Source organism: Triticum urartu, chromosome 6 (genome assembly GCF_003073215.2).
Source record: "Triticum urartu cultivar G1812 chromosome 6, Tu2.1, whole genome shotgun sequence".
In the NCBI taxonomy this organism is placed as follows: Eukaryota; Viridiplantae; Streptophyta; class Magnoliopsida; order Poales; family Poaceae; genus Triticum; species Triticum urartu.
The window spans coordinates 34,729,328-34,801,416 of record NC_053027.1 but is presented as its reverse complement, the minus strand read 5'-3'; the positions used below and the strand labels follow the sequence as shown (position 1 = coordinate 34,801,416).

Sequence of the window (72,089 nt, the reverse complement as noted above, 5' to 3'; positions counted from 1 at the left end):
GCCGTCGTGCTACCGGAGTTCTCCCTCAACTTCTCGTCTCCCCTTGCTGGATCAAGAAGGAGGAGACGTCCCCGGGCCGTACGTGTGTTGAACGCAGAGGCGCCATTGTTTGGCGCTTAGATCGGAATCGACCGCGTTCTGAATCGCTACGTGTACGACTCCACCAACCGCGTTCTTGTAACGCTTCCACTTAGCGATCTTCAAGGGTATGAAGATGCACTCCCTCTCTCTCGTTGCTAGTATCTCCTAGATTGATCTTGGTGACACGTAGGAAATTTTTGAATTATTGCTACGTTCCCCAACACTTGCCTCGAGTGGCAACACACCGGGAAACCATGTGACCATTCCATTATTTTCTTGGCCTCCCAACCCAAGATAAACATTCACCCATATTTGCATGAATATTACTCAGTGGAAAGATTCAAGGCTGCATATGCAACTCCAATTCCAGCACTTACAGATCAGTCTCAGTGGTCTGAAGTGGAAATTGAATTTTCCATGTGTCCTCCCCTCACAAAAAGGAAGGCTGGCAGACCTAAAGAGAGTAGATTCAAGGCATCATTTGAGAAAGGTGGGAGTAGTAAAAAGGGGAAGGGGAAGAAGGATGCAAAGCCAAAAAGGTCCCAAAAAGGTAACAAAAATAAATGCAAGTTGTGCCAGGAACTTGGGCACCAAAAAGGATCTCCAAAATGTCGTTACACTCGTGAAAGGCCAAAGTATGTTTACGTTTGTGTTTTTTATTTGGATGTTGTTTTTAATTACTAGCAAAATTACAAGCTTTGTTTTCCAGGAGGAAGCGTGGAGGTCAACCCCTTGTTGTTGAAGATTGCTAGGCAATCAAAAAGGCAAGAATCAATGGCTGTAGAAAAAAGAGAAATTTTGGTGATGAAACAGAGTTGGATGATGCTGCGGTGCAAAATGAGCAAGAGTTTAATGAAGTTGTGATGCAAAATGATCAAGATTTGGATGATGTTGTGCAAAATGAGGTAGTCTTTGATCTTGTGATGCATCATGAGCAACATTTGGATGATGATGTGCTGCACAATGTGGTGCAAACTGAAGCTGTTGCGGCAGATGTTCTGCAAACTGAAGATGTTGCGGCAGATGTTCCGCAAACTAAGCCTATATTGCAAGTTGTATTACCAATTGAAGCTACTAGAGTTGATGTTGTGCAAACTGAGCCTCATGTAGATGTTGTGGTGCCAACTGAAGCTGTCCCAGCTAGTCCAGTTAAGAAAACCAAGACTTTGAGTGAACTAGGTATGGTAGGATCAAAAGGTGGTAAGAAGAAGAAATCGAGTGGTAAGATGAAGAAGTGAAAACTTCTTTTGTCAAACTTGTTTAATGGTGATGTGTGTTGTAGAATAACAAACTTGCCTCAATTTGTGTACAATGATATTTGTGTAATGCTATTCAAATTCTGGTCGAATTTCAAATTTGACCCAAAATTCAAATTTGAAATTGTTTAGTATGTGGTATTGATGTTAAAATGCTTTCTCAAATATTAGTCATATATAAGCATGTTAAGCGATCAATCTGAGCACTTATTGTTGATGTGAAACACTAGTCATGAAAAATGGGCTCCAATTGAGCTCCGAAGCTAGGCTAAACACCCCATTTGTAAGTAAGCAATTTTTTGACCTTTTCTAAATGGGCCAAAAATCAAAACTTGACATATAGTGTGCAAATATAGGGTCCATGCCCAATATGAGATCGTTTGGATAAATTATGACATGCTTAGCCCTAAACCCTAGCTTGAATTCCATGCAACCTCGTTCATGATAGCTATGTTTTGTGAAGGGTTTTTCATGAAAATACCCATAAACCAAGTTTCTTATTTTCCCAGCAACTCACTCACATAAAACGATGATGGGTGCAAGTTTCATATTTTTTGATTTTTTTGAATTAGTTATGTTCAACCCTAGCCCTCAAAACCCCATCTGAAACCCCACACCATTCCGCGCCGCTTGATCTCTGTTAGTGGACAGCCTGGATCAGGCGCTAGGGCTACGTCACCGATCCGCGTGAGGCTCTGTGATTGGCTGCAGTCGACAACGCTGAATCACTGGATAACCCCCCGCCTCAACTCTGGATCGCTGGATCACTGCGTGTTCTATGGTGTGGATTAGCATGCAGTGCTACATATCAGCGATCCGCGCGCTACGCTCTGATTTGTTGGATTAATAAACACATTTTTTTGTGCTGCAGCGAGTGGGCTTGCCGTTGGGCTCTGGTGAATGAAGCCCACCCTTTGGACCTTTGGATCGAACCACGCCTCCTCTAGCCAGGCCCTAGCCAACAGGCTACGTTGCCATGCTCGGAGCCTATGATGCATGCATGCACATGCGGCACATGCACAGAAAATGGGTCAGCGTGACCCCCGACCGATGGCACAGACGCGTGCACCTGTGTGAAACGTCGCAGCGGGGCTATTGATGCAGGGGCACCCCCCATTGATGCATGGAGCCTTTGGTTTCCCTTTCCCATGCGTGTGTACACACTCCCGATGCCACCAAGCGCCATTCGGTCATTATTTCCACCCGGTGAAACCATTAAAAAAATCAAAAAACACATCGCACTAGGGCTATTTAAGCCATACCTATCATCTTCCTCTCCCTCCTCATCCATACCCCAACCCCATCCTCTCACATCTGGCCCCATCCGCCCTCCTTCTTCCTTCTTCTCCACAAAGTAGAGGGTCCTAAAGCCACCATGCAGTACAAAGGCCTGACCTATCGGTACCCCCACCGTGCCGGAGAGGCTCTATCCCGCCGATGTCTATGTAGAGAACAGCCTGTGGGCGATCTCAAGGTGGAGGGGCGCAAGGGAGTTCACGCAGTTCTTCCTTTCGGCCGGCTACCACCACCTCCCCCAGGCTCTCCAACCATGTTCCATGTTGAGGAGGTCAATCACAATGGCGTTGTGGTTGGGCTCCTTGCTACATTCACCAACCACTTCGACGCCTTCCACCTCCTCGGCCGAGTGTTTTGGTGTGGGTGTGAGTTTATTGCTTTCACCACCCACAACATTTTCACCGACTTCAACAACATCTTCCCCACCCACAACGGCATGCACACCCTCCCGTACCCCGTCGACAACCAGCAGTGAAGGACGCCCGAAGGAGCGAGGTGGTGTTCGCCAAGAGGAGGAGAAGGAGAAGAACCCTGTTTGGTGCCCCCGATCTATCTAGCTAGCTATCTAGCATTTTAGTATTTTAAGTTGTAATAGTTTATGTATGTGTGCTACTATTATTAAGTTGTAAGGCTGTGCTATCTATGTCGTGGAACTATCGGTTGTGCTACTATTTATATTGTTGTTGGTTTTCTTATTATTATATTTTTGTTTCATGCTATTATTTGTGGGTTGCTATGGGTTGTACTCGTTTCGTGCTATTATTTGTGTGTTGCCTTGTATTGCTACACCCCATTCACCACGCCACACAAACCGTCTTCACAATGTTGGCCAAATCATGAGTCGTGACCCACATACTCACAAAGTGTTGTATCTAGTTTTTGTTTTTTTCCAAATCATGAGTTGTGACCCACATACCCAAAAAATCATATATTGGTGTGCTGCATGTGGGCATGCATGTATCTAGGCTCTGGCTATTTAGGGCCACCCTAGCTAGCCAATATTGGTTTGAATTTTACCTCTGGCCAATATTTTCAGAGCAAAATAAGAAGATTTTGTTGGACCTATTTCAATCAAATTTTAACATGATCATTTCCAAAAATGATTTCTAAGGCTTTCACATATCCCCATTTAATTTGGGTTTCATGGAACCATAGACATGCATAAAAAGAATCACAAAAAAATGTACAGAAAAACAAAAAGTACAATACATACAGCCCAACATTTATTCGACAGAAAAATTTGGCTAAAGAAAAAAACAAGTAAAGAAGTACTCCCTCCGTCCCGTAATATAAGAGCATTTTTTTACACTAGTGTAGTGTCAAAAACGCTCTTATATTATGGGACGGAGGGAGTACATTTTTGTTAAAGGTTTATTTGCCGAAGCAACATTTTATTTTGATTTAGTCTAAGCATTTTTTTTAACATGGGTGCCTCTATGCTATAAAACTGGGCTGGTGCCCCTACGCGGGTGGGCTTTTCTCAATTTGGGCCTGGTTATTTTCTCACGACCCAACATCTATTCGGCAGCAAGATTTGTTGTTTCTGAATTTGGGGGGGGGGGTGTGCACTCTGTTAACTGAAGAATAAGAACAGATCATGAACACTGAATATTTATGCTTCAATTCAGTTATAAGAACTTGGCATGGGGTACATATCGCATCCTATGCCCTGACAGACCTAAATGCCCCCTCTAATGACGGATGAATAGCAAATAAAACATAAACAAAGCAATGACACAACAATAAAACCCCCTGCCAAGCTATTTGCTTGTTTCTGCAAATTGATCATCTTCATTTGATTTTTCTTGATCTTCTTCAGTTCCTCGGTCAGTTGAGACTCCAAGTGCGGTTCAGCATGGGTAGCATTGCGTGCATAGCCCGCCATCAACACGACTCTGCCCGCCCCTCGGTCCGAGTGATACGTCTCCGTCGTATCTACTTTTCCAAACACTTCTGCCCTTGTTTTGGACTCTAACTTGCATGATTTGAATGGAACTAACCCGGACTGACGCTGTTTTCAGCAAAATTGCCATGGTGTTATTTTTATGCAGAAATAAAAGTTCTCGGAATGACCTGAAAATCAACGGAGAATTATTTTGGAATATATAAAAAATACTGGAAGGAAGATCCACGTCAGGGGGCCTCCACCTGTCCACGAGGGTGGGGGGCGCGCCCCTGCCTCGTGGGCCCCCTGACGCTCCACCGACCTCAACCCTGACTCCATATATTCACTTTCGGGGAGAAAAAAACTAGAGAGAAGGATTCATCGCATTTTACGATACGGAGCCGCCGCCAAGCCCTAAACTCTCTCGGGAGGGTTGATCTGGAGTCCGTTTCGGGGCTCCGGAGAGGGGAATCCATCGCCATCGTCATCATCAACCTTCCTCCATCACCAATTTCATGATGCTCACCGTCGTGCCTGATTAATTCCATCATAGGCTTGCTGGACGGTGATGGGTTGGATGAGATTTATCATGTAATCGAGTTAGTTTTGTTAGGGTTTGATCCCTAGTATCCACTATGTTCTGAGATTGATGTTTCTATGACTTTGCTATGCTTAATGCTTGTCACTAGGGCCTGAGTGCCATGATTTCAGATCTGAACCTATTATGTTTTCATCAATATATGAGAGTTTTTGATCCTATCTTGCAAGTCTATAGTCACCTACTATGTGTTATGATCCGGCAACCCCGAAGTGACAATAGTCGGGACCACTCCCGACAATGACTGTAGTTTGAGGAGTTCATGTATTCACTATGTGTTAATGCTTTGGTCCGATGCTCTATTAAAAGGAGGCCTTAATATCCCTTAGTTTCCAATAGGACCCGCTGCCACGGGAGGGTAGGACAAAAGATGTCATGCAAGTTCTTTTCCATAAGCACGTATGACTATATTCGGAATACATGCCAACATTACATTGATGAACTGGAGCTAGTTCTGTGTCACTCTATGTTATGACTGTTACATGATCGATCACATCCGGCATAATTCTCTATCATCGATCCATTGCCTACGAGCTTTCCATATATTGTTCTTCGCTTATTTACTTTTCCGCTGCTACTGTTACAATCACTATAAAACCCCAAAATATTACTTTTGCTACCGTTACCTTTTACCACCGTTACCACTACTATCATATTACTTTGCTACTAAATACCTTGCTGCAGATATTAAGTTTCCAGGTGTGGTTGAATTGACAACTCAGCTGCTAATACTTGAGAATATTGTTTGGCATCCCTTGTGTCGAATCAATAAATTTGGGTTGAATACTCTACCCTCGAAAGCTATTGCGACCCCCTATACTTGTGGGTTATCAAGACTATTTTCTGGCGCCGTTGCCGGGGAGCATAGCTCTATTCTTTGAGTCACTTGGGATTTAAATCTGCTTATCATTATGAAGATTTTGAAAGATCCAAGAACCAAGATTTATCCCTCAACTACAAGGGGGGGGGGGTAAAGAACTGCCATCTAGCTCTACACTTGATTCACCTTCTGTTTTGAGTAAACTTGCGACACCTAGACCTGCTTCTGCTATTAATTCTGATATGTCACATGTTATTGATGTTGCCACTTCTGCTATGCATGATACCTATGATGAAACTACTTCTATGCATGATACTACTGTGCCACTTGGTGAATTTCTTGATGAATAACTTGCTAGGGCTAGAGAGAATAAAATTATTGAAACTGATAATATTGATGAAAGTGATGATGAAGATTTTCCCCCTAGATATGAATTGCCTGTTGTTCCTGAGGGTTATGTTATGGATGAAGAAACAGCTAGAGACTTTCTTGCTTGCAATGATAGAGGTGATCTTAAGAAATTATTAGTTAAGCTTAAAGAAAAGTCTTTGAAAGCTAGAATGAAATATGACCCTGCTTATGTTACTTCACCTATATTTGTTACTGATAAGGATTATGATTTCTCTGTTGATCCTGAGATAATTACTTTAGTTGAATCTGATCTTTCTATGGTTATGAATCTGAAACTGTTGTGGCACATCTTACTAAATTAAATGATATAGCCACCCTGTTCACTAATGATGAGAAAACTCGCTATTATTATATCCTTAAATTATTTCCATTCTCATTAAAGGGTGATGCTAAGATATGGTTTAATTCTCTTGATCCTGGTTGTGTGTGTAGTCCCCAGGATATGATTTATTACTTCTCTGCTAAATATTTCCCCGCTCATAAGAAACAAGCTGCTTTAAGGGAAATATATAATTTTGTGCAAATTGAAGAAGAGAGTCTCCCACAAGCTTGGGGGAGGCTTCTCCAATTACTTAATGCTTTGCCTGATCATCCTCTCAAGAAAAATGAGATACTTGATATCTTTTATAATGGACTAACCGATGCTTCCAGAGACCACCTGGATAGTTGTGCTGGTTGTGTTTTCAGGGAAAGAACTGTTGATGAAGTTGAAATTCTATTGAATAATATGTTGACTAATGAAAATAATTGGACACTTCCTGATCCAATTCCTGAACCAACTCCTGAGCCAACTCCGAAGAAAGGGGTATTCTATTTCTCAGTCCTGAAGATATGCAAGAGGCAAAGAAATCCATGAAAGAAAAAGGTATTAAAGCTGAAGATGTTAAGAATTTACCTCCTATTGAAGAAATACATGGTCTTAATTTACCGCCTGTTGAAGAAATACATGGTCTTGATAACCCGACACAGGTAGTAAAGGTAAATTCTCTCTATAGATATGATAAAGCTGAAATCCCTCCTGCTAAGCTTGCTAGCCAATGTTTAGATGAGTTTGATAACTTTATGGTTAAGCAAGAAGATTTTAATGCTTATGTTGGTAGACAATTGAAACATAATTCTTATATGATTGAACACTTGAGTGATTATATAGCTAATGTTAAAGGTGAACTAAAACTTATTAGTAAACATGCTTCTATCGTTACCACTCAAGTAGAACAAATACTTAAAGCTCAGAATGATTTGCTCAATGAATTAAATAGTAAGAAAAATGATAATGCTGTTAGAGTTATGACTAGAGGTGGTAAAATGACTCAGGAACCTATGTATCCTGAGGGCCATCCTAAGAGGACTGAGCAAGATTCTCAGAGAAATAATATTGATGCACCTAGTCCTTCTAAGAGGAAGAAAAAGAAACATGATAGGACTTTGCATGCTTCTAGTGAACCTGTTATTGACACACCTGAGAATTCCAATGATATTTCTATTTCTGATGCCAAAACACAATCTGGTAATGAACATGAACCTAATAATGTTAATGATGATGTTCATGTTGATGCCCAACCTAGTAATGACAATGAAGTAGAGATTGAACCTGCTGTTGATCTTGATAACCCACTGTTGGTGTCAAAACCGGCGGATCTCGGGTAGGGGGTCCCGAACTATGCGTCTAGGATCGATGGTAACAGGAGGCAGGGGACACGATGTTTTACCCAGGTTCGGGCCCTCTTGATGGAGGTAAAACCCTACGTCCTGCTTGATTAATATTGATGATATGGGTAGTACAAGAGTAGATCTACCACGAGATCAATGAGGCTAAACCCTAGAAGCTAGCCTATGGTATGATTGTATGTATATATTGTCTATCGACTAGCCTGGCCTCGGTTTATATAATGCACCAGAGGCCTAGGATAACAAGAGTCCTAGCCGAATACGCCGGTGGGGAGGAGTCCTTGTCTTGATCGCCAAGTCTTGTGGAATCTTCCTTGTATGCGGCAGCTGTCCGAACTAGCCCATGAGTATACGGCCATGGGGGTCCTCGGCCCAACCTAACAGATTGGGAGATGACGTGGTGAGTACCCCCTAGTCCAGGACACCGTCAGTAGCCCCCTGAACCGGTCTTCAAGTTAGGGACGCTCCTCGATTCTTCCGAACTGTTCTTCATCTTCGGTTGCCGGTCTTGAAAACTGGTTCAACAAATCTTCTTTATCTTCGATCTTGAGGATCGCCGAAATGCATTCGACGAGTTTACACGTCGGGTATCCGAGGAGCCCCTTTAAGTTTCCGGCCTTTATCAATGCCTTGTTTATTTTTATGCCACACCTCGGGTTTGAAGTTGTTCCCGGGAGGCAGGGTCCTCTTGTGTCCGAGCTCCAACGCCGGACTGCATTCGAGGTATCTTTTGCAGCCGAGCACCAATGCCAGACCGCTTCCCAGCTCTAGCACCGGAATGTATCCGAGCTCCAACGCCGGACTATGTATCCGAGCTCCAACGCCGGACTGTATATCCGAGCTCCAACGCCGGACTGTGTCCAGGCTCCAATGCCGGACTATATCCGAGGTGTCATATCACCTTGGTTCAAAAAAGTTGAAGGAGTTTAGCAAGGCTTAATGCCGGAAATGCCCTCTATGGAGCCAGCCACTAGCGCCCGAGCTTTATGTCGGACTGCTTCCGAGGTGGTGCACCACCCCGAATGTGGGCCGATTTTTGTAAATATTTTTGATTGGTGCAATTTATTCTCTTCCGAGATATATAGCCAGTAGCCCTCAAGGTGTGTATCGGTCTAAAACCCGAGATGCACCTGAAGGATGACGTAAGACCGCTGATCCCAGTAGCCGCTGAGACTCAGGTTGATTTGCAAAATCGGCCTGAGGATCAAGTCCAAGCTCGGCAGAATACTTCGGGACACTAAAAGCGGCGTGCTCAGTCCTCGAGACTTGGGTTGGGTGCGGCCGACCAACATGAGGATCAAAATCTCCTCGGAAACTATATTGCACATAAAATTTTCTACATTAGACAAGCAATGTAGTAGCCCCCGAGACACTAGTCGGGTGGCAACACCAGATCAGGGGATCGATGTGCCCCTTTAATATTCGTAAATAATAAGCCCGAAGCCCAGTAGCCCCCGAGCCTTAATGCGGGCACGGGGGGCCGAATTAAGGATCAATATCCATAGTAAAATAACAAATTATGTGTAATGACTCTATGTATCCAAGTACTTTACATCATTAATGCTTGGATCCGCATTGTACAAAACTTTGTTGACCGACCATCAACTTCCACCTCCTCGGCCAGTAGCCGAGGAGTGTTTGTCCTACTTTATAAAGCCTTTATGAGGGCAAAGATTTACAACAAACAAGGCAATCTGGCCATACGGTTTTATAAACAAAGGTACGCAGAGAGTTATATCACTGTTTAACAGAAGAAATGTCTTCCAAAGAAAATAGTCCCGCTATCGGTTCCTTTCTTTGGGTTGTCATGCTAAGCATGATCATTAAACCTCAGCTCGAATGTAAGAGCAAAATATCGAGGATTTAGTTTGGGAGGTCAGTTAATAGCCCCCGGTAGTGTTCGGCGACAGTCGAGGTCAAGCCGTAAACACTTCGGCCAATGTTCCGAATGGCCCGTCATAGTCATCAGATCGCTGACCAGTTTACGCTTATTGTGACAGTCAGTTTTCGGCTTTCTCCACTAAGGTGCTTAACCATGTGAGCTGGAAGCACAATCGCAGTGGTTCTCCCTTTGCACGCCTAGCCGAACAAAACAGAACGTAGGAAGCAAGTGCAGGAGCCGGGCAACCCAACTATTGAGCGAAGACACAATTCGAAACCGATGCATATATAGCAATATCTGAGAATGTTTTTGCCGAATCCCTAAAGGTGTCCGGCGTTGCACTGCGAGACTAATGCTGGAAAAGCACAAATAGTTTAAAAGTGCCAAAAATCTTGGAAAACCAAGAAACGTCAGTAAAAACATGATGTCCGAACAAGATCAAGTGTTCGGTGCCAATCCGAAAATTGGTCTTAGAAAAAAGAAGTGCTTCTGTCGTCCTTTAACATGACACATCCTATCTCAAGACTTCGAGCGGGTCAGCCTACGGCTTCAACCTCCTATCCCGAGGGCGGAGTACTTCTCATTAGGCTAGTTTAGCAAACTAAACTCTAGCGGCTTTGAGAGAGAAATTAGGCTCCCCGTCTAGTGACCGCACACTCGTGTCAAAAAAAGGAGTGATAAATAATAATAATAGAACTTTGCAACGACTGAGAAGAAGAACACTAATTATAAAACGGCTCAAATACACTTAAGAGCCCCCAAGTGACTTGGGTAGAAGAATGATTGCATGTACCGAAGTACTTATATCATATCTATGTTCAACCGAACTTTAAACGCGTCTTAACTGACCGTCGGCTTCTCCCTCTTTGGTTAAGGACCGAAAAGTGTTATGTACTCCATCGGTCGAGAATATCGACGGTGTTTCCAATAACCAGGCAATCAGGCCATAAGGCTGTAACAGACAAAGCACGCTCAGGGAACTTATGCTATATTACTGCGAAGAGTAAGAAGCATCTTCGAAGAAAATAGTACCCCCACCGATACCTTTCTTTGATGCTCATTGTTATTATGAGACTTGTGCAATAGATTTTTTGTACTCATGAGTTCCGTTGTGTGCCGACCATCATTGAAAACTATAAGAGCGCTAGCTTTCGGCTTCACCTAGTCTGAGGTCTGGCTCGGTTGACCCGATCGTGACAATCGCAGAGGTGCTCCCTTTACTCCCTAGCCGAACAATCGGGAACGTAGGGGTAAACACAGGAGCGAGGCAACCCAGCTTGCAAATCGCTTAAGTTAATATGGTGCATATTGTGGCGTAATACACGAACAAGGAACGAAGCCGTACAAGTATAATCATATGCAACAGGAAAAGCTTCATAAAGGAAGCCCCCAAGTAAATGGGGTATTTGAATTTATGCGTCACAAAAAAAGTTTGGACAAGGAAATTTTTTTAAAGCAACTTTTTTCCAAAAAAGTATAATGCTTGGTCGAACCGAGCACAAGTTAGAAATTAAAGCTTTGAGCATGAAAGCGACTTAGCTAGTTAATGTGTTCGGTATTGATGACGCGGTCCGATCTTGATGCGGGGCAAGGTTCCATCCCCCAAGCTGGTCCCGAGGTGGCGGAGCGGAGAGCTCGACACGCCGAAGTGGTGACATAGCACGGTCAATGCAGACCGACAGAGTGACGCCGAAGTCCCCGGGTCATTTTCCTGTGCACAAAATAGTGCAAACCGGAGATAATAGTAATAATGATAATTTTAAAAAATGTTGCATAATAAATAATTTATGCAAAGTGAGGAATAGAAGAAATATGGCCTGGCGCCGAAGTCAATGTTGATGCAGGGCGTTGGTGTGATGTAGTAAAGGCGTGGCAAAGCCTGAATTCACAGGTCGGTCCGAGCTCTGGATGCGGCGTTCGCCGGACTATGTACGGAAATTGATCGAACCACCACGCGACCATCGTTAATGCGGTCACCATTTGATAGACCTGTGTACATATCATGGACAAACGAGAGTAATAATTCCTTGGGAAAAATGAACCCAAACAAGCAAAAAAAAACTGGGATTAATAGCACCTGATTTATTTGTTGTAGCAATCCGAAGGAAGATGATTCCCAAAATTGGGACTCGCTCCGCCCACCCATTGCCTGATGGGCGATAAAATGACGGCATGGCAATGCTGGTAAAGGTTGACTCACCGAGGCAAAGCCCTCGGGCCAGCTAACGTGACGGAGCTGGTCGGCTAGTGACGCCGAAGTGTCCGGAGTAGGTTGATGAAGAGATGTCGAAGCCCCCGGTCCAGCCGAGATGTCAAAGCCTCGACGTCAGCCGATGAGTCGAAGTAGGTCGGCGTGATGGACACCAGCTTGAAGAAGCAATAATGCGGCCCTGTCGATGCAGGTCGTGACGTGGTCGATGCCGGCTTGATGAAGCGACCGTGCGGTGATGCCGGTATGCCCACTCTGTGTAATCCGTGGGGCGGCTATGTTGATGATGATTTATCCTTCGCGATGCCGGACTCTTGTTCGGCTTGCCGAGATGATGATCTGAAGAAGTTGAGCTCGGCTAAAGTGACGACGTGTCTAGCGCAGGTCGGCAGCCGTGGAGTAATATTGCCGGACTGGTTTGACACCAGCATGATGTTGAAGATCATGTTCAAAAGATCTTAAAGTTAGTGGGATGTGTTCGGAAACAAAACACAATACCCGTACAAAACTTCCTTCAAAAGGGATGTCCGAAATCCCGTTCATAAAAAAGATGAACTCGGGTCGGATTCGTTTTCGCGCAGAAAACAGATCCAAAAAGTGATGCACTAATCGGAAGGTTCCCGGAGTTTGTACGGTCGGATCGAGCTGAAATTTTGAGAGGTGGTAGATATAGGAATTCCGCAGCCGATCAACGGTTGGATCTTCCAAAGGACGTACGAGCTAGAAGCTGGACACCACGCCCTAAACTCATCCAAATTCCCATCCAGATTTGACAGGGCTCCGGTATATCGTGGATTGCCAGAGATTCCTCCATCGGAACTCGACAAAATTTTCTGGGGTTGTTATAGACCCAATTACGCTCAATTCCACCAAAGCGATCGTCAAAGCGATACTCGAGGATGTGGTGGCGGCAGATACGAGTTTGCTGTCCAAAAAAACAGCACGGTCGCTTGAGGGCAATGTTGACGTTGAGCCCCCGAGCTCCATAGATAATTCCTCCATGATGTTGATAGAGATCGGAGTTGATGTTTGATGAAGGCCCTCGTCCGAACATGGTGATCCGAACACGGGGCTCAATTCTTGGTCGAACCAAGGTGACCAGTCGAACTGGTGACGAAGACGCCGAAGTCGCAGTTGATCTGCAGGCGAGCCATCGATCCTTTTGTCGATCACACAGCGGAACTCTCAATGAAAGCACCAATGTCGGTGTCAAAACCGGTGGATCTCGGGTAGGGGGTCCCGAACTATGCGTCTAGGATCGATGGTAACAGGAGGCAGGGGACACGATGTTTTACCCAGGTTCGGGCCCTCTTGATGGAGGTAAAACCCTACGTCCTGCTTGATTAATATTGATGATATGGGTAGTACAAGAGTAGATTTACCACGAGATCAATGAGGCTAAACCCTAGAAGCTAGCCTATGCTATGATTGTATGTATATATTGTCTATCGACTAGCCTGGCCTCGGTTTATATAATGCACCAGAGGCCTAGGATAACAAGAGTCCTAGCCGAATACGCCGGTGGGGAGGAGTCCTTGTCTTGATCGCCAAGTCTTGTGGAATCTTCCTTATATGCGGCAGCTGTCCGAACTGGCCCATGAGTATACGGCCATGGGGGTCCTCGGCCCAACCTAACAGATTGGGAGATGACGTGGTGAGTACCCCCTAGTCCAGGACACCGTCACCCACAATCAAAGAATCGACGTTATGATAAGAGAGACTTTGTTGCTAGGAAGCACGGTAAAGAAAGAGAACCATGGGTTCAGAAACCCATGCCTTTTCCTCCTAAACCATCTAAGAAAAAGGATGATGAGGATTTTGAGCGCTTTGCTGAAATGATTAGACCTATCTTCTTGCGTATGCGTTTGACTGATATGCTTAAAATGAATCCTTATGCTAAATACATGAAAGATATAGTTACTAATAAAAGAAAGATACCGGAAGCTAAAATTTCCACCATGCTTGCTAATTATACTTTTAAGGGTGGAATACCTAAGAAATTAGGAGATCCCGGAGTACCAACTATACCATGCTCCATTAAAAGGAACTATGTTAAAACTGCTTTATGTGATCTTGGAGACGGTGTTAGTGTTATGCCTCTTTCTTTATATCGTAGACTTGATTTGAATAAGTTGACACCTACTGAAATATCTTTACAAATGGCTGACAAATCAACGGCTATACGTGTCGGTATTTGTGAGGATGTGCCTGTTGTGGTTGCAAACGTTACTATTTTAACGGACTTTGTTATTCTTGATATTCCTGAGGACGATGGTATGTCTATTATTCTTGGAAGACCCTTTTTGAATACTGCAGGGGCTGTTATTGATTGCACCAAAGGCAATGTCACTTTTCATGTTAATGGTAATGACCATATGGTACACTTTCCGAGGAAACAACCTCAAGTCCATAGTATCAACTCTATTGGAAAATTTTCAACAATTACTATTGGAGGTTTTGAATTTCCTCTTCCTACTGTCAAGAAGCAATATGATATTCTTATTGTTGGGAACATGCATATCCCCGTTGAGGTAACCTAGTGTTATTCGAAAATTCTCCGGTTCCATGTTATTCGGAATGAGTTTGTTAACAAGACCTGATCAACCTTGTTAGTGGATTCCTTTTGATGAGCATGAGATGGATGAATTTAGATAACACAACTCTCTGTACCCTCTTTTCACTTTCTGTTATTTATATTAAATAAAGAAAAAAAAGGAATTTCTGTCTGTTTTCTGAATTATCCATACAATAAAAAATACCCTGAAAATAAAAGTTCTCCAAATGCCCCGAAATTAAAATATGATTTTTTTTCTGGAATATTTGGCACTAAGAACACAGCAGGGGGAGCAAACACCTGGCCACGAGGGTCCAGGGCGCGCCCACCCCCTGGGCGCGCCCCTGCCTCGTGGGCCCACGGTGGCTCCCCTCCACTTATTCCTGCTACCACACACTCCTTGTTCCTCCCAAAAAAATCACTAGCCAACTCAAACCCGACTCCAAGCTCATCTTGTTGCCATTTTCGATCTCCTTGCTCAAAGCTTCATTCACAAAACTGTTTTGGGGGATTGTTCTTTGGTATGTGACTCCTCCAATGGTCCAATTAGTTTTTGTTCTAGTGCTTTATTCATTGCAAATTTTTTCTTCTTAGGTGACCCTGTTCTTGAGCTTGCATGTCAAATTTATATGGTCAAAAGTAGTTTTAATGCATGATATAGTTTCTATGCACTTGTAGGAGTAGTTGCTATCAATTTTGTTGAGTTTGGTTCACTTTTATTTTCAAGTTGCCAAAAATTTCAGAAAATTTCAGAAAAAGATGAAGAGATTTTTGAGGGGCTCATCGAGCCGAAGCTCGAAGGATAAGAAAAGTGAGGAGGATAAGAGGCCCAAATATAATCTCCCTCGCATCACGGAAGTTCGGCCGTATGAATGGCCTTGTGATAATTTCTTGAGAGCAGCCGAGATTTATGATAATTTTTATGAGTTGGCTAAGAATACAGGCCTCACCGCCTTCCTCCACGACCAACGCGAACAGTATCTCTTACTCACCAATATCTTTGTGCAAAACTTTCATTTCCATGCTAGGATCTCACCACCTTCGGTGTAATTTTATTTATATGATGAGCATAAGGAGATGTCACTTCGTGACTTTTGTCGTATTTGTTTGATCCCTTTTGAGGGCAGTGTAGAGGAACCACATCGTGATGATGTGGAAGGGTTTATTGATACAATTGTTGTAGGGGAAACGAGGAAAGTTTCTGATGCAAGAATTACTAGCATACATTTTCCTGTTTTATGTTACTTCGCAATATTTGCTAGTAGATGCTTAATTGGTCGCGGAAACTGTGGCAACCTTAGTGCCCCTGATATTGTTATTTTGTGCCATGCCTTGTTCCGTGATGACACATTTAGTATGGGCGCTATTGTTGCAAAGCAGTTGAATCTTAACCGTACTAAGGGCCCCGTCCTTGGAGGCATCTTCGCCTCGTGCCTCGCTGCACACTTTAACATACCTATTAGGCATTATGAGAAGGAAGAGAAGTTGCTGCCTCCTGTTTTTCTAGACTATAAGAGTATAGTAGCACATGATTTTATCGTTAAGAATAAGGAAAAGATGCTTAAGTACAAGCTGATATTTGATAAAAATCACCCTGAGACTATTACTTTGCCTGCTCCTTCCTTGTTTGACTTATCTGCAGGCAAGTACCTTATTCCGCCGGAGGCCATTTACGCCTACCGAAACCCCACATCAGCTACAGGGCCAGAGCCGGAATCACAATTTGATCCTCACCGGCAGTCTGTTTATCAGTGGAATCCGGAGGAGATTGCCAACCAGTGGCACGAGGGGGATCCTTCTCAGTACGACCCCAGCTATAACTTTGGTTATCCGCCAGGCCAGCCATGGCCATAGACCAACTTAGGCCAAAAGCCTAAGCTTGGGGGAGTACGTATTTCTCACCGACATTACATTCATGTTCACACACTCATGCTAGTTGTCGGTGCTCATACTTTTTCATTGTATCATCCATGCTAGTTTATTTTCCTTTTTATGCTTTCTTCTTGTGTGTTTAATAAACCTTAAGAAAAATAATAATTACTTGTAGCTTTTTAGCTAGTTTACTTTTCATGCTGTAGTAGTAGTAATTAAAAAGAAAACCCCATAAGATTTCTCATTTTTCTTTTATTTGTTGGGAGCTTTTGGTTGTGATGTGGTATGATAGGGTGGTATCCTCTTTTGAATGATTCGAGTGGCTTGACTTGGCACATGTTCACGCATGTAGTTGAAACAAAATCAACATAGCCTCTACGATATATCCTACTCATGCTTGCATTCGGTGTTGATTAATTTTAATGCATGTTCATGACTGTTGTCGCTCTCTAGCTGGTCGCTTCCTAGTCTTTTGCTAGCCTTCACTTGTACTAAGCGGGAATACTGCTTGTGCATCCAATTCCATAAACCCCAAAGTTGTTCCATATGAGTCCACCATACCTACCTATATACGGTATCTACCTGCCGTTCCAAGTAAATTTGTATGTGCCAAACTCTAAACCTTCAAATTAACATTCTGTTTTGTATGCTCGAATAGCTCATGTATCAACTAGGGCTGTCTGTATCTTCCATGCTAGGCAGGTTATTCTCAAGAGGAGTGGACTCCGCTCCTCACTCACGAGAAAAGGGCTGGTCACCGGGATGCCCAGTCCCAGGCTTTATGCAAATCAAATCAAAATAATTGCAAGCAAAACTCCCCCAGGACTCTTGTTAGTTGGAGGCACTCATTGTTTCGAGCAAGCCATGGATTGATGCTTGTTGGTGGAGGGGGAGTATAAACTTTACCATTTTGTTTGGGAACCGCCTATGATGTGTGTAGCATGGAAGATATCGAGATCTCTCGGTTGTTATGTTGACAATGAAAGTATACCGCTAAAAATATCATTCATATCTATTTTTAAACCGAGCTCTGGCATCTCTACAAATCCCTGCTTCCCTCTGCGAAAGCCCTATCCATTTACTTTTATGTTGAGTCATCATCCTCTTATTAAAAAGCACCAGATGGAGAGCACTGCTGTCATTTGCATCCATTACTATTAGTTTACATTGAGTATGACTTGACTGGATCTCTTTTACCATGAATTACAATGTCTAGTCAATCCTTGTTCTTTAAAGGTGCTCTGCATTTATGTTTTGCAGTCTCAGAAAGGGCTAGCGAGATACCATCTTGTTATATCAAATCATGATTGTTTTGAGAAAGTGTTGTCATCCGAGATTTCTTATTATTGCTTGCTAGTTGATTATGCCATTGATATGAGTAAACATGAGACCTAAGTGTTATTGTGAATATGGTTAGTTTATAATCTTTGCTGAAAACTTGAATGTTGGCTTTACATATTTACAACAACAGGAGCAAACATAATTATTCCGCAAAGCATAAAGGAGTGTTTGAAAGGAGTTTTTCAAAGAAATACCTCGGTGAAGCTGTTTACATATTGAGCATCAAGATCTATAGATATAGATCAAGACGCTTGATAAGTTTTCAATGAGTACATACCTTAACAAATTTTTGAAGTAGTTCAAAATCGAACAGTCAAAGAAAGAGTTCTTGCCTGTGTTACAAGGTGTGAAATTGAGTAAGACTCAAAGCCCGACCACGGCAGAAGATAGAGACAGAATGAAAGTCATTCCCTATGCCTTGGCCATAGGTTCTATAAAATATGCCATGCTGTGTACCAAATCTATTGTATACCCTACACTGTTTTTGGCAAGGGAGTACAATAGTGATCTAGGAGTAGATCACTGGACAGCGGTCAAATTATCCTTAGTGGAATAAGGATATGTTTCTCGATTATGGAGGTGACAAAAAGGTTCGTCGTAAAGGGTTACGTCGATGCAAATTTTGACACTGGTCCAGATGACTCTAAATCTCAATCTGGATACATATTGAAAGTGGGACAATTAGCTAGAATAGCTCCGTGCAGAGAATTGTTAACATAGAAATTTGCAAAATACTTACGGATCTGAATGTGGCAGACCCATTGACTAAACTTCTCTCACAAGCAAAACATGATCACACCTTAGTACTCTTTGGGTGTTAATCACATAGCGATGTGAACTAGATTATTGACTCTAGTAAACCCTTTGGGTGTTGGTCACATGACGATGTGAACTATGGGTGTTAATCACACGGTGATGTGAACTATTGGTGTTAAATCACATGGCGATGTGAACTAGATTATTGACTCTAGTGCAAGTGGGAGACTGAAGGAAATATGCCCTAGAGGCAATAATAAAGTTATTATTTATTTCCTTATGTCATGATAAATGTTTATTATTCATGCTAGAATTGTATTAACCGGAAACATAATGCATGTGTGAATACATAGACAAACAGAGTGTCACTAGTATGCCTCTACTTGACTAGCTCGTTGATTAAAGATGGTTATGTTTCCTAACCATAGACATGAGTTGTCATTTGATTAACGGGATCACATCATTAGGAGAATGATGTGATTGACTTGACCCATTCCGTTAGCATAGTACCTGATCGTTTAGTTTATTGCTATTGCTTTCTTCATGACTTATACATGTTCCTATGACTATGAGATTATGCAACTCACGTTTACCGGAGGAACACTTTGTGTGCTACCAAACGTCACAACTTAACTGGGTGATTATAAAGGTGCTCTACAGATGTCTCCGAAGGTACTTGTTGGGTTGGCATATTTCAAGATTAGGATTTGTCACTCCGATTGTCGGAGAGGTATCTCTGGGCCCACTCGGTAATGCACATCACTATAAGCCTTGCAAGCATTGCAACTAATGAGTTAGTTGCGGGATGATGTGTTACGGAACGAGTAAAGAGACTTGCCGGTAACGAGATTGAACTAGGTATTGAGATACCGACGATCGAATCTCGGGCAAGTAACATACCGATGACAAAGGGAACAACGTATGTTGTTATGCGGTCTGACCGATAAAGATCTTCGTAGAATATGTGGGAGCCAATATGAGCATCCAGGTTCCGCTATTGGTTATTGACCGGAGACGTGTCTCATTCATGTCTACATAGTTCTCGAACCCGTAGGGTCCGCACGCTTAAGGTTTCGATGACAATTATATTATGAGTTTATGAGTTTTGATATACCGAAGGAGTTCGGAGTCCCAGATGAGATCGAGGACATGACGAGGAGTCTCGAAATGGTCGAGATGTAAAGATCGATATATTGGACGACTATATTCGGACATCGGAAAGGTTCCGAGTGATTCGGGTATTTTTCGGAGTACCGGAGAGTTACAGGAATTTGCCGGGGAGTATATGGGCCTTATTGGGCTTTAGGGGAAAGAGAGAGAAGAGGTTGGGCGCCCCCCAAGGCCTAGTCCGAATTGGACTAGGGGGAGGGGTTGCGCCCCCTCCTTCCTTCTCTTCTCCCTTCCCTTGCCTTGACTCCTACTCCTACTACATGGAAGGGGGGAATCCTACTCCCGGTGGGAGTAGGGCTCCTCCAGGGCGCGCCATTGGGGCCGGCCCTCTCCCCCCTCCTCCACTCCTTTATATACGTGGCCAAGGGGCACCCCATAGACAACACAAATTGATCTTCGTGATCGTTCTCTTAGCCGTGTGCGGTGCCCCCCTCCACCATAATCCTCGATAATATTGTAGCGGTGCTTAGGCGAAGCCCTGCGACGGTAGAACATCAAGATCGTCACCACGCCATCGTGCTGACGGAACTCTTCCCCGACACTTTGCTGGATCGGAGTCCGGGGATCGTCATCGAGCTGAACATGTGCTAGAACTCGGAGGTGTCGTAGTTTCGGTGCTTGATCGGTCGGGCCATGAAGACGTACGACTACATCAACCGCGTTGTGCTAACGCTTCCGCTTCCGGTCTATGAGGGTACGTAGACAACACTCTCCCCTCTCGTTGCTATGCATCACCATCATCTTGCATGTGCGTAGGAAAATTTTGAAATTACTACGTTCCCCAACAGTGGTATCAGAGCCTAGGTTTTATGCGTTGATGTTATGCACGAGTAGAACACAAGTGATTTGTGGGCGATATAAGTCATACTGCTTACCAGCATGTCATACTTTGGTTCAACGATATTGTTGGATGAAGCGGCCCGGACCGACATTACGCGTACGCTTACGCGAGACTGGTTTTACCGCCGTGCTATGCACACAGGTGACTATCGGGTGTCAGTTTCTCCAACTTTAGTTGAACCGAGTGTGGCTACGCCCGGTCCTTGAGAAGGTTAAAACAGCACTAACTTGACAAACTATCATTGTGGTTTTGATGCGTAGGTAAGAACGGTTCTTGCTCAGCCCGTAGCAGCCACGTAAAACTTGCAACAACAAAGTAGAGGACGTCTAACTTGTTTTTGCAGGGCATGTTGTGATGTGATATAGTCAAGACGTGATGAGATATAAGTTGTTGTATAAGATGATCATGTTTTGTTGAAGTTATCGGCAACTGGCAAAAGCCTTATGGTTGTCTCTCTATTGCATAAGATGCAAGCGCCAAATAATTGCTTTACTTTATCGCTATGCGATAGCAATAGTTGCAAGAGCAATTGTTGGTGAGACGACCATATGACGACACATTGATATAGATCAAGATGATGGAGATCATGGTGTCATGCCGGTGACGATGGAGATCATGACGATGCTTTGGAGATGGAGATCAAAGGCACAAGATGATGATGGCCATATCATGTCACATATTTTGATTGCATGTGATGTTTATCTTTTATACATCTTATTTTGCTTAGTTCGGCGGTAGCTTTATAAGATAATCTCTCACTAAATTATCAAGGTATAAGTGTTCTCCCTGAGTATGCACCGTTGCGAAAGTTCTTCGTGCTGAGACACCACGCGATGATCGGGTGTGATAGACTCTACGTTCAAATACAACGGGTGCAAAACAGTTGCACACGCGGAATACTCAGGTTAAACTTGACGAGCCTAGCATATAACAGATATGGCCTCGGAACACGGAGACCGAAAGGTCGAGCGTGAATCATATAGTAGATATGATCAACATAGTGATGTTCACCATTGAAACTACTCCATCTCACATGTTGATCGGACATGGTTTAGTTGATTTGGATCACGTAATCACTTAGAGGATTAGAGGGATGTCTATCTAAGTGGGAGTTCTTAAGTAATATGATTAAATTGAACTTAAATTTATCATGAACTTAGTCCTGATAGTATTTTGCAAATCATGTTGTAGATCAATAGCTCGCGTTGTTGCTTCCCTGTGTTTATTTTGATATGTTCCTAGAGAAAACTAAATTGAAAGATGTTAGTAGCTATGATGCGGATTGGATCCGTGATCTGAGGTTTATCCTCATTGCTGCACAGAAGAATTATGTCCTTGATGCACCGCTAGGTGACAGACCTATTGCAGGAGCAGATGCAGACGTTATGAACGTTTGGTTAGCTCAATATGATGACTACTTGATAGTTCAGTGCACCATGCTTAAACGGCTTAGAATCGGGACTTCAAAGACGTTTTGAACGTCATGGACCATATGAGATGTTCCAGGAGTTGAAGTTAATATTTCAAGCAAATACCCGAGTTGAGAGATATGAAGTCTCCAACAAGTTCTATAGCTAAAAGATGGAGGAGAATAGCTCAAGCAGTGAGCATGTGCTCAGATTGTCTGGGTACTACAATCGCTTGAATCAAGTGGGAGTTAATCTTCCAGATAAAATAGTGATTGACAGAATTCTCTAGTCACCATCACCAAGTTAGCAGAACTTCGTGATGAACTATAATATGCAATTGATAACGGAAACGATTCCCGAGCTTTTCATGATGATGAAATCGATGAAGGTAGAAATCAAGAAAGAACATCAAGTGTTGATGATTAACAAGACCACTAGTTTCAAGAAAAGGGCAAAGGGAAAGAAAGGGAACTTCAAGAAGAACGGCAAGCAAGTTGCTGCTCAAGTGAAGAAGCCCAAGTCTGGTCCTAAGCCTGAGACTAAGTGCTTCTACTGCAAAGGGACTGGTCATTTGAAGCGGAACTACCCCAAGTATTTGGCAGATAAGAAGGATGGCAAAGTGAACAAAGCTATATTTGATATACAGATTATTGACGTGTATTTTACTAGTGTTCGTAGCAACCCCTCGGTATTTGATACTGGTTCAGTTGCTAAGAGTAGTAACTCGAAACGGGAGTTGCAGAATGAATAAATACTAGTTAAGGGTGAAGTGACGATGTGTGTTGGAAGTGGTTCCAAGATTGATATGATCATCATCGCACACTCCCTATACTTTCAGGATTAGTGTTGAACCTAAATAAGTGTCATTTGGTGTTTGCGTTGAGCATGATATGATTTGATCATGTTTATTGCAATACGGTTATTCATTTAAGTAAGACAATAAATTGTTGTTCTGTTTACATGAATAAAACCTTCTATGGTTATACACCCAATGAAAATGGTTCGTTGGATCTCGATCGTAGTGATACACATATTCATAATGTTGAAGCCAAAAGATGCAAAGTTAACAATGATAGTGCAACTTATTTGTGGCACTGCCGTTTAGGTCATATTGGTGTAACGCGCATGAAGAAACTCCATGCTGATGGACTTCTGGAATAACTTGATTATGAATCAATTGATGCTTGTGAACCATGCCTCATGGGCAAGATGACTAAGACTCCGTTCTCCGGAACAATGGAGCGAGCAACAGATTTGTTGGAAATCATACATACTGATGTATGTGGTCCGATGAATATTGAGGCTCGTGGCAGGTATCATTATTTTCTGATCTTCACAGATGATTTGAGCAGATATGAGTATATCTACTTGATGAAACACAAGTCTGAAACATTTGAAAAGTTCAAAGAATTTCAGAGTGAAGTGGAGAATCATTGTAACAAAAAATAAAAGTTTCTACGATATGACCGCAGAAGTAAAATATTTGAGTTACGAGTTTGGCCTTCAGTTAAAACAATGTGAAATGGTTTCACTACTCACGCCACCTGGAACACCACAGTGTAATGGTGTGTCCGAACGTCGTAACCGTACTTTATTAGATATGGTGCGACCTATGACGTCTCTTACTAATTTACCGCTATCGTTTTGGGGTTATGCATTAGAGACATCTACATTCACGTTAAATAGGGCACCATCTAAATCCGTGGAGATGACACCATATGAACTGTGGTTTGACGAGAAACCTAAGCTGTCGTTTTCTTAAAGTTTGGGACTGCGATGCTTATGTGAAAAAGTTTCAACATGATAAGCTCAAACCCAAATCGGAGAAGTAAGTCTTCATAGGATACCCAAAAGAATGTTGGGTACACCTTCTATCACAGATCCGAAGGCAAGATATTTGTTGCTTTGAATGGATCCTTTCTAGAGAAGGAGTTTCTCTCGAAAGAAGTGAGTGGGAGGAAAGTAGAACTTGATGAGGTAACTGTACCTGCTCCCTTATTGGAAAGTAGTTCATCACAGAAATCTTTTCCTGTGACTACTACACCAATTAGTGAGGAAGCTAATGATGATGATCATGTAACTTCAGATCAAGTTACTACCGAACCTCATAGGTAAACCAGAGTGAGATCCGCACCAGAGTGGTACGGTAATCCTGTTCTGGAGGTCATGTTACTTGACCATGATGAGCCTACGAACTATGAGGAAGCGATGATGAGCCCAGATTCCGCGAAATGGCTTGAGGCCATGAAATCTAAGATGAGATCCATGTATGAGAACAAAGTATGGACTTTGATTGACTTGCCCAATGATCGGCGAGCCATTGAGATTAAATGGATCTTCAAGAGGAAGACGGACGCTGATAGTAGTGTTACTATCTACAAAGCTAGAATTATCGCAAAAGGTTTTTCGACAAGTTCAAGGTGTTGACTACGATGAGAGTTTCTCACTCGTATCTATGCTTAAGTCTGTCCGAATCATGTTAGCAATTGCCGCATTTTATGAAATCTGGCAAATGGATAAATAAAACTGCATTCTTTAATGGATTTATTAAAGAAGAGTTGTATATGATGCAACTAGAAGGTTTTGTTAATCCTAAAGGTACTAACAAAATATGCAAGCTCTAGCAATCCATCTATGGACTGGTGCAAGCATCTCAGAGTTGGAATATACGCTTTGATAAGTTGATCAAAGCATATAGTTTTATACAGACTTGCGGTGAAGCCTGTATTTACAAGAAAGTGAGTGGGAGCACTACAACATTTCTGATAAGTATATGTGTATGACATATTGTTGATCGGAAATAATGTAGAATTATTCTGCAAAGCATAAAGGAGTGTTTGAAAGGAGTTTTTCAAAGAAATACCTCGGTGAAGCTGTTTACATATTGAGCATCAAGATCTATAGAGATAGATCAAGACGCTTGATAAGTTTTCAATGAGTACATACCTTAACAAATTTTTGAAGTAGTTCAAAATCGAACAGTCAAAGAAAGAGTTCTTGCCTGTGTTACAAGGTGTGAAATTGAGTAAGACTCAAAGCCCGACCACGGTAGAAGATAGAGAGAGAATGAAAGTCATTCCCTATGCCTTGGCCATAGGTTCTATAAAATATGCCATGCTGTGTACCAAATCTATTGTATACCCTACACTGTTTTTGGCAAGGGAGTATAATAGTGATCTAGGAGTAGATCACTGGACAACGGTCAAATTATCCTTAGTGGAATAAGGATATGTTTCTCGATTATGGAGGTGACAAAAAGGTTCGTCGTAAAGGGTTACGTCGATGCAAATTTTGACACTGGTCCAGATGACTCTAAATCTCAATCTGGATACATATTGAAAGTGGGAGCAATTAGCTAGAATAGCTCCGTGCAGAGCATTGTTGACATAGAAATTTGCAAAATACTTACGGATCTGAATGTGGCAGACACGTTGACTAAACTTCTCTCACAAGCAAAACATGATCACACCTTAGTACTCTTTGGGTGTTAATCACATAGCGATGTGAACTAGATTATTGACTCTAGTAAACCCTTTGGGTGTTGGTCACATGACGATGTGAACTATGGGTGTTAATCACACGGTGATGTGAACTATTGGTGTTAAATCACATGGCGATGTGAACTAGATTATTGACTCTAGTGCAAGTGGGAGACTGAAGGAAATATGCCCTAGAGGCAATAATAAAGTTATTATTTATTTCCTTATATCATGATAAATGTTTGTTATTCATGCTAGAATTGTATTAACCGGAAACATAATACCTGTGTGAATACATAGACAAACAGAGTGTCACTAGTATGCCTCTACTTGACTAGCTCGTTGATCAAAGATGGTTATGTTTCCTAACCATAGACATGAGTTGTCATCTGATTAACGGGATCACATCATTAGGATAATGATGTGATTGACTTGACCCATTCCGTTAGCATAGCACTTGATCGTTTAGTTTATTGCTATTGCTTTCTTCATGACTTATACATGTTCCTATGACTATGAGATTATGCAACTCCCGTTTACAGGAGAAACACTTTGTGTGCTACCAAACGTCACAACGTAACTGGGTGATTATAAAGGTGCTCTACAGGTGTCTCCGAAGGTACTTGTTGGGTTGGCATATTTCGAGATTAGGATTTGTCACTCCGATTGTCGGAGAGGTATCTCTGGGCCCACTCGGTAATGCACATCACTATAAGCCTTGCAAGCATTGCAACTAATGAGTTAGTTGCGGGATAATGTGTTACGGAATGAGTAAAGAGACTTGTCGGTAACGAGATTGAACTAGGTATTGAGATACCGACGATCGAATCTTGGGCAAGTAACATACCGATGACAAAGGGAACAACGTATGTTGTTATGCGGTCTGACCGATAAAGATCTTCGTAGAATATGTGGGAGTCAATATTAGCATCCAGGTTCCGCTATTGGTTATTGACCGGAGACGTGTCTCGGTCATGTCTACATAGTTCTTGAACCCGTAGGGTCCGCACGCTTAAGGTTTCGATGACAGTTATATTATGAGTTTATGAGTTTTGATGTACCAAAGGAGTTTGGAGTCCCGGATGAGATTGGGGACATGACGAGGAGTCTTGAGATGGTCGAGATGTAAAGATCGATATATTGGACGACTATATTCGGACATCGGAAAGGTTCCGAGTGATTCGGGTATTTTTCAGAGTACCGGAGAGTTACAGGAATTCGCCGGGGAGTATATGGGCCTTATTGGGCTTTAGGGGAAAGAGAGAGAAGAGGTTGGGCGCCCCCCCAAGGCCTAGTCCGAATTGGACTAGGGGGAGGGGCTGCGCCCCCTCCTTCCTTCTCTTCTCCCTTCCCTTGCCTTGACTCCTACTCCTACTACATGGAAGGGGGGAATCCTACTCCCGGTGGGAGTAGGACTCCTCCAGGGCGCGCCATAGGGGCCGGCCCTCTCCCCCCTCCTCCACTCCTTTATATACGTGGCCAAGGGGCACCCCATAGACAACACAAGTTGATCTTTGTGATCGTTCTCTTAGCCGTGTGCGGTGCCCCCCTCCACCATAATCCTCGATAATATTGTAGCGGTGCTTAGGCGAAGCCCTGCGATGGTAGAACATCAAGATCGTCACCACGCCGTCATGCTGAAGGAACTCTTCCCCGACACTTTGCTGGATCGGAGTTCGGAGATCGTCATCGAGCTGAACGTGTGCTAGAACTCGGAGGTGCCGTAGTTTCGGTGCTTGATCGGTCGGGCCGTGAAGACGTACGACTACATCAACCGCGTTGTGCTAACGCTTCCGCTTCCGGTCTACGAGGGTACGTATACAACACTTTCCCCTCTCGTTGCTATGCATCACCATGATCTTGCGTGTGCGTAGGAAAATTTTGAAATTACTACGTTCCCCAACAGTTGCGATCCCCTATACTTGTGGGTTATCACCGAGCTTCCAAAATTTTCCATCTGCGGCACCCCGCCCAAATTCAGCTCCCTGGTTTCGGCCCCGCTCGAATCAACGTAGCCCTCGAACTGAACCCTCTCAACGTAATCATCCATCCACTCGAAATGTGTGCATTTCTTCAAAATCTGAAAACAACAACATGAACCCTAAATTCAAAATTCGAGGGGAAAAACAAAATATGGAGAAATCAGAGTAAACGGTAGTGAAAGAACGGGCTAAGAACTGAGATCTAACCTTGCCATCCCTTCCTGCCATTGATTTGCTCAAGCACTTCACAAATTCCTGCCTAAGATTTCCATTCTCATCAGTCCTACTGACCCACCATTTCAGAGGCTCTGGGCGTGGGCATGACGGGAACCTTGTGAGCGACACTGGACCATACGGACTCCATTTTGAGTGCGTGGCAGAGGAGGTGGACATCTAGACTAGGTCGCCGGAGAAGAGGAAGAATGGGGAAAGGGGAAGCAATGGGTGGCGGCGGGCGGACAGGCACGGGCGAAGAGGTGGGTCCCGACGGCGGGCAGATGGGCATGGGCGAAGAGGTGGGTCCCACGCTTACTGGACAAGTGGTGGGTCCCGCGCTTACGTGGATAAGTTGTGGGTCCAACCCATAACAGCTAATGAGGGCATCAGTTCAACTTAAGGGCCATGTCGTGTGTAGGCTATTTTCTCGCTCAAAAGTGTCGCCCCAAAGCCATTTTCGTCAACAACGCCGCACTCCTTCCAATTCCCACGAAAGATGTCGCACAGGAGCTATTGACCCGAGCTTATCCATGCTCGAAGTTCATGCTGCTGGTTGCCTCCATGTTAGCTCGCAAACTCTCAGGAGCATTGGCTTCCGTGATAGCTCTGATGAAAAAGCAGAATTAGTCATCGACGACGCTCCTCGCCTCGAAAGGTTATTGTTGGGTAAAGTTCCTTTGTAGCTCAGGCTACATAGAACCTCTTATCCTCAACCCTCCAGCCTTGCTTTGAGATCCGTACTCTCCAACTAACTAACAACAACAAGATTTCTCTTTTTTGTTTCTCGAAAATGAAACAACATATGAACTTCAAACTTTGCAGATCGAACAAACATTAGAACATCAATGTGTGAAAAAACTTTCAGATTTTTTGGTCTGATATAAATATACAAAATGAGATTTTCTTTGAATAAAAATATTATTTCAAGTACTTAAAATGCATGAAAAAATCTGAAAGTTTTTTCCTAGATTGTAGTTAGAATGTATTATTGTTCTGCAAAATTTGAAGTTCATATGTTGTGTCGTTTGAGAGAAACAAAAAAGACAAATGTGTTTGCACGGATCTTGATGCATAAATGGATGGCAAAGATAAGGGGTACCATGTAGCCTGAGCTACAGAAAACCACACTCTTGTTGTTGCCGTATAGTCACCTAAATGATTGTGTCACTATCCGGATTATTAGGGCACCTAAACTGGAGATATTGGTGCCTTTCTCACCGGACTTGTGCCAACTCCCGGTCTTCCAGGTAGCAGCAACAACCACCATTCAGCATTCGTACAAACAGATCATTATTTTGATGTTGGTTGTTTTCTTCGGGGACTGGGTCCAGCCAGCTCCGCAAACTCGATATCTACCATGAAGGTTTTGGCTCTCGGGTGTTATAGTTACCAATTGAATGCAGTTCTTGACATCCTCAGGTGGTTCCCTTGTTTGGGAAAGCTCTATGTCATCGTCAGTATTCATCTTGGCATGCTTTAAATGTATGCTTTGGTTGACATATTTATTAGAGCAAGTATAATAAGGTATAGTCAGCAGACTGTAAGGATTAAAATATTATATGTTTGCTGAGTTGGATGAGAGAGAAGAGGAGAGAGAAGGGAAGCAGGCTGTAGATTAAGAGCCGACTGCAGTACATGCTCCAAGAAACAATGTGAGATTGTAAGGTGGACCATCCATTAATGAAGTAGTACTACTTTGTAAATAGCTACTCCCTCCGTTCCAAAATAGATGACTCAACTTTGTACTAACTTTAGTATAAAGTTGAGTCATCTATTTTGAAACGGAGGGAGTATTATACATGTTAGCTATTAGGTTGGCTATACATGATGTGGAAACTTCATATAGCCCATTGTTGGCTATACTATTAACCATGCTCTAACTAGTCTAGTTAGTAGCAAAGCTCTAATGTATGCCTATTTTTTTTTTACTGTTTTGCAGTTTGGCACGCAAAATTTGCCTCATTGTGACCGACCACATCCCATGGAATGCCTTCAGACCCATCTAAAGGAAGTGGTGTTGAAGCATTTCAATGGTTATGAGCAACAGATTGACTTTGGCAGGTTTTTTGTTTTGAATGCGAAAGTGCTAAACAAAATTGAATTTCATGTACGTGAGGACCACTACAACAATGAATCTGTGGCTCGTCAATACACGCTGCTCCAACCCGAAAACAGAGCTTCTCCAGATGCTCGATTCGAATTCAGGAAAACTTGTGGTTCTATTGACTATCATGTCAGCAAGCATATCCACGATATTTCAGTGGCCAACCCCTTCGCAGACAGGGTTGATGCCTGAAGATTGCCCCCTCTTGTGCTTATTTCTAGACAGGTTGATGCAAAAGGAGTCCACTTCTGAAATGGTGTAATGGTAGGGATACAAAAACAGATTACTGAAGAAAGTAGTAAAGTGGAATGGAGCTGGTAACCCCACCCACCAGAACTCCTCTGGCCCTTTTGACAACTTAACTGTCCTTTCAGTTATATACAGAAGTATGAAAAGTTTAGTTGCCGATCAGATTTTTTTGCATGCACATAGCATATGTATGATGCTTATGTGAGGTCAACATGTACTCCAGGCACTGTGATTTTCTACCTAGGATGTGCGGCTAATGATCCTGGAACAGGCTTCGGTTTACTCCTAGTTGATCTGCCATTAAAGTCTGAGTTTACCGAAATTAAACTTATCTCAGTGCTTGTACAAAATTAGCAAGTAATTTTCCTAACAGCATTATTTTGTGCTAAGGACCTGAAAAAAGTGTGGGGCTGTGGGCTTTTCCAGGAATAATCCGGTTTCTAAACAGCTGAAATATATTACTCCCTCCGATCCAAAATAAGTTTTGCAGTTTTGAACTAAGGTTAGGGAGTAATTTGTTTCAACATTACCACTAGATAAGTAGTATTTCTAAACATCTTTCTTGCTTGCCAAAACCGGGTTTTTGCTGCACCTTTATCACTGTGTATGGGGCATCCTACATTCTTGGGTAAAAGAGGCTTGAGATCCTGAACAAACTTCAGCAGTTTTGATGGAGTTGGCGACATTTTGTCGCTCGGCATGCATATATCTTTCTCATAGATATGGAAGAACCAGCAGTGAACTTTGTGGAGCTCTCCAAAAATTATTATTGGATTTGGAAGCAAATACAATATATCAGGATGCTATGCATGACTGCTAAATCAGTTTTGTGGCATGTATACAAGATAGTTGTTTCTCGCTAAGTTAGTAATTTAGTATCAGGATACCATAGATGATTGCTTCCGATCTTTACAAGGTGGGCATGTACTAGGCTAGGATGAAGAAGAATGGTACCATAGCAAGCAGTATATCTTCTATGATTGGAGATCAACTGGTGCTTGCAACTAGCCCGATCTGAAATATATCGATCCTTAGGTTTGCCCTCCCATTTTCCTTGGTCTTACTCCATCTTGTCCAAGGGAGAGGTTGCTGAATCTGTTGATGGTCGTGTGCACCTGTAAACCAATGTAATTTTATCCGAATTTTGATTAAGTGCCTCACCGACTTCTCCCGGTGAGTAAAATGCACAGAACCATCATAGTCGTGTCACCCGAAAGGCCATGGGGAGAGATTTTTCTGTGATCCATGGATCTCCGATCGGGAAACGGTATCCAAGCTCCATGGCTAGTCTGTGCTCTTTGGACTTCTCAAACTTAGCATACTAAAACATCTGAGTAGCTAAAGGAAGGAAAATCAACTGAGACCCCGTTAGTAGCGATATACCACCACTTTATAAAACATGATAGAATGTCCACGGCCCTGATCCCGACCATTGTCCAACACCCGCTTCTTCCTCGCGGAGAACCACTCCGGGTTCACGGAGTCGAGTGCGGATACAGGCTCCTCGACCGAGGCGCCACGCGCCATCATGTTGTGCAGCAGGAAGCCCCCTCCCCCCTCGACGGGCCCGTTTGTCCCCTCGAAGGCCATGTAGAGCACCTCCACGGTGCGCAAAGCGGCCCTCATGGCTGACTGCAGCTTGAAGGCTACATGCCCGCCGGCATAGGCATGGTCGTCGCCGTCCCACGGACAACACCAGCGCACCCACGGGCATGCCCATCAGCACCTCCCCCCCCCCCCCCCCCCCCCCCCCCCCCCCCCCCCCCCCCCCCCCCCCCCCCCCCGGCCTCGGCGCCCGACAACCGTGCTACCAGCTCCGTCAGTGGTGCATGGGCAGGTGTCACGCCCTCCCGGTGCCCAACGGTTGCGCCTCCAGCTCCGGCAGCCAGCGTGCGTTGCCCCCGCCGCAACAGCGGTAGAGCGCTACCGGGGGGGGGGGGGGCTCTCTTTTTCGGGGCCAGTCCTTGGTGCAGGGGAGGCGTTGGCGGCTTCTTCTTGTACTCACTTAGAAGAGATGCACAATGGTGTTTGATAAAATCTCTATGGATAGAGGAGAGGAGAAAAGAAGAAGACTAGTCCAATTTGCCTATGTGGCATTTTTTTTTCTTGCCAACTCAGCCTGATGGGTGGACCCAGCCGATTAATGATGTCATCCAAAAGCTTAGCATCTACCATCAGTGTCTGCAACGTGTTATAAGTTGGTGGTTTTTTGCATTGTATGACATGATTGTGGTAGTCCTGTGAATTTTACTCTCTCGTGGGCTATAGCCTAGCACCAACCTTATGGCTATTTGAAATTCTAAACCTATATAACCAAGTGCCAATTTTACTGTACATTGATATTTCAAGTTATAGCCAAGCACCAAGCTTATGCCTATCTGAGCCTATACAACTATACATTGATATTTCAAGTGTAAATTCGATCTCACAGCTGATTTCCCCTTAAATTATAAATATATTTATATTCGATTAGAGAAAAGAAAGAGAAAAACACGAACAAACTAAAACACCCCCACCCCCCACGTTGCAAGGTTTCTATTTTGCACTATCTTTTTCTTTTCTTTTTTTAGACGACTTCTCTTTGCTCTTTGTTTGAGGGGATTTTCTTGTTTTCACTACTACGTCCGCCGAATTCCCCACAAACCCTCGCTCCGTCTCGCCAGCCGCCGGCCATGGAGAAGAAAAAGGCAGCGGCGGCGCGATCCGCTCGCAAGGAGCGAAAGTCCCATGGAGCCGCGCGGAGTGGCGACTGCGGTGTGAACGCCGGCGATTTCATCAGCCGCCTCCCGGACGCCGTCATCGGCACCATCATCTCTTTACTCCCCACCAAGGACGGCGGCCGCACGCAGATCCTCTCCCGCCGATGGCGCCACCTGTGGCGCTCTGCTCCTCTTAACCTCGAGGTCGTCACCGGGCCTCTCGGACCCTGTCCTGGGCACCATCATCCCTCCGCGGTCCACCACTCCGCCGTCTCCAAGATAATCTCCCAACACCTTGGCCCCGCCCGCCGATTCTGCCTCAAGCACCTGATCGACGGCGACCTCCCTGAGATGGAGAGCTGGTTGGACTCCCGAGCCATCGTCAACCTCCAGGAACTCGACATCACCAATTACGCTGGATATAAGACCGGCTATACATTGCCGCAATCCGTGTTCCGCTCCGCATCCACACTTCTCGTTGCCAAGATAATGGGTTGCAATTTCCCGGACGCGATCACATGCTCCATGAATTTCTACCTCCTCAACCAGCTTTCCTTGGATTGTGTTTCGATCCCTGCGAATGTGTTCCACGGCTTGCTCTCCGGCTGCCATGCCTTGGAGAGCTTAGCCATGCTGGAAGTTCATGCTGCTGGTTGCCTCCGTGTTAGCTCGACAACTCTTAGGAGCATTGGCTTCCGCAAAGGCTCTCGTAGAAAAGCCGAATTGGTCCTCGAGGATACTCCTCACCTTGAAAGGTTATTATTACCGTATTGTGACCGGAATAATTCTGTGACTATCCGGGTTATTTGGGCACCTAAACTGCAGATATTTGGACCTTTCTCAACAGGCGCGTGTGAACTCCGGGTCTTCCAGGTAGCAGCAACAGACATCATTCAGCATTCTTACATGGAGATAATTGTTTTTGATGTTGGTTGTTTTCTTCAGGGAATGAGCCTGGTCAGCTCGACAAACTCGATATGCACCGTGAAGGTTTTGGCCCTCGGGTGTTCTGAACATCAATTGGGTGCAGTTCTTGACGTGCTCATGTGGTTCCCCTGTTTGGAAAAGCTCTATGTCACAGTGAGTACTCACCCTTGCTCGCTTTAAATGTATGCTTTGATTGACATGCATATCAACTAGCCTAGTTAGCAACGCTTTAACATATGCATATGTTTTTCTGTTTTGCAGTTTCACGCACACTATAGGACGTTTAAGCAAAATGAGCAGCAGTGTGACCCACTACATCCAGTGTGCCTTCAGACCCATCTAAAGAGAGTGGTGTTTAAGTTATTCAAAGGCTCTGAGCAACAGATTGAGTTTGTCATGTTCTTTATTTTGTATGCGAAATTGCTAAAGAAAATTGAATTCCATGTTTGCGGGGACTACTACAACAATGAATTTGTGGCTCGTCAACGCGCGCTGCTCAAAGTCGGAAACAGAGCTTCTCGATATGCTCAATTTACATTCAGGAATATTAGTGGTTGTACTGATGACCATGTCACCAAGCATATCCACGATTTGTCACTGCCTGACCCCTTCAGACTGCCTTAGACAGGGTTGATGGCTGAAGGTTGCACTGTAATGTGCTCATTTTCTAGATGGGGTTAATGCAAAAAAGAGCAAACTGCTGAAATGCTGTAATGGGTAGGAATGCAACAAGAAAACTGCTGAAAATCGTTATCCCAGCCGCCAGAACTCCTCTGGCCCCGTGCAATCTGTTTTTTCCTTTTCTGCCTAAGCTGGGGTAGAAACACGTGCTTGTGTTGGAAACTTAACTGTCCTTTCAGTTATATAACGCGGTATGAGAAGTTTAGTTGCGGATTAGATTTCTTTTCATACACATAGCATATGTATGATGCTTATGAAAGGTCAACCTGTACACTATGGTTTCTATCTAGGAAGCAGGCACTTCTGTGATTTTCTATTTCAGGTTGAAGTTTGGCTAATGATCCTAGAGCAAAATGGGGTTGCCTGCTAGTGGTTGATCTGTTACTAAAGTTTGAGTTTACTGAAATTAAATTTATCTTGTCCTTGTACAAATTAGCAAGTAATTTTTTCTAACGGCATTAATTTGGGCCACGGACCTGAAAAATAGTGTGGGCTTTGCCAGGAATCCTGTTTCTAAACAGCTGAAACATGCTTCTTACCTTGTTTCAACATTACTACTAGATAAGTAATACTCCCTCGGTCCTAAAGTAAGTGTCTCAACTTTGTACTAACATCTCAACTTTGTATTAACTTTAGTGCAAACTTGTACTAAAATTGAGACACTTATTTTGGAGGGAGTAGTGTTTCTAAACATCTTTCTTGCTTGCAGAACCCAGTTTTTCTGCACCTTTATCACTGTGTATGGGGTATCCTACATTCTTGAGTAAAAGAGGCTTAAGGCCCTTAATAAACTTAAAGCAGTTTTGATGGAGTTGGCTACATTTTGTCACTGGACATACATATATCTTTCTCATAGGCATGATAGAATCATTAGTAAACTTTGGAAGCAAATACAAAGTATTGGGATAGTATGCATGATTGCTAATTCAGTTTTGTGGCATGTACAAGATAGTTGTATTTTGCTAAGTTAGTACTATAATGTAGTATCAGGATACTATGGATGATTTCTTCTGATCATTTTGCAAGAATACATTGTTCTTCATCCAATACTTCCTCCCGGAATAAGAATGGTACCGTAGCAAGTATATCTTCATGATTGGAGAGGAACTGATGATCGGAACTAGCCTGATCTGAAATATTTCGATCCTTACTTTTCTCCTCCCATTTTCCTTATGTAATGACTTAAGTTGATGGTTGTGTGCATCGGTAAACCAGTATAAATTCATATGAATTTGGTTTAAATGCCTCACCAACTTCTCCCCAGCTATAGCCTAGCAACAACCCGGTGGATATCTGAACCTTTACAACCCAATGCCAGTTTTACTATACATAAATCTTATACTCCCTTCGTTACTAAATATAAGTCTTTCTAGACATTTCAAATGGACTACAACATATGGATGTATGTATACATATTTTAGAGTGTAGATTCACTCATTTTGCTTCGTATGTAGTCACTTGTTGGAATCTCTAAAAAGACTTATACTTGGGAACAGAGGGAGTATATATTAATGTGAACTCAATCTCGCAGTTGATGCCCCTTTAAATTTCAAATATATTCATATCTGTGAGACAAAGAAAAAGAATAACCTGCAAAAAAAGACAAAAAAGGAAAGCACGTACTGAATAAAACACACCCTATTGCAAGGTTTTTTTTTAGAATCTTTTCTTGTTTTTACCCAAAAAAGGTTTCCCTCGCTTTATATTATAAAGCAATGATCACCTACACAAACAACGGAAACCACACAACACCACACCACACCACCACACAACACAACCAAGGCCGGATACAACAGGTACATGAACAACAACATCACCCCAACACTCCATGCATACAACAAATGAGCAATGAGGGCAGAGCTTGAAGAGGTCGGAGTAATCCACCATGACAGACTATCACGGAGAGACAAGGTTGAGCTCGGCGAATGTAGGCCTCCAAGACAACGCCTTCAAGAAGGGGAACGACACCGGAGCGCTGTCGCCGCCGGATCCAAAGGATCATGGCTTTCACCTGTATCATTCGAAGGGGGGGAGTAGCCATGACGACGCCTTCAGGAAGGAGACGCCGCCGCTGTCGGTCCGACTGAAGCCGAGCAAGGGATCTCCCCTGGCACGCAAGCTCCACCTTCGAAACGCCACCGCTCGCCGAAGCACCGGCCGCCACGCCGCTCCAGCGGCCATAGCAACCAGTCCACACCTGAGTCGCGCAGCTCGCCCACAAGTAATGCGACTACCACCACCGAGGTTGCCGCCCCGACATCCATGACCCCTCCGCAACCACCACGGAGGTTAATGGACGTAACCGACCGATGGGAGGTAGAAGACACTTCCTTCACCCCAAAACGAACCCTTGGCGAGAAGACGGCCCAACTGGCCAGATCCAGGTAGGGGAGAGGGTTGCCAGCAGCCGCCGGCCTCGACCTCTCCGCAGGCGCTGACCTCATCCTCGCCGCAGCTGCCACACTGTGCCACCAGGGACAGGGACCAAGAGGCCCCTCCCTCCCTCCCCGGTGCGCCCCACCACCACCGGCCAGCCAACGGCACCCCCTGAGCCGCTGGCGTCCACCAACAGGCCGCCACCGTCCGCCACATCCACCAGCCAAGGAGCAGACGAGAGAGGGTCCACGACCACTGTCACGGTGCCACTCCCACCGGCCGGAAGACGAGGCAGGGGCCGCCGCCCGAAGGGCCAGATCTAGCGGAGCCGTGACCAGAACCGCCCCCTAGGCGCGCACCTCCAGCACGCCGCAGCCACGCCACCGTCAGTCAGTTCCGGCGCACCACCGCGCTGCCGCACCCGCCGCTAGCACGACACCTCGGCCCAACCGCCTCGGCCCGCCTTGAGCCCGCCGAGCGAAGTGGCGAGTTCTCCTTGCCGGCGCCGGCGCCGACCAGGCTTCACCTGGCCGCGCCCTCTGGCGGTGGCGAGGTGGAGGAGGAGAAGGCGTGGGACCCTGTCGGCGGCAGCTAGGGTTTCCTCCCGGTCGCGAGCAAGGTGACCTGGGAGGAGGGAGGGAGGGAGTTCCTTATGAGGGGAGTTCAACTTAACTATAGCATTTAGTTTGGGAAATCTAAGTCCAACAAAGCCCAAGACCAAAAGTCCAAACCATGCATCTCGCCAATGGCCCACCATGAAGAAGAAGGAGGCGGCGGCGAGAATCCCATGGAGCCGCGCGGAAGCGGGCGTGCAGCGGCCACTGCGACGTGAACACCGACGATCTCACCAGCAAGCTTCCGATGCCCTTCTCGACACCATCATCTCCCTCCTCCCTACCAAGGACGGCAGCCGCACGCAGGTCCTCTGCCGCCGATGGCGCCACCGGTGCTCCGCGCCACTCAACCTCGAGGTCGTCACCTGCCCCCAGGCTTCCATCGCTACTTCGTCCCCTCCTCCTCTGTCTCCAAGATAATCTCCCAGCACCCTGGCCCTGCCCGCCGATTCTCCTTCCCCAGCCTGCATGCCGGCGACCTCTACGCAGACGTGGAGAGGTGGCTAGACTCCCGAGCCCTCGCCAACCTCCAGGAGCTCGAGATCGGCGACCATGACTTAGGGTGCACACGGTCCGGGCCGGGCCGGTCCCGGTCCGAGCGTCATTTGGGCCGGCCGCCAGCGGTCCGGTCCGGACCGGACCGAGTTGTCCAACGAGCTGCTTTTCTGGGACCGGACCGTTTGGGGGTCAGCTCGGTCAAGCCCGAGAGGACCAAATGGACCGACCAACGATGTTGCCTGCCAGGCTGTTTTTTGTTGCGTTTAGGTCCTATTTAGCTGATGTTTATGTAGTTGCAGATAGCTGCCGATCTCACAAGAGAGAGAGAGGGAGAGGATTTACTGAATCTAGCTAACCATCTAACTGAATCTAGCTAACCATCTAGCTGCTGTTTAGGTCCTGCGAGCGAAACTGGCTAACCATCTAACTGAATCTATTGACAGACTAGCTAACTGAACTACTAACCGTACTGACGAAACTGAAATTTTACAAACTGACAGCGAGCCGCCGGCGTATGTGGACACGCTCATCGCCCTCTAGGTCTTGGAAGACCACAACGGTAGCAATTGAAGGCGGCAGTGTTGGCTCGCCGACGGAGAAATCATGGGCTTGTGCGCCGAGTTCGTCGGTGCACGAACTGAAATAGTGGCCTCGGAGCTGCAGTACATCATGGCGAACCTGGTGAAGCGCCCACACATGCAAGAGGCCGTCCAATTCATCCTGGTGGCGCCGGCGAGGCGTTCGCCTACCTGGGCTAGCTGGTGGCCAGTGTGCAAGCTGCGTTCAAACGACAGCCATTGCCATGGTCGAGAACTCCAGATTGGCGGCGGTGCAAGTACAGCAGTGATGGCGAGTGGCAGCAAGAGGCTATGGCGCATGGGGAGGAGAGGAAGGAAGAGTAGGGGAAATTCGGGGACACGATGGTTCACCCAGGGGCTACCGGTGGCCGCGACGACGAGAGGAACAGCGGCGGCGGTGACTAAGTTTTCTCGGTCGGCTCGGTTAAAGCCCGGACCAGAGCGAAGCTTTGTCGGGCCTGATTCTTGAGCTCAGACCGACTGATTTTTTAAACGGGCTAGGCCCGAGCTGGCCAGGACCGAGCGGGCCACGAGCCGGTCCGAAAGACCGCTTGTGTCGTCCACCCTGAGCCATGACTACCTCTCTGCACGCGAGACCAAGACCAAATATAGGTTGCCACGATCCGCGTTCCGCTCCGCATCCACTCTCCTTGTTGCCGACATCAGGGATTGCCATTTCCTCAATGCAGTCGCACTGTCCATGAATTGCCCTGTCCTCAAGCAGCTCACCCTAGTTGACGTTTCCATCTCAGTGGACGGATTCCACAGACTGCTCTCTGGCTGTCATGTCTTGGAGAGCTTATGCTTGGTCCAAGTTCATGCTGCCGGTTGTCTCCGTGTTTGCTCGCCGACTATTAGAGTTGAAACACAGGGTTTAGGATTTTACATGGATGGCTAACATCTAACCTCAATCTCTTTATATAGATGATCATAATACAATCATATACGTATACAAATATATATATATGTACCATATGCCAGACCCTATTTTACAATTAGAAGCATTGGCTTCCGCGATAGCTCTCCTGAAAAAAAAGAATTGGTCCTTGAGGATGCTCCTCGCCTTGAAAGGTTATTATTCCCTTATTGTCACCTGAATGATTGTATGATTATCCGGGTTATTAGGGCACCTAAATTGGAGATATTCGGGCCTTTCTCACCCGGCGCGTGCAAACTCCTGGTCTTTCAGGAGTTATATATAAAGCGAGGCGAAAGCCTTGTTCAGTAACTCCTAGTCTTCTAGGTAGTAGCAAGTAGCAACAGCCATCATTCAGCATTCTTACATACAAATAATTATTTTTTATGTCGGTTTGTTTTCTCCAGGGAATGAGCCCAGTCAGCTCGGCAAACTCGATACACACCGTGAAGGTTTTGGCCCTCGGGTGTTCTAATAATCCTCAATTGAATGCAGTTCTTGACGTCCTCAGGTGGTTCCCCTGTTTGGAAAAGCTCTATGTCACCGTGAGTATTCATCTTTGCTTGCTTTAATTGTATGCTTTGACTGACATATTAACTAGTCTAGTTAGCAACGCTTTAATATATGCATTTTTTTGGTTTCGCGGCTCCACGCACACTATAGGACGTTTAAGCAAAATGAACATCAGTATGACCCACTACATCCAGTGGAATGCCTTCAGACCCATCTAAAGATAGTGGTGTTGAAGTTATTCAAAGGCTCTGAGCAACAGATTGATTTTGTCAGGTTCTTTGTATTGAATGCGAAAGTGCTAAACAAAATTGAATTCCAAGTACGTGGGGACCACTACAACGATGAATTTGTGGCTCGTCAACAAACGCTGCTCCAAGTCGAAAACAGAGCTTCTCGAGATTTTCGGAAACCGGTCAAAAACCGGACCTTTCATTACCCAGCGAAATACTCAAATATCGCCTGAAAAATTTAAATTATTTGAATTTATACAGCTAATATTTGTCAAATATCACCCATATGGCGTTTTGAACACAAGGATACTCGTAGTACGATTTTACGAGTCGCTTGCCTACCTTCGGTGGTCACAGGGCCGAATCCTAGTTTTGCCAGCTTACTTTTTAAAGTTTTTCCTTTAGAAAAATTATAAAATTAAAGTAGCCCGACATAGGAAGCATGATTCGAACTAGCGAGCTGGCCACTAGAACAGGCACATCGCTATGTTAAATTAAGGCGCATACACTTTATATTGAGGAATAAAATTTTCGAATTCAAAATTCATTTGAAAAATTTGGACGAAAAATGTCTGAAAATTCTGAGATTTTCCTGGTCCCTACCGAAAAAATCAGAATCAAGGAAAAAAAAACCTTGCTTTGCACTACTGGCTCGACAACAACATCCTACCATGCAATGGAGAAGCTAAAGGCTTAGGTCACATCGGGATCGACTATGTTAATTATGGTGTAATTCCCACTTACGATAAAAACTAAACGAGTGAAGGATTTACGAATTTCATTGGGTTCAGAACCCATAGTTGTAAATTGGTAGAGACCTACAAAGTCTTGGCCCGGATAATCCTCCGTTTCGTGGATTTCGTCCCTCTCTCCATCCCTCCTTGAGGGATCTTCATATGGGACGCCCATCATGTGTCCACTTAAGTGATTAATCCACTCAATAAGTAATGAAATGTTCCATTCGCAGGAAAAAAACACACAAATTGAAACTTTTTGTTTGAGCCGACACATATTGAAACAGAAATAGGCATATTGGAAGGTATTTATTCTTTTTTTTTCTTCTACTATAGCATGTACCATTAATTTGGGAAACTCCAAAGCCCAAGCCCAAAACCACGGCGTCGTATCACGTGAATCTGGGATCCCTCGTGCATCCCTGTATCCTCTCGTTTTGAAGCATACGATCTAAATCGTGCGTATGTGCTCAGTTGTTGAAAAATTTGCAACAAAGCGCCCGCCCCCAAAAAGTGAGGGGGTATGGGGTTCAGAGATCTCTATTCTTTTAATCTTGCCATGCTCTCAAAGCAAGTTTGGCGGTTGATCACTAACCCGGATTCCCTGTGTGCAAGAGTATTGAAAGCAAAATACTTCCCTAATGAAAGTTTATTACAAGCTACCCTGAAGAGTGGTGCTTCGTTTACGTGGCAGAGCATTATGAAAGGTCTTGAAACATTTAAGTTGGGGTATATCTGGCGGGTTGGTACCGGTGAGAACATTAACATCTAGAGCGACCCCTGGATACCGTCTAGTCCGAACAGGAGAGTTTTATCGAATCGGGGGCAAACACTGATATCACGAGTTCATGATCTAATTGACCCTATGACTGGTTTTTGGGACGAGGATCTGATCAGATCTATATTCATATCGGTTGATGTAGACAGGATCTTGCAAATTCCCTTCAACTATGGGGCTTTCGAGGACTTTATCGCATGGCACCCGGATCATAAAGGGTTTTTCTCTGTGAAATCAGCATACAAAGTGTCGTGGAATTGTCACGGCAGATGTCCTTAGTGTCAGGACTTAGTCGCGAGGCCAACGCATCTATGTGGTAGCTTGAGAGGGGTTGAGCGGGACGAGAGACGCGATGTTTTACCCAGGTTCGACCCCTCACGGTGGAGGTAAAAGCCTACATCCTGCTTCATTGATATTGATGATGATGATCACGGTTACAAGCGTGCCCTATCTTGAGAGCTATTGTCTAAACCTAACTTGTCCAACTTGTGGAACTTGTCAATCTTGTCCCCCTTCTCCCTTTTGGGGAGCCCTGCCCCTCCTTATATATGTTGGAGGGGCGGGTTACATGTAGAGTCCTATTAGGATTAGGACTAGTCTATCTTCTAATACAAACCGGATACAAGTCCGGGTCTTGACTCCTTGTAAGGGAAATACACCTTTTCTCTTAAACCGGCCCACCATTAGCATAAACCGGCCTTCTGGGCCTTGGGCCTTGTCATTCATCTGACCCGTCCGCTGGGTCACAAGTGTGTCATAATGTTCCGGCGGGTTGCTTGTAAACCGCCAGGTCAGGGCAGGTCGCCAGTGAATCGCCAAGCGTAAACCGGGTCTCAAGTAAACCTCCAAGTCCAGCCGGGTCACCAATGAGTCTTCAGGCTCGTGAATCGTCATACCAGTGAACCGCCAGACACGTAAATCGCCAATCTTCTGGCGGTTTACCAATGAAACGCCTAGTCCGGCCGGGTTATACTTCCGGTCGGTTTACACCGCGGGGTATATCCCCGACATTAGCCCCCAAGTTTAGCTTGGATTTATCCATGGTAAACTTATGCTGCAAAACAAACACAAGAACAAATTTGACAGGTTGTGCTCCGGGTTAAGAATTCTTATAAACCGGTACCTGATCACCCTTAAGTCCTTGTTATTTCCTCCTTCAGGGAAGTCCGGGTCAACAGACCAGCTTCATAATCAATTTGTCGACATTGGTTTGTCACAGAGAAATATTGTGAAGAATAACTCCTTTGACTCAGCTCCCAAAGCGCCGGTTTAAGAAATATGGGTCTTGAAATACTTATCTGATATTCAGCCGGTTTGAAGATGTAAAACTTGCCGGTTTAATATTACCAAAATGGCCGGTTTATAAATATTGATGGCACCGGGTCATAATTGTTGTCAACACCGGGTCATGTAATTGATCTTCCTGATTTGCTCAAAATTGATAAAATGAAGATGTTCCTCCTTTATATGCATAATACCTGTAGCCCCCAAGTCTTAAGAGGAGAACATAGTGATAACTTAATACTAGCTCCAATAAGTGTTTCAACCTTGACGAAATCCGGTTTGTTCATCTCAATTATATAAACTGAGTACTCCATATATGTAGCCCCCAAGGACCGGGTTGTCATGCTTGCAGCAACCTGAGACTTGTAATTGCTTATAAAAACTTCAATCAGTGTAACCCCCAAGGGCCGGGTCATTATGCAATAATGAGCAGGAATTTTGTAAATATAATTATGTAGAATTTAGCAGTGATGTGTAGCCCCCAAGGGTCGGCTTAGTAAGATAATACTGAATCGGGACTTGATCTATACTTCAATGAAAATAATATCTTATAATGTAGCTTCCATCGTAGGGCTTGAACCCACGTCCACAAGGTTAAGAGCTTTGTGCTTTACCAACTGAGCAATGGATCCTTCAATATTATGGAGGAAAACTTGTGTACCTTGAATTGTTGACAGGAGCAATTGGTAGCCCCCAAGGGCCGGCTCATTATAATATGATGACTCGGGTCTTCAATAAGACTAGTAAAAATGACTTTGCATTAGCCCCCAAGTGTCATGGTGCATGCTTGCAGCGACATGAGACTTGCATATTTGATATAATCTTCAGTTGAATAATGTAGCCCTCAAGTGCTCAAGTGCCGGGTCGTGAGCCTGCAGCGACTCGGGACTATTCCTTCAATTGTAAAATAAACCATATCCATTGATAATATAATAGCCATTGCACTAAAGCGAATTTGAAAACCTCAATAATACCGGTTATTAATAACCATAATAAAATCCAGCCATGTTGGCTATTCAAGATAACATAATCCGGTATGAAAACCTTATTCATTCAACATCATAATGGAAATTCAGCCAAGTTTGGCTATTTGAATAATATAACCCAATGATTTATAAGCGCATGATTCCAATGGCGCAATCCAAATATATACTGGCGACTTATAGTCGAAAGCCAGGCCGGTTTAATAAACACCGGATAATTTCTCATCATATATTGGCAACTTATCGTCTTAAAGCCAGGCCGGTTTAATAAACACCGGATAATTTATCATCATACTGGCGACATATAGTCGAAAGCTAGGCCGGTTTAATAAACACCGGATAATTTATCGTCATATTTTATTCCACCTGTTTCTGCATACAACAAGTTTAAAGTGTCCTGGCGGTTTACCGCCGGACGGGTCATAATGCCCGACATATAACCTGGGTTTATAACCGAGGCTGCACTTAAGAATAATCAAATATGAAATACATCATACCTATGACATTGAATCACATCGTTGGTTTACCAACTTTTTGTAGTAAGAGTGATAACCCCAATCTTGAGTAATGATAACTCCTTTCATATTGTGCCGGTTTATAATAAAACCGTATCGGGTTGTGATAAACACCGGTTTAACCATATATAATACTGGCGACTCGTAGTCAAACCAGACCGGGCTGATAGTCTCCGGATTATAATTTGATCATGTACTGACAACTTGTAGTTGAAAGCCGAGCCGGGTTGATAAACACCGGTTTACTCCATAATAGGATGGTAACAGAAAATCAAACCGGGCAGATAGTCTCCGTATTAAGATTTGACCGTGTTCCGTCAATTTATAATTGACAGTCGAAACGGTTTAAGAAATTGTCGGTTTTCAAAACGCAACAAAAGAAATATATGTCCAAATGAAAAAAAAATTCAAAGGCAATGATAAAACAATCTGCAAAAAGAGGCTATTGAGCCGATCAAATGGCGTTACCATGGTCGGACACGACCAAGCCCTTGATAGGCATAGCTATGGTTCAAGTCAGCTAGGTCCCCAAATGAAACAATGGGATTATGCCGATCAAAAGGTGTGGCAATGGTTCGGGTTCGACCAAGCCCCCAAGTGATTCTGTGGCCTTAGGCCAATCAAGAGGCGTGACTATGGTTCAGACGTGACCACAAGTCCCCAAGTGATGCATTGGCATTACGCCGATCAAGAGGTATAGCGATGGTTTGGGTTCGACCAAAGCCCCCAAGTGATGCTGTGGCACTAGGCCGATCAAGAGGCGTGACTATGGTTCAGACGTGACCACAAGTCCCCAAGTGATGCTGTGGCTTTACGCCTATCAAAAGGTGTTGCTATGGTTCGGACACGACCAAGCCCCCAAGTGATAATGTGGCATTGCGCCGATCTAGAGGTGTAGCTATGGTTCGGATACGACCAAGCCCCCAAGTGATCAATAATATGATAGGCCAATAAGGCGGGATACCCATGTTTGAACCGCACATCATGGCAGTAAGTCCTCTTCGGCAACTTTTAACTTTTTGCAAGAGATAAATTCTTCTTGAACCGGGATTTTGAACCGGATATTGAGAGCTTCAAAGCTTTGTGGAAGATATCTTTCCCTTGAACCGGATTTTAAACCGGAATCTTCATTTTCAACTGGACAATTTTCTGACGGCCTTTAAACTCGAACTTTCGAGAAGTTAATTCCTTTTTGAACCGGACATTGTTAAACCGGATTTGAGCGCTTTAGAGCTTTGTGGGAGAACAGATTTCCCTTGAACCGGACTGTAAACCAGATATTTGAGAGCTTCAGTCAGACTGACTTCCCTTGAGCCGGATTTTAAACCGGAATCCTTTCTGATGACCCGGATCTTCTTCATTGAGCCGGGATTTCGTAACTGTCATATACTTTCTAAACCGGAAATTTTCGGACGGCCTTTAAATTTTCATCAATATAACAGTAGCCTCCAGGACTGGGTTATCTTTCCCTCCATCGTCCTGGGGTTCTTAAACCGGCTGAAACTGGCAAGATTTGCTGAGTCATGTCATCGTAGCCCCCGAATCTCAAAGGTAACTCGAGGAGTTGGCTTGACACTCTCCATATTTGACCGTGATATAAACCGGCATAACTTGTATATCATTGGCGCTGATAGCACGGTGTGAATCCACAGAAGGTTGAGGTGACTGCGGCGGGTTATAAATGATCACGTATGAGCCGTGTCAGCAACTCGGCCAATGGTTCCTTCCAACTGGCGATTTGAAGTTAACCAAACTGTAGTGGCGGCGACTTGTGCGCCTACCCATTGAACCATCCAGTGCAGACGGTGGCTGATAATATATGATAATTTACCTCCAATTTGTTAGAAGAAAACAGGGCTTTCCAAGTAGTGACTTGCTCATAGTCAATAAACAGTCCATCCAGACAAGTGCGGCCTGGTATGTTGATGTAGACCAGGCCGCGAGAGACGGACGACAAAGATGACCGCAACATCAGAGGCGGCTCAGACAGATAAGTCGGCCACGGCATTGTACGCTGGTGCGGACGGGAGAATCGACCGCAGCGTTGTAAACCGGCGCGCACGCGTGAACCGGCCGCGAGAGCGGACGGGTGAGTCATTCATGGAGTTGTAAGCTGGTGCAGACGCGTGAGTCAATCACAAGCGCAGTCCCGGCTAATTGATGTAGACCGGGCTGTACGGGCGGCAGCTTGTACGTGTCCATTCATCGTGTAATGTGGCACGGACGACCACCGGGCTGGACGTTGCCAGCGCGTACTCCGTACCCATGGTATAAACCATGTTTTATAATGAATAATTGTCCTGCATATCATAATATCCGGTCCAAAGTAATTGTTCCCTTGATAAGAACAATATATACCAAGAAACTAGATTTAGATGGATATCACCTGATGTTTTTTGTTCGGACAACAGATGATCTGTTCGTCGCGACAGAGGCGGTTTAGGCTGGTCGGCGACTCAATATGGTCCCGGTGGTTCAAGCAGAAACCCTCCGGGTTATTCTCCAGGTCTTTAAACGTCCGGCACGGGCGGTGCAGATGTATACGTTGCCTCCGACGCCGGTGCACGAGGACCGGATCATACCTTGGCCATAAGTCTGTTGACCTGTGTATAGCATAGCATACCGTGAAAAAAGCTTTGGATGATACTTAATTATACCAGTAAACGTTTAGAAAAATAGCATCTGATTTGTTCGTATGGCAGATGATCCATATATAAATTTGGGAGTGAAGCGCGGCAGAAAAGGCAGGCAAGCCGGCAGGCGTAGCGGTGAAACGCCGTGGTGAGGTCAGCGGAAACGCGGCCAGCCCGTGACTTCGGCGACTTGGAGCAGAGGACGGCTTCAGGTAGTAGCTACTCCTCCTTTTTTTTATCTTTTTTTTTTCGCAAAGGCTGTCGCATGTCCTTATTAGTTCTGACATTTATCTGGAGGTACGTGGTTGACGATCCTTTGATATCACATCCTTGTGAGACTTTGGGCCCTGTGCTAATTCATTTGATGAATAGTACTAGTACTAGACCTCCCGTACTAGTAATAGTCCTTTCCTTATTCTCCTTTTCTTTCGGCCTTTGACTTCGGCAGATTGCCACTCCATGTACGTGCATCATCAAACGGGGCTAGTGGGCACATGCCTCGAACATGTTTTTGTCTGGGTGCCTTGGGCGTCTGCTGCTGTAGTTTATTTTTTGTCGTAGGCGATAGTAATAATAGCAGATTTGTTGCCGCCGCTCATTACTTTTAGCTGTCGCTGTCTATACCCAGCCACTTGGTCATCGCTGATATAATTGCTAGTATTATCCAGATCGAAGCCTCCTGATCGCTGTCAAATCAACCGGTTTAGACTGATCGCCCGCGACAAAACGCCCGTCCCTTTTTTATCAATCCGGTATGCATCGTCCAGCTTGAATACTCAATACGGGCGTGGAACCGAATCCACCTTCAATACAGCTCGGTGTTACTGCTTCCGCTTAGCGGTAGCTGAAAAATCTTGTTTTACCTCGGCGAAACTTGCAACCAGGCAGTTTAGACGGATCTTGCTCCCTTCTGCCGTATTACCAGCCCTGGTTATCCCGTATGATTGCCTCAAGCCGGCTCTTCTTCATCCGGCCAAAAGCGAACTCCTCGAACTCTAGATAAAACCCATTCAAAAACTCAACACCACCGTATGCAGGCCCCACGGTGGACGCCAACTGTCGTGGAATTGTCACGGCAGATGTCCTTAGTGTCAGGACTTAGTCGCGAGGCCAACGCATCTATGTGGTAGCTTGAGAGGGGTTGAGCGAGACGAGAGACGCGATGTTTTACCCAGGTTCGGCCCCTCACGATGGAGGTAAAAGCCTACATCCTGCTTCATTGATATTGATGATGATGATCACGGTTACAAGAGTGCCCTATCTTGAGAGCTATTGTCTAAATCTAACTTGTCCAACTTGTGGAACTTGTCAATCTTGTCCCCCTTCTCCCTTTTGGGGAGCCTTGCCCCTCCTTATATATGTTGGAGGGCGGGTTACATGTAGAGCCCTATTAGGATTAGGACTAGTCTATCTTCTAATACAAACCGGATACAAGTCCGGGTCTTGACTCCTTGTAAGGGAAATACACCTTTTCTCTTAAACCGGCCCACCATTAGCATAAACCGGCCTTCTGGACCTTGGGCCTTGTCATTTATCTGACCCGTCCGCCGGGTCACAAGTGTGTCATAATGTTCCGGCGGGTTGCTTGTAAACCGCCAGGTCAGGGTAGGTCGCCAGTGAATCGCCAAGCGTAAACCGGGTCTCAAGTAAACCGCCAAGTCCAGCCGGGTCATCAATGAGTCTTCAGGCCCGTGAATCGTCATACCAGTGAACCGCCAGACACGTAAATCGCCAATCTTCTGGCGGTTTACCAATGAAACGTCTAGTCCGTCCGGGTTATACTTCCGGCCGGTTTACACCGCGGGGTATATCCCCGACACAAAGTACAATGGATACGATCTTTTCATGTACATGCAATGGTGATGGCGCGACCTGGAGGCTCAAGAACTCCAGCGGTGTGGAGTACGCTATGGAAACAAAAGGTCCCACGTAAAATTCAAATTTTTTGTTGGCGTGCTCTACACGGTATTATTCCGCTAAAGTCCATACTCACGAACCGTCATATTGGAACTAATGGGGCATGTCCTATATGTTATCAAGATGCGGAAGATGTCCGCCATCTACTGTTTGATTGTTGCAATGCCAAGCACCTCTGGGAACGCCTAGGCATAGCGGGAATGATTGAGGAAGCAAAGTTGATCGATCGCTCAGGGTCAGTTATATTGGAACATCTACTCCTTGCACCAGATTTACCCTTGTCACTGAAACCGAATATTATTGTTAAACAAGCTCTTATGGTGGGCAGCTGGTACTTATGGTGGATAAGATGTGAACTCACTCATGATGGTAGACCACCACATCCCACGCGGTGGCATATGTCCGTCCTGGCAATTGCTAGTAATTATCATGAAGCTAATCGCAAACAAAATGATAATAGAGAGATGAAGTGGACGAAACCAGACCTCATGTTCATAAAGGTAAATGTTGATGCGGCCTATTTTGCAGATGAAAGTGCAGGAGCTTCGGCAGCTGTAATTAGAGATGATAAAGGGAACTTTTTAGCAGCACAATGCAAATATATACCTCATGTTGCAGATGCAATGATGGCTGAAGCAACGGCGATGCGTGATGGTCTTGTGTTTCCAAACTCCCTTGGGTTTCCTCATGTGGAGGCAGAATCAGATTTCTTAAACGTCATAAATTTTTGCGATGGCCAATCTAGATGGTGGGATGCTGCAACAGCAATTTTCGCGGAATGTGTGGATGTTTCTTCTTTAATAGGGAAGGTTATCTTCAAGCATTGTTTTCGTTCTTCCAATCAAGCGGTGCATGTGCTAGCTAACTTTTCTTATTGTAATAAGACCTCTTTAAACTGGACAGACGAGTCCCCGAGTTGTTTGATCTCTTCGCTTGTGGACGATGTAATGCCTATGTTAAATTAATAAAGCTAGCCATGATGGCCTTCCCTAAAAAAAAAGCGCCCGCCTCCAGCCCTCTGCCTCCGTAAGTTAGACATGTAAATTTGCATGGGCACCCCTGAACCGCGAGCCCCACGTCCCGATCAGCGATCACCATGGCGGCGGCCTGCGACTAGATACAAATGAACGTAGGCCCTAACTTCCACAAAGACGAGATTCCGGCGGCCAGACGCGTACGCTCGAAGGTCGATACAGTATCCAAATCCATCCCTCACTCCTTGCCTTGTCGTTCCCTATTTGTAATGTTTCAATCCAGATCGCTTTGCTTCAGCCCAGGAGAACTATTGAGTAAAAGAATGATCCGATTTGTATGTATATGGGATTCTTCTTAACTTGATGTTAACAGGGAATTTTTGTTGTGGTTCAAACAGGGTGTGGGATCACCTTTTTGGAAGGGGGTTACCTGGGCTCTTGAAGGCGTAAGGCGTTGTTTAAGATGGAATTTGGGTAACGGCTATAAGACCAGCTTCTGGAATGACACTTGGGTGGGGGGTTCTTCCCTAAAAAACTCAATTTTGGGGGGTTTATGAAATCTGTCAACAACAACAATGTGTAGTATCGGAGGTGTGGGATGGTTTTAGCCTGAAACTCACCTTTAGCAGGTGTGTGGATGCTGAGTTTATGAAAAAGTGGCATGACCTGATCCAGGTCATTTCTACCAAAAATCTGACCAATGAGGAGGACCAACTTGTTTGGCTGTTGGAGCCATCAGGGGTCTATTCGGTCAGAACCTTTTACAACATGATTAACTAGGGTGGGTCTCTACCCCAATCTGGAAAAAATTATGGAAAATTGTTGTGCCTAACAGACACTTAGTCTTTATATGGTTGGCTTTTAATAATAAAATTCTTACCAGGGACAACCTGAATAAAAGAAGGGTGGTAGAGAACCTAAACTGTTTATACTGTAATGAGGATGAATCAGTTCACCACCTGTTCTTTGAGTGTGTAGTAGCCAAACAGATTTGGAGTGATGTTGCTGAAGCTTTTGGGTTCAATATACCTAATAATATGACTGAGCTATCTTCCTTTTGGAGTATGAACAACAAGAAAACTATCGTCAACATTGCTTGTGTTGCTTCCATTTGGGGCATTTGGACTATGCGTAATGATATTTGTTTTCAGGGCGTGCCGTGGACAAGCACTCGAGTGATCTTGGAGAAGATCAGGTTGTCTCTACATCAATGGAAGATTCTTTGCGGAGGCGATCAATCAGTGCTGCTACGACACTGCCTCCAGCTCCTGGACCGGCGAAGAAGCGAGCTGCTCAGGATCGCCTGGGTTGGGAACTGAGAGCGTGCGCGAAGAAGACCCGGGGTGGAGTGCTGAAGGCTCACTCGGGGTGATTTGAAGAAAAGGGGGGCGGTGGTGTTAGGAGCTAGGGTTCTGCCCTTCCTAGGGCATAGGGTGTAGGGGAAGGAGGGAATTGGGCGAGGGCTGGAGCGCGGCGGCCGGCGGCGAGGCGCCGTCCTTGCGGCTGGGGCGGCGGCGCAGGAAGGAGGTGGCTAGGGTTAGAGTTCCGGCTCCTCTGGGAGCCGGGCAATAGAATAGTCTTATTGCTTAATTCTCGAAATAGTCTTACAACTTGTATATATAACCATAATCTGAAAATAAAACTAAGATAACTTGAGGCCTAAGCCTGCCCAGTGGGCCCCCTGCGGCCATAGACCTGGCCGGTCATAACATCTCTCCCTGCCTGCGCAAACAACTCGTCCTCGAGCTGAAAGTCGGGGTAGTGCTGGCGGAACTTCTTGCGCTGCTCCCAAGTAGCGTCCTCCTCTGGTAGTCCGGTCCACTGAATCAACACGTACCAGGAGCCTCGGCGCAGCTGAGCCTTCAACGCCTTCTCTGGATCAGGAAGCAGGCGCCCGTCTGTGATCGGTGGAAGTGCCGGCGGTGCCGCGGATGGCTCACCGCGGAATGGCTTGAGCAGCCCGACATGGAAGACATCATGGATCCACACGCCTGCCGGAAGCTGAAGACGGTAAGCCACTTTCCCAATGCGTTCCAGGATAGCAAAGGGACCGGCATAGCGAGGACCGAGCTTCTTCCTCGCGCGTGGGTCCAAGGACTGCGTAGAGCGGTGAAGTAGACGCAGCCAGACCCAATCATCCACCGTGAACTCCGCCTCGCGATGGTGGCCATCATAGTAATGTTTGGCCAACTGCTAGGCCTGTAGGAGTCGTTGCTGGACCTCCGCGAGCATCTCATCACGGCTCCTCAGAAGAGCCCCGGCTGCCTCGGTCCGTGCCAAGGCCGGATCAACCGGAAGGATCGGCTGGGGTGGCCGGCCATACACCACCTCAAAGGGCATAACACGGAGGGCGGAGTGATAAGAAGTGTTGTAGCAGTACTCCGCCCACGAGAGCCAGTCCACCCATGCGCGAGGGCGATCACCTGTAACACAACGCAAAAACATGGCAATCACCTTGTTAACTATCTCAGACTGGCCGTCCGTCTGAGGGTGGAAGGCGGTGCTCAGGCGTAGCTTCACGCCCGCTAGCCGAAAAAGGTCGCGCCACACGTGTCCCATAAACACGAGGTCCCGATCACTGACGATCGAAGAAGGAAACCCGTGGAGACGGACAATGCCATCGAAGAAGGCCCGTGCGACAGATGCCGCTGAATAGGGATGGCCAAGTGCGATGAAATGAGCATACTTGGAGAAGCGGTCGACCACCGTGAGAATGACGGACTTGCCGCCCACCTTGGGAAGGCCCTCGATGAAGTCCATGGAGATGTCCGCCCAAACCTGAGACGGGACCTCCAAGGGCTGAAGCATGCCGGTCGGCCGTAGAGTCTCCGTTTTGTTGCGCTGGCACGTCACACAAGACCGTACCCAGTCACGGACCAGGGCACGATCACCGGGAATGTAGAAGTCGGCGCGGAGACGATGGAGCGTCTTCTGCACGCCCTCATGGCCCGCCGAGTGGGCGAGGCGCAGCACCTGCTGGCGAAGATCGTCGTGCGCTGGAACGAAGACCCGGCGCCCATGGAGAAGTAGGCCATCGGCGAGGCGCCACGGCTCCTCCAGCTCTCCCGTCGCCAGCTGCTGCTGCAGGAGGAGGGAGTCGGCCACGGCCGCGGTCGCCCGTCGGATGTCGGTGTAGAGGGCGAAAGAGGGCCCGGTGAGGATGCAGAAGGCCGCCCCCGCCGCCGTACCGTCGTCCACATCGGCGTCACGCCGAGACAGGGCGTCGACGACGGTGTTAAGACGACCCGGCCGGTACTCGATAGTCAAAGCCAAAGAGTTTACTGATCCACTGGTGCTGGGGTACCGTCGAAAGCCTCTGATCCAGCATGAACTTGAGGCTGTAATGGTCTGTGCGGATCCGGAAGGAACGACCCCAAAGATAGGGCCGCCAATGGCGTACTGCCTGCACCAACCCAATGAGCTCACGCTCATACGCCGCTAGCTTAAGATGGCGAGCGACAAAGGGGCGGCTGAAGAAAGCAAGGGGTCCATCGCCCTGATGCAGAACCGCACCAAACCCCGCACCGGAGGCGTCGCAGTCGACGGTGAAGGGGAGGTCGAAATCCGGCATCTGCAGTACGAGTCCCGTCGTGAGGGCCCCCTTGAGGGCCTCGAATGCTGAAGTGGCCTCCTCATCCCAAGAGAAGGTGTCGCGACAGAGGAGACGCGTGAGTGGGGCCGCGATGAGGCCAAATTCCCGGATGAACTTCCGGTAGTACCCCGCGAGGCCAAGAAACCCGCGAAGAGCCCGCGGAGACTGCGGAATCGGCCAGGCGGCGACGAACGCCACCTTGTCTGCGTCCATGGCCACTCCCTCGGCCGAGATGACGTGGCCGAGGTAAGCGACCGAAGGCGTCCCGAACGAGCACTTCGAGCGCTTAAGATGAAGATGATGCGCCCGAAGCTCGTTGAAGACGATGGCCACATGCTAGAGGTGCTATGCCCAAGAGGCGCTGTAGATAAGGGCATCTCCAGCCGCGCCCCCAGGAAGGCCTCCCCAGGCGTTTTTTTTGTGCTGGCGCCGAAAAATCGGCCCATTCGCGCCCCCAGGAGCTCGATTTTCGCCGGCTTGGGCCGAAAACAGCGCCGGCGGACCCAGGCCGAACCCGGCGCGCTGGGGGGCGCCCGGGGGCACCGGGACGAACTGTTTTGGCGCGAAACAGCTGCGGGCCCGCCGCGTCAGCGACTCTACCCTCTTCTCGCCCCTTCGTCGTCCTCATCGCCTCGTTTCCCGTGGCGAATCAATGCCAAAGCTGTCGCGCTGCCGCGCCGGTCAGCCTACGCCATTGATGCCTCACGGGCGGCGAAGTGAAGACCGGATGACGCGCGTCCCTCGCCCTCCCTCGCCCGCCACACGTACTCACGGCGGCTCGCGCATGGGCGGCGCCTCGGCCTATATAAGACGCTCCCCAGCGCACTCGGCGACTCGTACTCTCTCGCCGTCGTTGTTCCTCCCTCTCCTCTCTCTCGCCGTCGTCGTTCCTCCCTCTCCTCTCTCTCGCCGTCTCCAGCACCCATGGCCGAGCGCTTCCCAGGCGACGACGCGGCGGCGAACGGCTTCGGCCGCCGCCATCTTCACGAGAGCGAGGCTCGCCTCCTTTTCGAGGCCGAATACCCGGTCCCGCCGGACATGCGGGTACCCAGGACGTGGAGGATAAGCGCCGACGGCGTGCCGGTGCCCTCGATACCCACCGGCGCGGCGCGGCGTGTGGAGATCGCACGCATCCGCTCGTCCCTGCCGCGTGCGGCGAGGGAGGGGCCACGGTACGTCCCCGACAGCCCGCTCTGGGAGCCCTACTTCCGCCGCCGTCACGCCGAGCAGCTCGAGGCTACCAACGGCGTCGAGCCCTCCGGCAGGCTCAACGCCGTCGGCCGGTGTCGGTGGTGGGGCGTGCCCGGGCGCACGTTGGAGGCCGTCCTCGAGTACATCGAGGGCGGCAACACGCCGCGCCTCGAGTACCCAGCTCTCCCGTCCTTCACACGCCGCCGGGGAAGCTCCTGGACCCCGAGGCGCATGGAGACCGGGGGGTCCTCCTCCTTGTCCGGCGGCTCCCCCTGCCTCCACCTCCGCCCCGTCAAGCCGGAGCCCCAGGGTGCGCCTGTCAGCGCGCGTACCCGCAGCTCTAGCGTCCACATCAGCGACAACGCCTCCCCCACCAGCCACTTCGTCCTCGTCAAGCCCAAGCCGGAGTCCAAGCCGGAGCCCAGCCTCCCCGTGGAGTATGAGGAGATAGCCCGGCGCGGCTTCTCCGACGAGGACGCCCTGCAGTGGGCGCGGGACGACTACCTCCGCGACGAGATGGTCCGGCAGCGCCGAGCCCTGGAGGAGATCGCCGCCCGCAAGCGTGGGCGCGAGGACGAGCACGGCGTCGTGGTCCTCAGTGACGACGATGACGACGCCCCCGGACCGTCCATCCCGCCGCGCCAACCGGGAGAGGGATGCAGCAGGGATGGCGGAGGCGTCGGCGGGGGCGACGACGACGACGACGGTGACTACACGCGGTTCTACCGCCTCCTCGGCATGTAGAACCGCGTGGGTGGGCGGCGAGGGAGACGGCGGGGGTAGCCCGCGGTAGTTTTTCCCTTTTTTGTAAAGTATGTTTAAATTTGAATGAACTCGCCGATGTTTGTGTTAAATTTGAGTCGTGTTTGCACCGAATTTAAACATTTTAAAAACCCGTGGGGGGCCACGACTGGGGGGCATCACGCCCCCAGTGCGCGGTTTAGCGCCGGTGCGCCCCCAGGGGGCGATTTTTGCCCCTCCTGGGGGGCCAACGGCTGGAGATGCCCTAAGAATGTCATCAAAGAAAACGAGCACAGACCGACGTAAGTAGGGCCGGAGGACATCATTCATCAAGGCCTGAAATGTCGCCGGGGCGTTGGAGAGGCCAAAGGGCATCACCAAGAACTCGAAGTGGCCGTGATGAGTCCGAAACGCTGTCTTGGCGATGTCGTCTGGATGCATGCGCACCTGATGATACCCCGACCGGAGGTCCAGTTTGGTGAAGAAGCACGCCCCATGTAGTTCATCTAGGAGTTCATCGACCACCGGAATAGGGAACTTATCCTTAAGTGTGAGAGCATTAAGGGTGCGGTAGTCGATGCAGAAACGCCACGTGTCGTCCGACTTGTGAACGAGGAGGACCGGCGCCGTGAATGGTGATGTGGAGATCCGGATAATGCCCGCGACAAGCATGAGTGCACACTGCCGCTCCAACTCGTCCTTCTGCAGCTGGGGGTACCGGTAGGGCCGTACTGCCACCGGCGCCGAGCCCGGCAGGAGATGAATACGGTGGTCGTAGACCCGGGCCGGCGGAAGGCCCTGGGGTTCCGCAAAGAGATCACTGTGCTGCTGCAGGAGGTTATCCAACAACGGATGCTCGACCTCAGTGGTAGCCGCGGCCAGCTGGAGCGGGGGCGACGCTGGGGCGCCTCCAACGCCCTCCCACCGGATGCGGCGGCCGAGGTGCCAGAAGGTCATCGTCAGGGTGTCGAAGTCCCAAAGGATGGGTCCGAGAGTCCGCAAAAAGTTGACGCCGAGGATGAAGTCGAAGCAGCCCAAGTCGATGCCGGCACAAGTGATGGTGAAGTGCTCGTCGCCGATAGTAATGGGTACATCCCGAGCGAGCCCATGGCAGCGGAGGTGGTAGCCATTAGCGACGGTGACCCGCAGCTGCTCCCCGCCTGTCGGCTGTAGCTCAAGGCGCCACATAGTAGCCGCAGGTAGGAAGTTATGTGTAGAAGCCGTGTCCAAGAGAGCCACCAGAGTCTCGCCACAGATCGTGATCGGTATAAGCATAGTACGCTCATTACGGATGCCGGCCAACGCATGAAGGGAGACGACAAGGGCCGTAGCCGGCGCGGGCACGGGTGCCGGCGCGACCTCGGCGGCGGCTGGGTCGCCGAGTCCATCATCGGGGGTATCGTCCTCCGTCTCGTCGGCCGTCTCCAAGTAGAAGAGGCACGGGCAGACATGGCCCGGGGCATAGGGTGCGTCATAGTTAAAGCACAGCCCCAGGCGGCGGCGCTCGAGCTCCTCTGCCTGTGAAAGGCGCCGGAAGGGCCGCGTCGCGGCCGGGGTGGTCGCCGGCGAGGCGGCTGAAGGTGCTGGCGCGGGCGGCGGGGGCCGTGGAGGCAGTCGGCTCCCCCGAGGTGCTGCTGGCCGTGTCAAGGCCTGGGCATGCTCCTCGAACGCCCGAGCGTAGTATACGGCCGTCTGTAGGTCCTGGGGCCCCTTCATCTCGACATCCACGCGGATGTGGTCGGGAAGGCCGCCGACGAAGAGCTCAGCTCGCTGTAGTGACGTCACCCCTGGTGCGTGACACGCCAGAGCCTGGAAACGGTCGGCGAAATCCTGGACCGTGGAGGTGAAGGGTAGGTGGCCCAGCTCGGACAAGCGGCTGCCGCACCATGGTGGTCCAAAGCGAAGGAGACACAGCTCACGGAAACGATCCCAGGGAGGCATACCGCCCTCGTCCTGCTCGAGGGCGTAGTACCATGTCTGGGCTGCACCTCGGAGGTGGTATGAAGCGAGCCAAGTGCGCTCAGACGCAGGTGTGCGCTGGCCCCGGGAGAACTGGTCACACTGGTTTAACCAGTTAAGAGGGTCCTCCGAGCCATCATACGTGGCGAAGTCGATCCGGGCGAAGCGAGGTGGTGTCGGGGTCGATGCGCCAGTGCCCACCGGTTCGACGATGCGGAGGGCGGAGGGCGGCACGCCGTCCTACAGCATGGACACCGACGGTTCTCCGGCCTCCGTGTAGACCGGCGGTGGCGACGTTCCGGTGAGCCATGCCAGAATCGGAGAGGGCGACGGTGGGAACTGCACCTGCTGGATCGGGAGTCCCCCTGGAGGGGCCTGACTCAGGCCGGCGCTGGGTGGCGGGGACGTCGTGGGAGCTGGTGCAGCCGGCGCGGGCCAGACCGGCCACGGGGCGGGGGCGGCCGACGCGGGTGGCACCGCGGGCGCTGGTGCAGGCCATTGCGGCCAGGCCGGCGCTGGGGCGGCCGGCGGCTGTAGCGTCGGGTAGCCCCCAACGAGTGCTGCGGGCACCGAGTACCACGGAAGAGCCGGGGGGCTGGAGGGCACAGGAGGCGGGAACGGCGAGGGCGGCCCGTACGGGCTGGCCAGGAAGAGCCGGATGCCCTGGACCGCGACGACCAAGTCGTTGAGGACACCCGCCATGGCCTCCGGGGTGTAGTGGGCTGGTAGGGTTGAAGGGGATGGCGGCGTAGGGGTGACGGGGGCCGGCGGCTGGCCGGTGGGCGCGTCGGAGATGAGTTCCAGCGGCACCGATGGAAGGTCCAGCGGCCCCGTGGCGAGTGGCGATGGCACGGCGGTGGTGGTGGTTGGTGGAGCGGCGGCGGTGGTGGTGGTTAGAGGCAGCGACGGCGATGGTGGTGAGGACGACATAGTCGAACCTGAGCTGGCTGATACCAAGGTGTTAGGAGCTAGGGTTCTGCCCTGCCTAGGGCGTAGGGTGTAGGGGAAGGAGGGAGTTGGGCGAGGGCTAGAGCGTGGCGGCCGGCGGCGAGGCGCCACCCTTGCGGCTGGGGCGGCGGCGGCGCAGGAAGGAGGCGGCTAGGGTTAGGATTCCGGCTCCTCTGGGAGCCGGGCAATAGAATAGTCTTATTGCTTAATTTTCAAAATAATCTTACAACTTGTATATATAATCATAATCTGAAAATAAAACTAAAATAACTTGAGGCCTAAGCCTGCCCAGTGGCCCCCCTGCGGCCATAGACTTGGCCGGTCATAACAGGTGGTCACTCTATTCTCTGTGAAACTTTCTATTTTGGTTCGGCTGATGGTTATGTTGTTTGCCCTGCGTGGCATTAGACGCTCTCGTTGGCAGTTGAATGATACGGTTCGGTTTAGCGCATCTAGGCCGCAGCTTTGCATTGCTATGTTCTCCGGTCTGCCATTTCGGGTAGACCCGATCGCTTGGAACAGTCATGGAGACTTGCGTTGCCCCGTTTTCCTAATAAAAATGGGGTGGGGGGGAAACCCTCTTGATCAAAAAACAGGGAATTTTGTGGTACATATGATGCGATCTGGCTCATATTCATTGTTCGAAGTTTTGCTAGTTTTTTTGTGAATTAGAGTTGTAAAAACTTTATCCTGAATGCACCTCTTCATGCTGACATCTGTATGAGTGCAGCCAATATTACTGTAAAGCCAGGAATTTTTGTTCATGCTTTTACGTGCACATACATATAGTTTTGGGAGACTGTAATTCTGTATGCTAATTGCCATTTGAAATGTCACCAGGTTTTCCGTCGGCATTGCTGGCTAAATCAAAATTGGGATGTACTTCTCATGTCAAATTGTGTGTCCTTTTTCTGGTTACTTTCAAAGGCTTATCAAGTACCTATTGTTGTAGCAATGGAATCTGCAAAAACTTGGCAAATGCAGATGAACAAGGAAGGTTTTGGTACACCCATAAAGAAAGCAAGTGTTCCTGACATTGTAAGTCAATTGCTTTCACCAACCATTGCCGTATTCTGTTCAGTTATTTGTACATGATGATGTCATTAACTATTGTGCTCATGTTTTATACCAGAATGTGAAGATAATTTGAAGCCTAATGTGGGGATGCCATTTGAAGGGCTGAAGTCTGTGGAGGAGTTCTACAAGTCTTACGCACATCACTCTGGTTTTGGGGTTCGTATTGGACAGCAAAAGAAGTTAGAAAATGAGCTAGTTCACTGCAAGTGACCATTGTTGTGTTCAAGGAAATACACAAAACGAGGGGATAAAAATAGTTACTGAATTTTTCAATCTATGTAATGGATGATTAGTTGTGTTTATTCTCTAGCTTTTGTCTTATTTCTATCACATTGGACATGTGCTTAATTCAATATATATAGTGGTCATAACATGCTACTGAGTTCCAGTTGTGTATGGTGGTTTGGAAGCTTGCTCTTGTTTATGTATGTGTAATGTGTTCATGAAAATCTGATTGCAGACAGAGGCACCAGGTTTCCAAGGAGCAGCAGCAAACTGTTTTATCCATGGATTCTTTTGTGCTGCTAGCTACTGTTAGCTTGCATCACGTGCAGAAATCTTGAAGATACATCAGAGTAGTAGCATTTGAGTTATATTGCATCATGTAGTATGTAAGGGACACCTCAATTGCCAATAGGAACAAGTAATAAGAAATAGATGTTTATTTCTTCATTTTCATTCACAACTCTGAAGCTGCACGTACACCCAACAAGAGTTGCATTCTACAAGCTCACAATCCACATTTAGAAGAACAAGAACAAGTAGTACAGGCATTCAGAATCTCACTGTCCAATACTATATGCATTCAGAAATTTCGTTGTTGTTGCTCTGCAAGGGAGTCTGCAGCAAGTCGCATCACACAGTTGTGCTCGCTACCAACACAAGTCTGCAGCGTGTGCAGAGGTTACGGCCGTCAGTGGCCTCGGCGGCTGGGACAATGACGAGGCAGACGACTGCGCAGGTTTGGGCGGGCGGTTGCCTCGGCGGCAAGGACTGTCGACGTGCTGGACGATTTCGGAGTGCAGAGGTAACGGCCGTCGGTGCCCTCGGCGGCTCGGCCGGTGACGAGGTGGACGATTGCTAAGGTTGGGGCCGGCGGTTGCCTTGGCGGTGGTGACAGCCAACGTGCTGTACGAATGCGGAGGTTCGTCGGTACCTGCACAGGGCGAGCCAGATCGGCGGGGCCGTCGGGAGAGCAGCGTCGGCGGAAGGAATTGGGAACAGAAAGTTCTGTGATGTTTTTCATTGTCCAGGCGGCCAGGGGGCACTTTTGCAAATAAGAAATCTCGAGGCGGGCGGTTTAGTGCAAAAGTACATCCAAATAAGGAGATACACACGATATAGATCGGATGATCGAAATACGAAGGATGCAAAGATGCACGAGGGATGCCGGATTCACAAGATATGACGCCCAAAACCACCATCGATCGAGATTCGAGCTCCACCGACTGCACCCAAACGCTCCGTCTCGCCAGCCGCCAACCATGGAGGAGGAGGAGGCAGCAGCGGCGAGACCCACTCGCAACGAACAGGAATCCCATGGAACCGCGTGGAAGCGGGCATGGAGTGGCGACTATGACGTGAGCTCCGGCGATCTCATCAGCCACCTTGCCGACGCCCTCCTCAGAACCATCATCTCCCTCCACCCCACCAAGGACGGCAGCCGCACGCAGATCCTCTCCCGCCGATGGCGCCTTTTGGCCGTGTGTCTATTTGACTTGGGATATTTTAGAGAACTGCCTTTGCTTACTTGAAGTGCTTTATTTACATGTTTGGTAGTGCTCCTACAAAGAATATGCAAAGAAAATGTATGTATGTTCATATGCAAAGAATATGCAAAAGTTAGAATTTTTTATGTTCATAGAATTTTTTTGGTGATATTGTAATATGAACATTTTGAATATGGATGGATGGATGAACATTTTTGTAGATGATGATGATGATGATGATGATGATATATGAAAACTTGGTCAATTTGTTTTGTAGTAGATGATGATGATGATGATATATGAAAACTTGCATTAGAGAGATGCTCCCATATTTATTTTATATTTTTTGATAATTTTTAAACTGTTAAAAGTTTAGCAACCCTTAACTAGTTCTGTAGCAAGCTATGATATATATATATATATATATATATATAGCGCTATTCGTCACCCTGGGTGAGAAATAGTTATTCTTCACCCCCCTCTATTTTACCATCAATGCACCATAATTTTACGTTCCGTAATTTTTGTCTTATTTCGACGCAAAAAGGGACCGTAAGAAAATATATAATTGCCGTAAAAAATATTTATGTTATGTAAAATTACAAATGTAAAAACATAGTCTAAAATACACATAAAGTACAAATTTTCTTGTCTTATGACCTATATTTTTATTTTCTTATGTCAAATTTTACGTAGTGAATCAATAGGAATGTAACTATTTGAATTCGAAACGTAATTTAATTATGAAATGATCGTAAGATTACCTCGGGTGAAGAATAACTTATTCTGCACCCTGGGTGATGAATAGTCAACTTTATATATGAAAACTTGGTCAACTTTATATTCTTTTGATAATTTTTAAATCGTTAAAAGTTTAGCGATCCTTAACTAGTTCTGTAGCAAGATATGGTAGACACAGTTTTACCTATATATATATATAACTTGGTCAATTTTTTTGTAATGGATGATGATGATGATGATATGATGATATATGAAAACTTGATGATACGATGATATTATGTTTTGATGTTTTAGATGTTTTATCGAGTAGGAATTTTTGATGTTTTAGATGTATATATGTATGTTTTGATGTTTGAATGTATTAAAAGTTTGTCATATTGAAAAAAGTTTGAATGTTGCATATTTCACGATGCAACATTTGATTCAATGCAACTAGATGCAATAATTTTGATCATATGTCAAAGTTTGAATTTTGACATATGCAACATTTGATCATATATCAAAGTTTGATCATATGTCAAAGTTTGAATTTTGACATATGCAACATTTGATCATATGTCAAAGTTTGATCATATGTCAAAGTTTGAATTTTGACATATGCAACATTTAATAAGGGATTTATCAAGAATGCCCCCCATTAATAACAGATTTATCAAGAATGCCCCAATTATGGATGTGCATAATTAAGTTGATCCATATTTTTCCTGATCTCATCTACGCTTCTATATGTGCATGTTCTTTTGTGTCAAAGTATTGAAGAAATCCATGGTTTCATCATTAGCCAAAAGTAACAGGCGCATGATGGTACGAAGCTCTCCAAAGTTATTTTGGAACGGAGTCCTGATAGGATAATTTGCCTTTTGGTACGAAGTTCAGCAAAGGCCTTCCAAATAGCGATATTCGGAAGGCTCTTGCTGAACTTCATACCAAAAAGCGAATTATCTTATCCGGGACTCCATTCCAAAACAACTTTGGAGAGCTTCGTACCACCATGCACCTGTTACTTCCGGCTAATGATGAAGCCATGGTTTTCTTGAATCCTTTGACACTACACAACGTGACATATAGAAGGGTAGATGAGATCAGGAAAAATATATGGACCATTTTCTGCACATCTAGAATGGCGCCATTTTGTTAAATCCCTTAAAGGTTAAGAGAATCCCTTGTTTGACATTCATGAGAGAGGCGGTCCGGACGTCGGACATTCATGAGAGAGGCGGTCCGGACGTCGGACATTCATGAGAGAGGCGGTCCGGTCCAGTCACCGGACATGTCATGTGTGATAGGTAGTATTTTTTTTTGTTCATAGAAAACTCCGGTAACTCTTCAACACGAGGGGGGACGTCGATCAACCACCTCTTGCCCGACCAAAACCTAGAAGCATTGAGGCCACCCCAAACCCTAGAAGCATTTCTGAGGCCACTCCAAACCCTATAAGTGTCGAGGCCACCCGAATTTACAAAGTTAAAAGAGCGTTGTCGAGGCCACCCCAAACCCTTGAAGCGTTATCGAGGCCACCCCAAACCCTAGAAGCATTGTCGAGGCCACCCGAAACAGTAGAAGCATCGAGTCCACTAATATGATTCCTTGTTGTGATTAGCTAGCTAGGTCTATGTTTGCCACTAATATATCCATCTCTCATGTTTGTATATTAATTGCCATGTTGTAATATTTGCAGAAACTATGGATCAAAGAGACTTAGAACAAGAAGAGTTGTTGGGGGACATAATCCGCGACGGACGTGATGTCTTGTCGGTTCTCAACGACACCGATGGTCTGGAAGGAGAGGATGATGGCTCCGGTGATCAAACAATGGAGGAGGAAGGACATGATCATGACGCCTCCGGTGACTGAATGGCGGAGGAAGAAGGAGACCATCATGATGGCTCCGATGACCGAACGGAGGAGGGAACTATTGCAAAGTCCGGCGAGGTATATATATATTAATTAAGCCTGTACTGACTAATTGATGCATTAATTGTTTTGGTATGTACATATATTAACGCTTCTTTCTTCTTTTATAGCCCTCCGGATCGAGCCAAACTTCCGTAATGATACGAGGCCCGAAGAAATGGTTGCGCCGGGATGAAAGGTTCACGATCACACAACTCGCGAACGATGGCCTACCGATTGAACCCAAGCGGACCAAGGACACATTTTCTGCTCAATGCAGAGCTATTGTTAGGGACAGCATCCCGATCAGCATCCAGCAATGGAATAAGCCTAAGGACGACGACCCTGAAGTTTCTTATGTCACGATAGACAGAAAGATGATCTTTGGACCCTGCTGAAGGCAAATTTCACCCTACTGCTAGAGGATGATCCGAATAAGCCAATGATAGAGCCACAGGTCAGGGCGTGTGCTCTTAAGAAGATGGTAGATCTATTCAGGAGGTGGAGAAAAGAGTTGAAATCAAAGTTTGTCGACAAAGGGAAGACTCCAGAATTCACCGCCCGATTTGAGAAGATAAGAGATTACTGGCCCGCATTTGTGGCCTACAAGACATTGGACAAGAGTAAGAAAATGTCAGAGATAAACAAGAACAATGCTGCAAAGAAGAAGTTTCACCATCACACGGGGTCGGGTGGCTACCTCAAAGCCCGGCCATTGTGGGACAAAGCTAAGAATGACGTGCTTACTAAAGGGGTCGAACCAGAGCCATTGAACTGGCCAGACCGTTTAAGGACTTGGTTCTTTGGGGTTGGGGGAACTTTGGACCCTGAAACAGGGGAGTGCCGTTGGGCAGATGATCAACTTGCAATACCCGTCAAGAAGCTTCATTAGTATATCACCGCAGCTCAGGAAGGGACGTTCATTCCCGACAGAGAGAAGGACGAGTTGGCTGAGGCCCTCGGGAATCCTGAGCATCCTGGACGAACACGAGGCACATCAGGCTCCGTCCGTGGGTGGTTCGGTTTCCCGACGCAGGCGGTTACAAAACCCGGGAGAGAAAGAGGAAAGCGAAATGCAGAAGCTCAATGCAAGACTAGTAAAGCTAGAGGAACTTGAGAGCGAGCGAGCTGTCGGCCAACCATCTCAGCGGCACGAAGCTACCCCAGAAGCAACCCCGCCATCTCAGCGGAGAAGCAGCGTGGCTTCCACGGAGCTCATTCAGCTGGACTTCACGGCTCCTAGCTACCCCATGGATACTATCACGGAAGCTCAACATTGCCAACTTATGACAAAATGGCAGAACCTCACTTTGAAGGTGGCTGTCGGCTCTGTTGCACCTCCTCAACCTGACATAACTTTTCATTGTCGTCGTATTCCACATGGCTATGCTGTTGTGATGGTGGATGAAGTAATGGAGGGATTTGAGGAGCTCGAGCTTGACCACCCTACAGGTGAAGGGGAGAATCAGCTGGTTAATGCTTTGAGGAGTACATGTCTATGGAGGAAGGAGTACATCAAGCTTCTAAACTGGACACCTCCTCCTCCTCCTCCAGCGAGTCAGGGCACTCCGCCTCCTCCTCCGACGACGACGACGATGAGTGATTAGGGCACTCCGCCTCCTCCTTCGCCTGCTCCGGCGCGTTGGAGCACTCTGCCTCGTCAGCAACGACAGAAGACAGCCGCCGCCGCTCCGGCTCCTCTGACGCGTCGGAGCACTCCGCCTCCTTCTCTGCCTCATAAGCAACGACAGAAGAGAGACGCCGCCGCTCCGACGGCTAGTAGTACAAGCAGTGGCGGGATGCAATTCAGATATGGTCCATCTCTCAAGCCTCCGGAAAAGTTACCATATGAGAGGACAGAGAAGGAAAACGCAGAGATCTGTGAAGCCGAAGTGAGGGACTTTTTTGCAAAGAAACCTCCACCTCCAAAGGAGAAGATAGATCCAGTGAAAGCGAAGCGCACTATCGATGCCCTGAAGCGAGCACCACCGCCTCCTCCGGATTCCAACTATGTTCGCTGTCTTAAAAAGACATATGAAGATGTGCGGCGGTCGGGAAGTGAGGGAGTCCTGGATTAGGGGGTGTCCGGATAGCCGGACTATACCTTCGGCCGGACTCCTGGACTATGAAGATACAAGATTGAAGACTTCATCCCGTGTCCGGAAGGGACTTTCCTTGGCGTGGAAGGCAAGCTTGGCGATACGGATATGTAGATCTCCTACCATTGTAACTGACTCTGTGTAACCCTAGCCCTCTCCGGTGTCTATATAAACCGGAGGGTCTTAGTCCGTAGGACAAACAACAATCATACCATAGGCTAGCTTCTAGGGTTTAGCCTCTCTGATCTCGTGGTAGATCTACTCTTGTACTACCCATATCATCAATATTAATCAAGGAGGATGTAGGGTTTTACCTCCATCAAGAGGGCCCGAACCTGGGTAAAACATCGTGTCCCCTGCCTCTTGTTACCATCCGCCTAGACGCACAGTTCGGGACCCCCTACCCGAGATCCGCCGGTTTTGACACCGACATTGGTGCTTTCATTGAGAGTTCCTCTGTGTCGTCACTTTTAGGCCCGATGGCTTCTCCGATCATCAACAGCGATGCGATCCAGGGTGAGACTTTTCTCCTCGGACAGATCTTCGTATTCGGCGGCTTTGCACTGCGGGCCAATTCGCTTGGTCATCTGGAGCAGATCGAAAGCTACGCCCCTGGCCATCAGGTCAGATTTGGAAGTTTGAACTACATGGCCGACATCCGCGGAGACTTAATCTTTGACGGATTCGAGCCACAGCCGAGCGCGCCGCATTGTCACGATGGGCATGATCTAGCTCTGCCGCTGAACAGTGCCTTGGAGGCCGCACCTGTGTCCGCTCCAACCCCTAGCTCGGAGCCGATCACACCAATCGAGGATGGGTAGTTAGACACCACCTCGGGGGCTGCAATCTCTATGGCGATTGAGCCGAACACCAGCCCTATTCTCTGTGAAGCCCGTAACTCCAAGGAGCCGGACTCCTCTCCTGACTCCGAGCCCTCCGCGCCCCTACCGATCGAACCCGATTGGGCGCCGATCATGGAGTTCACCGCCGCGGACATCTTTCAGCACTCGCCATTCGGCGATATCCTGAATTCACTAAAGCCTCTCTCTTTATCAGGAGAGCCCTGGCCGGACTATGGTCAACAAGGTTGGGATGCGGATGATGAAGAAATTCAAAGCCCACCCACCACCCACTTCGTAGCCACTGTCGATGATTTAACCGACATGCTCGACTTCGACTCTGAAGACATCGACGGTATGGACGCCGATGCAGGAGACGATCAAGAACCAGCGCCTATAGGGCACTGGAAAGCCACCTCGTCGTATGATATATACATGGTGGACACCCCAAAAGAAGGCAATGGCGATGGAACAGCGGAGGATGACCCCTCCAAGAAGCAGCTCTAAATCCCGCCAAAGCAAAAACGGTGATTCAGGCACGGGAGATAATAACACCCCGGACAGTGCCGAAGACAACCACCTCCAGCAAGATTCAGCACAGGAGGATAGAGAAGCCAGCTCTCATGAGAGAGCGGCAGACAGAGAGGTCGAGGACGATAATTATATGCCTCCCTCCGAAGACGAGGCAAGCCTCGACGACGACGAATTTGTCGTGCTGGAGGATCCCGTCGAACAAGAGCGTTTCAAACGCAGGCTTATGGCCACGACGAGCAGCCTCAAGAAAAAATAGCAATAGCTTAGAGCTGATCAAGATTTGCTAGCTGACAGATGGACTGAAGTCCTTGCGGCCGAAGAGTATGAACTCGAACGCCCCTCCAAGAGCTACCCAAAGCGCAGGTTGCTACCCCAATTAGAGGAGGAAGCACCTAAACCAACATCACCAGCGCATGATGCGGCCGACCGGCCACCCCGTGGCCGTGACAGAGAGGCCTCTCGGCCCTCCACTCAAGCCGCACCCCGGCGCCGCTCAAAAAATACCAAGGCATGGGAAAATGCGCCAGACCTGCGAGATATATTGGAGGACAAGGCAAGGCAAACAAGATCTATCTACGGATCACGTGGGTGCCCCACGACACGAGACGGTACTCGTCACGCCGGATACAGTAAATCCGGCCGGGCCGAACACAGTAGACAAAGCTCGTTTGAGTTGCGTCGTGATATAGCCCAATACAGAGGCGCCGCACACCCACTATGCTTCACAGATGAAGTAATGGATCATCAAATCCCCGAGGGTTTCAAACCCGTGAACATCGAATCATACGATGGTACAACAGATCCCGCGGTATGGATCGAGGACTATCTCCTTCATATCCACATGGCCCGCGGTGATGACCTACACGACATCAAATACCTCCCACTCAAGCTTAAAGGACCAGCTCGGCATTGGCTTAACAGCTTGCCAGCAGAATCAATTGGTTGTTGGGAGGACTTGGAAGCCGCATTACTCGACAATTTCCAGGGCACTTATGTGCGACCACCAGACACCGATGACCTAAGCCACATAATTCAGCAGCCAGAGGAATCGGCCAGACAATTCTGGACACGGTTCCTAACCAAGAAAAATCAAATCGTTGACTGTTCGGATGCAGAGGCCCTAGCAGCCTTCAAGCATAACATCCGCGACGAGTGGCTGGCACGGCACCTAGGACAGGAAAAGCCGAAATCCATGGCAGCCCTCACGACACTTATGACCCGCTTTTGCGCATGAGAAGACAGCTGGCTAGCTCGCAGCAATAACATGACCAAGAACCCTGGTAATTCAGATACCGAGGGCAGCAGTGGCAGGTCGCGTTGCAACAAGCAAAAGCGCCGCATTAACGGCGACAATGCTGAGGATACGACAGTCAATGCCGGCTTCAGAGGCTCTAAACCCGGTCAGCGGAAAAAGCCATTCAAAAGAAATACTCCGGGCCCATCCAGTTTGGACCGAATACTCGACCGCTCATGCGAGATACATGGCACCCCCGAAAAACCAGCCAATCACACCAACAGAGATTGTTGGGTGTTCAAGCAGGCAGGCAAGTTAAATGCCGAAAGCAGAGACAAGGGGCTGCATAGCGATGACGAGGAGGAGCCCCGGCCGCCGAACAACAGTGGACAAAGGTTTTCCCCCACAAGTGCGGACGGTGAACATGATATACGCAACCCACGTCCCCAAGAGGGAGCGGAAGCGTGTGCTAAGGGACGTATACGTGATGGAGCCAGTCGCCCCAAAGTTCAACCCATGGTCTTCCTGCCCGATCACTTTTGATCGAAGGGACCACCCCACTAGCATCCGTCATGGCGGATTCGCCACATTGGTTCTAGACCCAATTATTGACAGATTTCACCTCACTAGAGTCCTTATGGACGGCGGAAGCAGCCTGAACCTGCTTTACTAGGATACAGTGCGGAAAATGGGCATCGATCCCTTGAGGATTAAACCCACTAGAACGACCTTTAAAGGCGTCATACCAGGTGTAGAGGCCAACTGTACAGGCTCAGTTACACTTGAAGTGGTCTTCGGATCTCCGGATAATTTCTGAAGCGAGGAGTTAATCTTCGACATAGTCCGTTCCGCAGTGGCTATCACACACTGCTCGGGCGAACCGCATTTGCCAAGTTCAATGCGGTGCCGCACTACGCATACCTCAAGCTCAAGATGCCAGGCCCTCGAGGAGTCATCACGGTCAGTGGAAACACCGAACGCTCTCTCCGAACGGAGGATCATACGGCGGCTATCACAGCGGAAGTACAAAGCAGCCTCTCAAGGCAATTCTCCAGTCCGGCCAGTAAACGTCTGGACACCGTCAAGCACGCCCGGAGTAACTTACAACAAGACCGCCTGGCACGTTCCGAGCAAGCGTAGCAATGCGTCCCCAACCCCAGCCCTCGCGAACTTGCGAAACCAGTGTTGCGCATACATAAGTATGCTCTGGAAATACCATGGGCACAGGGGGAGGGGCACCATCATGGCACGCCCGAAACGTGGCTTAAACCGCACTAGGGGCTGCCGATTTCTTAATTTTCTCTTATTTTCAGGACTCCTTCTTCGGAAGGCTTGTCCGGCAGTACAATTGCCGCACAAATGATACAACCAGGGAAGCAGAAGGCTACGCCGCACTATGGGACTCTAAGGTGGTCTCTATAACGAGCAGTATACCTGTTTCACATACCATTCCGCAGCTCGCCCCTGGAAAGGACACATTAAATAGTCCTAGTTTTTGCTTATCGCACTATTTGTATCGTTCTGCTTTGATCGCAACTTTTTTAAATAAACAATGCATAGCTTCCATCTATTATTGCATTACTCTTTTTTACGAATATATGTTCATTAATGACATGTTGCACCCGTACACTTTGGTACGGCCAATACGCCAGGGGCTTAAGTACCCCACAATACGGTGTGAGAAGTCCGAACACTTTCACAAGTGCGGCACCCCGAACTTATAGCATTATATGCATCGGCTCCGAATCATGTCTTGGGTCAATAGTTGGGTTTGCCCGGCTCCTATGTTTTGGTACCTTACGTTCTGTTATATCGGCTAAGGTAGCACTAGGAGAACTACTGCGATTGTGCCCCAGTTGAGCTAGGCTAAGCACCTCAGTAGAGAAAGCTAAAACTGACCGTCATGATGAGGCGAGAGCTGGTCGCTGTTCGAGAGGTTTTTGAGTCCCTAAAGACTTATGCCGCTTAGAGCGAGGAGTCGGCTTTGTCCGGCCTAGGCGTGGATAGCGCCCCGAACTCGGTCTTCCGAACACTAGGGGCTTCGCCGAAATTTAAAATTATAGAATTCTATGGCTAAGTGAGAGTGTTCAAGTATTATAGTCCGATTTCCTTGTTCGTTGTGTTGAGCGCCTCCCTCGAAGGACCCAAGAATGAGAAAAAAGCGCTCATGTTTATCCCGAACACCCCAGCACTCGTGGCATGGGGCAGAAGCCGACGACTCGCCATCTCTCAAATTTGATAAACGGCTGCACAAAAGGTAATATTTTAAATTCAAAAGCGTTGCTTAGAGCATATGAACAAGTTTTCTGTGACGCCCGGATAATTAGGCTACAGAAAAACTCTGCTAAGGATGCCACGTCACCTCCGTTACTGTTGCTAATCCCTCGTTAGTTCAAAACCCGATTCAAAATTCAAATTCCAAATATGGCATACAACAAAAGTTTTCAAACAATAAAACAAAAAATGTTCGGTTTGTGGCAATTAAATCATAGGTAATATTGGTAGAGAAAGAACATTTCTATAAAATAATTAAATGCACTATGATAATTAAAACAGTAACTAAAACATTAATTAAATGCCTTTTCTAAATTATAAAATATTAAAACATTTTAATTAGGGGTCAAACTTTTTGTAGCCGTGGGTTAGATGATAATACTAATTTAGAAGTTTATTTTATCCTTTAATTAAACTAAAATACATTAAAGACTAAAAGAGAAATGATCAAAAGGTAAAACAAAAAAATAACAAAAGTAAGGGAACCCCCCCCCCCCCCGTGCTGGGCCTCAGCCCAACTGGTCATCCAACCGGCTAGCCCAGCATCCCCGGTCCCTCCCCTCTCTCCTGTTCGTGCGACCGAGTCGCTACAGGGCAGGTCGCCCCGGACCACCTTGCCGGCACCGACGCCGGGAAGGGATAAGGATGCCACGCCCCGACCCCTCGATCCCATTCCCCCACTCGCTCACCACTCCACTCTCCTCTCCCCTCGCTCCCTTTTCTCGATCTGGACCGGCCCGAGCGATGCCATGGCTTCCCCGCCATCATTTGCGTAGCCGCCGGACTCCTCTCGCCTCGCCGTCGAGTCCACGAGCTTCGCCCGCCTCTGCTACGTCATCCTCGACCATGAGTCTGAGCTGGGGAGCTCTGCATCGAGCCCCACGACGCCTTTCCTCCTCCTCGGGTCGCCGGCGAACTCCGTTGATTCCGGCCACCCTGCTGCTACTAATCTATCGCCGGCCTTTCTTGAGCCTCTCGGTGAGCTCCTCTCCCTCTCCCCTCACTACCCCGCTTCTCTCCACGCTCGTAGCTACTGTTCCTGTCGTGGCCGTACCCGCCGCCGTCGTCGTGTCCGTAGTCGTGGCTATGCTCGCCGACGAGCTTGCCCGAGCACGCAGCCGTGCTCCCCGCAGTCCCGTACGCTCATCGCGTCTAGCCGCGTCCACCCGGGCCCCGTGGCCGTCTCGCTCCTGCTCGCCCGCACGCAGCTGCTGCCGCCTTCGCCTGCAACTCTGCTGCTGCGCACGCTCGCGTCGGCCGCCTCCCCCGTCCTCTGGCCACACCGTCGCGGGCCGCCACTGCCGCTCGCCCCGCCTGATGCGTGCGAGC

At 47.3% G+C, this 72,089-nt stretch overlaps 1 protein-coding gene and 1 pseudogene across 1 annotated transcript; both read left to right on the top strand.

The window, feature by feature from the left end:
* Positions 1-32,751: 32,751 nt before the first annotated feature.
* On the top strand, positions 32,752-34,329 carry LOC125516492 (putative F-box/LRR-repeat protein At5g02700). The gene is made up of 4 exons (XM_048681918.1): positions 32,752-33,651; positions 33,724-33,858; positions 33,967-34,121; positions 34,203-34,329. The coding sequence occupies exons 1-4, from the start codon at positions 32,752-32,754 to the stop codon at positions 34,327-34,329; spliced, it is 1,317 nt and encodes a 438-aa protein (XP_048537875.1).
* A 1,942-nt stretch (positions 34,330-36,271) lies between these two features.
* On the top strand, positions 36,272-51,248 carry LOC125516491 (annotated as a pseudogene).
* Positions 51,249-72,089: the final 20,841 nt, after the last annotated feature.

Bases quoted from the DNA above. Each gene is read 5' to 3' on its own strand.
- LOC125516492 (XM_048681918.1), top strand. From the start codon at position 32,752: ATGGAGAAGAAAAAGGCAGCGGCGGCGCGATCCGCTCGCAAGGAGCGA. The intron at 33,652-33,723 runs GTAGCAGCAACA...TGTTTTCTTCAG, and splicing joins GTGAACTCCGGGTCTTCCAG to GGAATGAGCCTGGTCAGCTC. The intron at 34,122-34,202 runs GAAATTGCTAAA...ACGCGCGCTGCT, and splicing joins ATGTTCTTTATTTTGTATGC to CAAAGTCGGAAACAGAGCTT.